Raw genomic sequence first — 72,089 nt, 5'->3', positions numbered from 1 at the left:
CTTCTTCCAAGATAAAATATCCAAGCTTTAACAAACAAAACAAAACTGTGGATCTTTTCAAACCAGTTGTAAGTACACTTAACTATACAATATTTTAGTCAACCTCCCTATCTTTTTTTTTCAAGAATAGCATGAGAAGCTCCCAGATATCCTAATTTAGGAATCCTGACAAAGAATGCAATTAATCTAGCATGACTTCTTTTTGTTGAAGCCACAATGACTCTTTTTGATCACTACTGGCTACTCCCTTGTTTGGATGTTAATTATTTATTCCTTTAATAATAAATTCTAGATTCTCCCTCCCCGTAGAAAATAAAATAAGTTTATTGGCCTTTTGTTTGAAGACTATTCTCTTTCTTTTCTTAATCAGAACATTTGCCTTTCTCCATGGCAATGGTCCATGTCAACAAAAACAAGAATCTTTCAAATATCAATTGAAAATTGCTCAGAAATCACATCTTTGTGTTGTTTCTGTACCTGTGACTATAACCCAGGCCAGACCACTTGAATGAGGGCAACTGAATACCAACTCTCCTTTTTAACCTTCTGTATCCAGTTCTAATTATCCATTTTTTGTTCAGTCTTTTCCAATTCAAAGGTCATTCTCTTTAGCTCATACAGCAGAAAATGAGATAAATCTGTAACTTATCATCATCCAATTTTCTTAAGCAGTAATTTCTTGATCTTTCTAATTTTTCATATATTACTAAATTAAACCTTGCATATTGTTATCATCAGCTTTCTTCAGAAGCAGCAGCTCATTTTGAGCTTTTATAATGCTTACTATTCTATGCAGCAATATACCATCATCATCTTGTATTTGTCCATGAAATGTACATTGTCCTGAAGGGTTTTTAGTTCATTCATATATGCTTCTTTATACAACTATCCCTTTTCCTTTTCTCCAAAATTGTTTCTCTTTGTGTCTTTAGAATTTCATTTTTGAAAGCTTTTGTTCCCTCCTGGGCTGGCTTCATCTATATCATTTTAGGCAATGACATCTTAGCTGTCTTTCCTCTATATACTTTGATATATATTCTCACCCAATTCATGTTAGCATTTTTCCTCTCTTTCCACATCACAGATTATAATTATAATGGCTAAATCTCCATTTTTGTTGGTAAGTGGCATAACTAGAATTTTGCTAGTTGGTAGACAAGTCAAGAAAATTATACATATTCAGCTTTCAACAGAGAAAAGGAGAAAGAGGAGGAGAATGGAAATAGATAATTGGATCATTGATTACAGTTGGAAGGAGACTTAGAGAGAATTTCATCCAACTCTTTCTTTTTCAAGAAACAAAACTAAAACAACTGAAATTTGAGATATTTGCCTGAAAGGTATTTAGTGACAGACAGAATTTTAATCTAACTCCTTCGACTTCAAATTCATCATTCTTCTATTGAACCACATTCTACCCATTTACTGCTATTTTTAAAATTTCATTGCAGCTACCTTTTTTTAATATTTAGCTTTATGGACATAGTAGTCAGCTTAGTCCTCCTTTGCTTTTCAGTGTAAAATGTTTTTATTAGATATATAAGATTTGAGGTCAAAACATTCATACCAGCCTTCATTATTCTCAAATGTCAACTTCCTAACCATCAGTTCACTTTATAAAATTCCCATTTTTTCTACTCTTTGTCTCCGACCAATAACAATGAGTAAAAAAATACACCACCTCTGCCCCACTGTCTTCAATTTCTTATCCAAATCTTTGAAATCTAGTACCTTCTGTAATGATTATTTGTGCTTCTATCAATAAAAGAATTGACTAGCAAAAATCTTATTTGACAAATCATAGAATATTCTTTCTTCTGACATTGATACATATTCTGAAAAGGATAGAGAATGCTCTATTGTTATTACCAAATGAATAACTGCCTCAGTACCCTCTTGCAAGGGTTATCAAACACCATTATTTCTCTCTCTTTTCCTGACCCTTGCTAGATTGTTTCTCATTTGACAGCAGCTATGGATTCACATTCTCCTTGATTAAAGGATTATCAGTTGCTTCTTCAGTGGGTTTCACTCCTTCCTTTCTAGTCAGAACCTCCAGTGTTTAGTCCCTATTGCTCCTTCCTTCTGTGTTTCATTATTCTATCCTACTAGGTTCAGGTACAGCTCTAGATTATCTTTTGACATAAAAAGCTTAAAAATGTATTGTAGTAGGGCTTTTTTAACATTGTGGTCACTTTTATAGCCAAAAAAAGCCACCCCATAAACTGGAACCCTCTCTTGTGTCAAAGAAGTACAGTTACAAAACATATATTATATTGACTAAGATTACTTCATTCTGAACCGTAGTCTACCTCTTTTCAGTGTTAATAATCTAATCAATAAATATTTATTAAACATTTACTATTTGTCAGACACTTAAGCACATTACAAATCATATCTCATTAAAGCAACTTTATAAGGTAGATGATATTAACTTGACTTTATACTTGAGGAAAATTAGGTAGACAAACATTGTGACTTGCCTGATATCAAGTAACTGAAGTGGGGTCTTTCCTGATGCTAGCTAGACTTGACATTTTTCTTGTGTGCCATCTAACTAGCTATCTCTTTTGTGATCAAAGAAAAAAATATAAAAGATCCTTGCCCCCAAAGAACTTACATTCCAATGGTTTAATCAAATGTACACATGCAGGGATATGTAAGAGAGGAGAGAAATATTTTTTCCTCCTGCTTTGAATGATCAGATTTGTTTTTTTCTTTGATCTCACATTAAAAATTTTCTCACTTAAAACAAAAATTTTCCTTTGAAGAATACTTTATTTTTGCTCATAATCTGGAAAGTAGAGAACCATTATTTAAGCCTCTTTAACTGATCTTCTAGGAGAGTGACCAGTATGCTATACCTTAAGCATAGTTAATGGTCACTTGACCATGGCAGAAATACAAACAGTGCCCAGGCTTTGTAGGTCACTGCAAAAATTCTTTAAAAGACTGACTTAAAGAAAATTTTTTCTCCAGTGTCCCCTTAGGCCAGGAGAGCTTTTTCTTTGATAAATGGCTGTGGCTTTATGGTATAAAAATAAAAAAGAGCCCACAGTTACAATACGTTGAAAAATGAATCAGCTGATGAAAGATTGACTGGATTGGGTAATAGGCTATTGGTAAGCCTTGAGTTCCCATACCTTAGTTAACCATAGGTTCTTGGACTCTGACTTCTATTCGTTATATGTCTCTAGGCTAGCACTTAAGCATTGTGTAGATCTCAAATTTTACATCTATCAAATGGGACAATAGGTAAAGATGGGAATAAATAAGATAATGTACCATAAGTCTGAAGACACCCATGCTGTGAATCTACAGTATTATTCCTGATAAAGAAGTCTAATCCAGGCCACTAGTATTTAAGGCTATGTAAAAATGGTTTGGAAATGCTATAAAATTATTCTGAAAGAGTATTGTCTGTGGGATAAATCAACTCCCGTTATGTTAAACTCTCTAATCGGGTGTCTGGCTAAAATTATGCTGAAACAAATTTAATTCTATAAAGATCAATTTACTTTTACATTGGAAGCCCAAATGCCATCCTTTGGCTCAAAGTGAATTAAAATGGTTGTTACAAGCTTCTCCAGAAGGTTTATAACTAGGATACTGAAAATGCCAATAAGGAAGACAAAAAGACTTTCTTAATAAATGAAATTGAGCTCCCTTAAAATTTGCAAATTTTCTTCATGAAGTCTTTCACTATAAACTTGCATCAGCACCCTGTTTATTAAGTTGTCAGACTGGTGGATATATTAGCTAACGGGAACACAGTCAAAAGCCTTCTATTGATGAAAAAAGGCTTATAATATGAGTAGAATTAAATGTAACTGTCATAAGGCCTCGCATTTGTGGATTTACTTTTTGGCCAACACTTACTTAGTGTGACATGGATTAAGCTTTTTAACTTAAACAGGTTGACTGTATTTCCTTCTGAACATTTTTAGGTATTCCTTTGTTATAGCTGAAACCTACTTAGAAGACTTACCTCTCCTATGGAGTAGACACCTTGCCTGACCTTGTAAATAAATAGATGAACGATAAACATTTTATAAATAAATTAATGAATGTGACTCACTAAAAAGTGATAGCTAATAGCTAATAGAACAGTAACTATAGTCTACAAAGTACTTTTATTATTTCATTTGATTCTTACAATAACTCTATGAGGTAGGGACTACTATTTCCCCTATTTTGTGATGAGGAAATGGAGACTCAGCAAGATTAAATTACTTGCTCAGGGTTGCATTTAAAGTCTCCCAGGTTGTCCTTAAACCCAGAAATGACTGGCTCCATGTCTAGCATTTTACCCACTCCACCTTAATAGAACAAAGGCAACAAAACAATTTCATATCATTCTATGGATTTATGGGCTTATCAATTTGAGAATCCTCTTCAATTATGCAGATTGCAAGTGTGATTCTTGTCCATGTCCTTCCATAACTTGATCACAACAATGTGTTAGAGATCTTCCTTACTTTATCCTGACATGGTGAATATATTTCTGAAGTATTCTTTAGAAAAATTATTTATTATTTTTTCCATGGTTCCATGATTCATGTTGTCTTCCTTCTCTTTTCCCTCCCTCCCTCCCAGAGTTGATAAGTAATTCCACTGGATTATACATGTATTATCACTCAAATCCTATTTCTATATTATTCATTTTTTGTAATAGAGCAATCTTTAAAAACCCAAAACCCAAAACATATACCCTTATAAGCAAGTGCTAAATCATATGTTTTCTTCTGCATTTTTACTCCAACAGTTCTTTCTCCAGTTGTGGATAGCATTCCTTTTCATAAATCTCTCAGCATTGTCCTACATCATTGCATTGCTATTAGTGGCAAAGTATATTACATTTGACTGTCCTACAATGTTTCAATTACTGTGTAGTGTTCTGGTTCTGCTTATTTCACTCCATATCAGTTTGTGTAGGTCTTTCCAATTCTTCATGTAGGTCTTTCTGGTTCTTTTGTAAAATATTCTGAATGTCCACTTGTTATCCCATATTTTGGTCATATGAAAAGACCATGCTTTCTTCATGTCATAAAATTCCAGATTAATTTTTTTTGTTCTTCTGTAACCTTCTTTGGATTATTTTTCCTTGGTTATATGTTGCACATTCACTATGTGTTTCTCCAGTGTATTACTCATACTTCATTCTTGTGAGGTAAGTGTATTACACATCTCAATGCCATATGACATCTAACACAAAACTGACATGAAATATTATCTTTGAAATGATTGAATTTACTTTCATGGGAAGATTGGGTTTTGTAATTAAGCTTTGCAATTACCCAGAAGTAAACCCAATGGGCTCATCTCTTTGTATTCAGCTTTGGGCCTACCTCATCATTCATATATACTGTCTGTACTAAATATAGGTACTGATGAATGATCCCTATAATGTTTCCATTCAAGCACATGTTGAAATCTGGATTGCTCCAAACCATTTAACATAGGGTCAAATAAGCCTAAATAACTCAATAGTCTTCACTGTGTTGAAGTATAGCCATAAAAATTGTTGATTTTTATTGTACTGTGAATCATTTTAAAAAGGCTAATTTATACTTGGTATATACATATATATGTATATATATATTTATTAAACCAGAAAATATATGTTTGAGAAATATTTGCACAAAAATTGCCAAAATGAAGGAAGTTCAGGTCCTTAGGAGTGCAAGATTTTGTTACCTGGAAAATTCAGTTATACGGAATATCCCTCCCTGATGATAATGATTTAATAACAAATCATTCTATTAGGAAACCATGCACTTTAATTTGCTGTTCTGGAACATTAAAAAAGAAATGCTTTTTCTTTTTTCCTTTTTAAGATTTAAATCAAGATTTGTGAAGATTATACTGGAAACAAACTCTCCCTGGTTAAAGGAAACCATGTAATTTAAATGGAGTCTAAGTTTAAACCATACTCCTCAATTGCCTGATTTTAATGAAAAAAGAAAGTAAATTCCAATCTTCTTTTCTGGGAATCATTCCAGAGTCCAATAATCCTTTGCAGCAGGATACTAGACAGCTGTTGCTTATAGTGGGCTATCCCACTTTTATTAGCATAAGCAATTGACTTTCTTGGTAGTGTTATCTTTAGTTAAAAAAGAAGTGCAAGCTATTTTAATAGTCCATTGCAATATAGACATCATAAGTTGTAAAGTTTATCTTAGTATATTCCATAGCCTTTGAGTTATAGAGTCACAAATAGCACCTTATTCACAAGCAATCCATTTTACAACTGAACTTTTATTCCTGAAAACCCTGAGCTCTCTGGTTCTTCAAAGTCACATCTCTACTCCCTTATCTCTTATATCTTGTGTTTTCTTCACTTTATCTTATTTTACCTCTTAACTCCAAAATTCCTTCCTTCTACTCCTAGTCCCAGACTTTGATAGCTGTCTTGCTTTCTATTTGAAGTTTGGTTAAGAATGTTATCTCACTCATTCAGAAAATACAAATGCAATTGCTAAACATTTTACCTTGGCAAAAAATCTATGAAGGTAGGATTAACAAAGTAAAATTTATCATATGTTCTTAAAATTAGAAAAGGTCTTAAAACTCAATACATTAATTTCTTTTCTAGTATCTGTGAAGTGCAAATCTAGCTTCCTGATGGATATAAATGACAAAGAATTTATTATCCAATCCAATTCAACAAGTACACATTAAGCACCTATCAAGTACAAGATCCTGTGTTAGATGTGGAAATAAGGAGGGAAAAAAGTCTTAGATCTCCTCTGCTGAAGGATGCAACATGGAAATAGTTCGTCAGGGAACACTTAGTTGTTTAAAAAAAAAAAACCCAAATCACTAATGAGTATTAATTCTAATGTAGATGGTAAGGTGAGGCAATTGGGATTAAATCACTTCAGAGTCACACAGCTAGTAAGGGTCATATTTGAATCCACATCCTCCTGAGTCCAGGGTTGATGCTTTATTCATTGTGCTTACCCTCAACAAATGTTTATTAGGTGCTTACTATGCATATTTAGGACTTTCTATGTGCTAAGCAGTATGTGAAGTCTGATAATACAAATACAAGGGTAAAGAGGATAGACACATGTTGGTGAACATTTTGGAGAGTGTCAGAGGGCACTGCTCCCTTCCCCCTCTCTGTGAACCTGAGGACATTTCTCACATGACCTTCCCCTCTGCCCAGCAGCCTAATGAGAACACTTTCTCCCTCCCCTGTCTGGAGGAATGTGGGGAGGGGATCACATGTGGTATGAGGGTTGCAATTGGGGCACTTGGCATCTAAAAGATTTGCCATCACTGGGATAGATAGTCCTTATTCTTGAGGAGCATACATTCTAATGGAGAAAAACCCACACTTAAAAGGAAATGGGAAATGGGGTGGAGAGAAGAGGTGAAGACTAAGGTAAGGCTTCATTCAAGATGAAGAGCTTCCTAGAGTGGAATGAGACAAATAGATAAGTATAAATAGATAGATAAAGAAGACTTGAACAAATGTAATTTTTCAAAATATTTCCCTTATGTTGAGCTAAAATTTGTCTACCTGAAACATCATTATTTTGGGCTGGCTGATGCCCCTGGAGCAATACAGAATAAATTTCCTCATTCTTCTCCATGGCTGTGATATTTCAAATGAATAGAAACTTTCTCAATGTGTATGTCACTACTTATATCCAAAGATAAGTTGATTTTCTTGAATTACTGTGGCACAAAAATTCTGATGAAAAAAGTCATATCTATATGAACAAAAATAGTCATATTTTCATGACCTTTTGTTCTAATTAATTTAGGCATTTCCCTGTACTGATTCATGTTTTCTTCTCCTATTTGGGTCTTTATGTTTCCATAATTCCCTCATAAGAGGTCTCAGTGCACTGAAAACTTTTCTCTAAATATTCTAAATAGGGGTATTGGGAGACACAAAGAAGATAATAGATGTAAATCACTTTGCAAACCTTATGGCACTATCTAAATGGCAGTTTATTAGTGCTATTATTATTATTAGTTAGCCTAAAGTCACCAGGCCACCAGTCTGGTGCTGACTTCATTCCCTATGTTTTTTACTGCACTCCTATTCAACTCAAGCAATGTTTTTAAAATTATATGAGGGCATGCTGGTAAATGTTCAATAATTGGGCTCTTTAGAAAAATGTATGTGTACATATTTTAAAGTTTAATTTTCATTATTAATAATTTCTTAGGCCTCAACAATCAACAAAACAATAAATCAAGCCCTGATTCATAACAATTGACTTCTGAGGTTCTGCTCAATGAAAATTTAAAAATCTTTTGTAAGCTGATTAGAGCTATCTCTAGTATAACCCTACTTCTAACATTGCATGAATGAATGAGTACCAACAGAAGCCTTAGGCAGTCCTACTTTACCTTAGTCCTTATGATCAGCCTGCCTCTTTTCCCTCTAATATATGCCCTGGATATTTCCTATGCTATTCATTATTGATAATAGGTTACTTCTTCCTACTCTCCTTTTCACCACTGAGTTCTGAGTCACTTGAATTTTGACACCTTAGAGATCATGGTGTCCTGTGATAGTTATATTATTTCTGGGAGTCTTTTGGTGTTGAAAGATGAACTTTAGTCATAGGGAACAATTTGGGGTACTTGAAAATGGTGCAAAATTTCCACAAGACTGTCTGGCACATTCTTCTCCAACTCTTTCATTCTTTTTTTTTTAACTCTTTACTTTCCATCTTATAATCAACACTGAGTATTGGTTTCAAGGCAGAAGAGTGGTAAGGGCTGGGCAATGGGGGTTAAGTGACTTGCCCAGGGTCACACAGCTAGGAAGTATCTGAGGCTAGATCTGAATTCCTATCTCCAGTTCTGTCTCTTAAATGACTGGGCTACCTCACTACCATCTCTCTTTAATTCTAAATCCAGATTATTGTCTAGCTCCAGTGTTTGCCCAGATGTATTACATCTTTGGCAAGAAGCCTTTCTTGGTCTTTCCCCTTTGAGAGACTACCTTCCATCTACAACTGCTGCTGCTGCTGCTGCTACTAGTACTACTACTACTACTGCTCCTGCTCCTGCTACTACTATAACATCATGCACACATATATGCTATATCCATGTACAGCATTTATGTGTGTCTTTATGTGTGTATCTTTTTATGAATGTAGTTAGTTACATCTCATCACCCCATTAGGATCTGAGCTTCTTAAAGGCAGAGATTAATTTTTTTAACATTTTGTGTATCCTGAGAACCTATGATAATTCTTAGGTTATGCCTGAAGCAAAGTAAGCACTTAGGCAATGCCAGTTGACTGATTGATTGTTATATGTACCTATAGATTAAGTCATTGCCCCTACAAGAGCATATCATGATCTGAGTGACATGCTTCTTAATATATAAGCCAAGTGGCTTCTCCTGGGTAGATGACTGGGTAGATGAAAGATGATTTCTTTTGAAGTGCTGAGGATGTCAATGAAAAGGTCCCTTTGGGGAATAAGGCAATGAGACGATGCTCTCCATAAATAGGAGCATCTGTGGAATCTTGTCATGTAAGATTTCTCTCTCATTTGAATCTTGAAGATTCAATCAGTCAATAATGAATTAAGGATGTTCCTTATTACAGTGACTAGCACCATTAATGAACATTTGTCTATATTTTATGACTCAACATTGATGCTCAATAAATTGCTGAACAAAGTTATCTGTGACTTCATTTATCAAAGAATTTTATGTAATCTTAAGATGTGCATGGGATACATTATCTTATAGAAGAGCTTTTAGGGTACTTTTTTCTAAGTTAAGTGCTATTTGTGTAGTCAACAAATAACAAACACAACTGGATCTTATTTTCCTTATATATTTACATCAGTTCTCTGACTAAAGACATGGTCTTCTGTAAATATAGATCCATCTGTAAAAGCCCATCTGTTCCCTTAGCCTATATTTATGATGGATATCCTTAGCACATGCATAAATTTTTGAATAAAAATTTTATAGTGATAAACAAGAAGACATAAACAAGGTAGCTACTGACATGTTCTTGAATACTTTTTGTACAGAGGGCATACAATGCCCAATCTTTTCTATTTAAAAAGAATATTATAAAAATCTTGAAAGTGGAAAGACACAATCTTTAACATTGTATCGCCTCTGGTTTAGATGTCCTTTGTTTTGATTTGTTAAGATACAGTCACTTTTTCTTGTCATTTTGGGTGTTATTTCTACTTCTTTGCAGAGCATATAAGGTATGATAAGCTTTAGTTTAAACATAGTAGTTTACTTGTTACCAATTGTGAGAGTAGTTTGCTTAAGAAACACTGGAAAATCTGTTCAATTTTGTGTATATTTGTTAACTTTTTTTCTAGCTCCTTCTTTTATATTTTTTTGCTAGTTTGTAAGGTGATGTTGTTTATAATCTTCCAGGTTCCTTGTTGCAAAAGAGATTATATTCCAAACCATTAAAGATATTCCATTCCATGTCTCGCCTTTTGGTAAGGAGAGCAACTATTTGTTGCCTAATGTAATTTCTGGTTTTTTGTTAGACCTTTCGTTTGAGGAAATTGTTCTATATGGTTGATTTTTCTCAAAGAAATGGCTATAGAATCAATCCTTATTTCTCATGTTATAGAGTCACATGTTTGCGTATTTTAGGTTGTAACTTTAATGACTGAATTCAGTGTCTTCTCACCATTGACCCATTTTGATTTAATTTTATCCTTTAACAAGTGGATCTTTCTGCATGAAACAGCTAATTTTGCAATTGCATCCACATAATGAATCATTTGCTATCTTTTAAGATATAATATTATGGTGGTGATGCTTTTGCTTATGACATTTTACACTTTTCATCTCTTTTTAAAGAAAACACGCATTATTATCAGCTCTGGAACTATATCTATAGATCTTTGCCTCTTTAATTTCTTAATCCTGAACCATATTTTCTAATGTATTTCTTTTGCTATCCCTTGCTATGACTATTTTTACATTGAAATAACTATTTCAGAATATTTGTTGACTTCCTTTGGGAGATTTTTAAAACTTCTTTATAGAATATCTTTATTTTTTTATTTTCTGAAAAAGATTTTGATACATAAGTTTTACCTTCAAGGCAAACTTATTGCTGGTTTCATTATGAGTGCTGGAAGGCAAGATAATAAGATACCCCATTAATTATTTCTTTTTGGCTTTGGGCTCATTATGAATATTGTAAGGCAAAATATGAGGCATCTTAGATGTTACAGTGGATAGATTGCACGTCCTGGAGTCAGGAAGACTCATCTTCCTGGGTTCAAATCTGACTTCAGAGACTTATTCTGTGAACCTTCTGGACAAGTTGATGAACCTTATTTGTCTCAGTTTCCCCATCTATAAAATGGACTGGAGAGGGAAATGAAGTGTTGGACATGACTGAAAGAAATTTGCAACAAAATAAAAGACAAGGTATTCAGGTATCTTATGAAATATTTTTTCTTCTTGGGCACTCAGTGAAACCAATTTGATTAATTCTCATTGGCATAGCTCTTTAGAAAACCAATAATTCAATTGTTTTAGATCACATAAAATATGATTCTTGTCATCTTATATCCCCCCCCCCAATTTCTGCCATCCTGACACTGTTACTGTGAAAGAATGAGAGTTCCAGAGGATTGTTGACCATTTTGTCTTTTCTGTTTCTTTTATCACCATTGCTTTAAAATTCATTTTCTAATGGCTAATTTGGTGGTGACAAGCCTCTGAACTTGGCTAGCCTAGTTCTTTTTTTATTTATTTATTTATTTTTTTTTAATTTTATAGTATTTTATTTGATCATTTCCATGCATTTTTCATTAAAGACAAAGATCATTTTCTTTTCCTCCCTCCCACCCCCCGTGGCCGACGTGTGATTCCACTGGTATCATATGTGTTCTTGACTTGAACCCATTGCCATGTTGTTAGTATTTGCATCAGAGTGTTCGCTCCGAGTCTTTCCTCTGTCATGTCCCCTCAGCCATTGTAGTCAGGCAGTTGCTTTTCCTTGGTGTTTCTATTCCCTCAGTTTGTCCTCTGCTTTTGGATAGTGTTTTTTTCTCCTTGATCCCTGCAGATTGTGCAGGGACATTACACCACCACTAATGGAGAAGTCCATTACGTTCGATGATACCACAGTGTGTTTGTCTCTGTGTACAATGTTCTCCTGGTTCTGCTCCTCTCGCTCTGCATCACTTCCTGGAGGTTGTTCCAGTTCACATGGAAATCCTCCACTTTATTATTCCTTTGAGCACAATAGTATTCCATCACCAACATATACCACAATTTGTTCAGCCATTCCCCAATTGATGGGCATCCCCTCATTTTCCAATTTTTGGCCACCACAAAGAGCGCAGCTATGAATATTTTTGTACAAGTCTTTTTGTCCCTTATCTCTTTGGGGTACAGACCCAGCAGTGCTATGGCTGGATCAAAGGGTAGACATTCTTTTATCGCCCTTTGTGCATAGTTCCAAATTGCCCTCCAGAATGGCTGGATCAGTTCACAACTCCACCAGCAATGAATTAATGTCCCTACTTTGCCACATCCCCTCCAGCATTCATTACTTTCCATAACTGTCATGTTAGCCAATCTGCTAGGTGTGAGGTGATACCTCAGAGTTGTTTTGATTTGCATCTCTCTGATTATAAGAGATGTGGAGCACTTCTTCATGTGCTTATTAATAGTTTTGATTTCTTTATCTGAAAACTGTGGCTAGCCTAGTTCTTAAGAACTATACCTTACTAGGGGGCAGCTGGGTGGCTCAGTAGATTGAGAGCCAGGCCTATAGACAGGAGGTCCTAGGTTCAAATTTGGCCTCAGACATTTCCCAGCTGTGTGAACCTGGGCAAGCCACTTTACCACTCTTCTGCCTTGAAACCAATACACAATTTTGCTTCCAAGATGGAAGGTAAGAGTTTAAAAAAAAAGAACTACGCCTTACTAGTCTTATTACTTTCTTTTGAATATACCTTATGTTCCTTTTAAAATGTAGTACCTTAATTGGGCTCACTAGCTTCAATATAGCCTAAGAAATAGAGAATGGAATGGCATCAATACTCTTCATGATTGCTCTATTTCCAGTGCCATTAGAATATTTTTAAAAGTAGCCACATCATATTTCTGGTCTATATTTAATTTATGTTAATTTTTTAGTAGGCAAAAGGGCTATTTCATTTTTGGATCTCTGCTTTCTCAACTTATAGCTATATTATGGTTTCAAATATAGTCTTAAACAAGCCATCATCAGCCATCATGTATTTATTGATAAATATGGTACTTGTATACATGTACTCATACCTTCTTATGGCCCACAGTACAATGGGATTTACTTTAAAAAACTTTTATCTTAAAATTAGTTGCAATTTAAAGGGCTCTTTGTGCTAGAGTGGCAGAAAAAGGGCTGTAGGGTAATAAGAATCACACAGTATTTAGGCCATCTAAAAAATTAACCTATTGGTATTTCAAAGTGCTATGTCCCATGAAAATTGATCAAATTGATTTCATTGAGTGCCCAAGGACAAGAAGAAATATCAAATCCTTGTAATGTGCCAGGCACTGTGCTATGTTAGAAATATAGAAAATAAAAAATGAAATTGTTTCCTCACTTAAACAGCTTAGATACTATTGAAGAAAGGGGAAATAACTCAAGCAACTTGCTAACATTCTGTCTTTAGTGAGATTACAGAGATCTCCATAGAATGGCAAATGTCTGGAACACATCAATCTATCTTCCAATCAGAATATCCCAAGCTTTTTTTTTTTTTAATTTTAATATTATTTTATTTGGTCGTTTTCATACATTATTCACTGGAAACAAAGATCGTTTTCTTTTCCTCCCCTCCCCTTCCCCCCCCCCCCCCCCCCCCCGCCTTTCCCTCTCCCATAGCCGATGCATGATTCCACTGGTTATCACATGTGTTCTTGACTCAAACCCATTTCCCTGTTGTTGGAGTTTGCATTATAGTGTTCATTTAGAGTCTCTCCTCAGTCTTATCTCCTCCAACCCTGTAGTCAAGCAGTTGCTTTTCAGCGGTGTTTTTACTCCCACAGTTTATCCTCTGCTTGTGGGTAGTATTTTTTTTTTAGATCCCTGCAGATTGTTCAGGGATTGCATTGATACTAATGGAGAAGTCCATCACCTTCGATTGTACCACAATGTATCAGTCTCTGTGTACAATGTTTTCCTGGTTCTGCTCCTCTCGCTCTGCATTACTTCCTGGAGGTTGTTCCAGTCTCCATGGAACTTCTCCACTTTATTATTCCTTTTAGCACAATAGTATTCCATCACCAACATATACCACAATTTGTTCAGCCATTCCCCAATTGATGGGCATCCCCTCATTTTCCAATTTTTGGCCACCACAAAGAGCGCAGCTATGAATATTTTTGTACAAGTCTTTTTGTCCATTATCTCTTTGGGGTACAAGCCCAGCAGTGCTATGGCTGGATCAAAGGGCAGACAGTCTTTTATCGCCCTTTGGACATAGTTCCAAATTGCCCTCCAGAATGGTTGGATCAATTCACAACTCCACCAGCAATGAATTAATGTCCCCACTTTGCCACATCCCCTCCAGCATTCATTACTTTCCCTTGCTGTCATGTTAGCCAATCTACTAGGTGTGAGGTGATACCTCAGAGTTGTTTTGATTTGCATCTCTCTGATTATAAGAGATGTAGAGCACTTTTTCATGTGCTTATTAATAGTTTTGATTTCTTTGGCTGAGAATTGCCTGTTAATGTCCCTTGCCCATTTGTCAATTGGAGAATGGCTTGATTTTTTGTACAATTGATTTAGTTCTTTATAAATTTTAGTAATTAAACCCTTGTCAGAGGTTTTTATGAAGATTGTTTCCCAATTTGTTGCTACCCTTCTGATTTTGGTTACATTGGTTTTGTTTGTACAAAAACTTTTTAATTTGATGTAATCCAGATTATTTATTTTGCATTTTGTAATTCTTTCTAATTCTTGCTTGGTTTTGAAGTATTTCCCTTCCCAAAGGTCTGACATGTATACTATTCTGTGTTCGCCTAATTTTCTTATAGTTTCCTTCTTTATGTTCAAGTCATTCATCCATTTTGAATTTATCTTGGTGTAGGGTGTGAGGTGTTGATCTAAGCCTAATCTTTCCCACACTGTCCTCCAATTTTCCCAACAGTTTTTATGAAATAGTGGATTTTTGTCCCAAAAGCTGGGATCTTTGGGTTTGTCATATACTGTCTTGCTGAGGTTGCTTGCCCCCAGTCTATTCCACTGATCCTCCTTTCTGTCTCTTAGCCAGTACCAAATTGTTTTGATGACTGCTGCTTTATAATATAGTCTGAGATCTGGGACTGCAAGACCCCCTTCCTTTGTATTTTTTTTCATTAATTCCCTGGATATCCTTGATCTTTTGTTCTTCCAAATGAACTTTGTTATGTTTTTTTCTAAATCAGTAAAAAAAATTTTTTGGAAGTTCCATGGGTACAGAATATCCCAAGCTTTTGAAGGCACAAAGATAATTCATTGGCTCCTAAGACACAACCCTTTTTAATAGTTACTTTAATTCATTATGTTCTTTATTATATTTACTCATTATGTTTTCAAACTAAACCCTGAATTGGCCTCTTGTCTCAACCTGGGTGTAGCCTTACATTGATCAGCCCTCATTGCCTGTTTTCTCTATGCTCAATCAGTGACTTCTTTCCAGACCACGTTTCTGGCACTCCTTACTCAATCATTGTCAGTATCTGCTATGAGAGCTACATTCTTTGGCTGAATTGAGCATTTAGCTGCCACATATGTGTCCTATCCAGGTATATAGCAGTCAATTTCTAATGGCTCTACTTTGAGATCTAGATTAATTGGGAGAGTATCTCTTTGGCTGACCCAGTTGTACTCCAGAGCAGTAGTAGGTCTAAGGAATTAGGGTTCTAACTCTTGATATTTCCATGTTTTGTTATTGATAAATAACTAGGTTAGCCTTTCTGTGGTTTTTCATTGTCTTAATTTAAAATAGTTTCTAACCTTTTTTAACCATCCTGGAATCTGTTAGCAATAAGTGAATGAGAAACGTATTATCTAGGAAATCACACAATGATGGAGTCAGGAGCAGTGTAGCTGGCAAATTTCTATTCATTTTAACTTAGTAGTACTACTCTGTATGCTCATTTGCATGGCTGTTTATATGTTGTGTCCCCTATTTGAATGTGAACTCCACAATGGTATGTACAGTTTTTTGCCTTTCTTCACATGCCTATATTTTGACACAGAGTCTGTAAGAGAGTAAGTGCTTAATAAATTCATAGTGTCTGATGAACTTTTGACTGATTTTAGCCATTAATTGCAGATAGTTGGATCCACGAAGGTCAGGGGTTTTTCACAGCAGCTGAAAATCAAGGAGTCTCACAGTTGGGAAAAATTCTCAGAAGTCAATGAGTACAATTTGTGTCTTAGGAAAAGGTTTCCCTCCACATCATTCCTGAGAAGCTTGTCCTTGAAGATGTCTTTTTAGGGGAAACAAACAAACAAACAAACAAACAAACAAAAACCTAGATGACTCTACCTCCCTTTCCTGTGTCTCCTCCTCACCAATTGTAGCCCAGGAGTCTGTCAGCTGTTTCTTATTTGTCAATTTCTCTATCAAAGGCCATCCTCCTACACAGTTAATCTTCAAGCATGTTTACAAACATTCCTGATTTTGTAAACAAAGTAGGGTGGAGTAATGCAAACTTCCAAAAACATCCCTGATGTTAGAATAAGCATCTTCCTTGTTACAAATCAGGAGATAGATAAATCCAGTCTTCACAGGGTACAAACCCAGCAGTGCTATGGCCGAGTCAAAAGGCTAACAGTTTTTTAGCGCCCTTTGGGCATAGTTCCAAATTGCCCTCCAGAAAGGGTGGATCAATTCACAACTCCACCAGCAATGAATTAATGTCCCAACTTTGCCATATCCCCTCCAGCATTTGTTATTTTCCATAGCTGTCATGTTAGCCAATCTGCTAGGTGTGAGGTGATAGCTCAAAGTTGTTTTGATTTACATTTCTCTCATTATCAGAGATTTAGAACACTTTTTCATGTGCTTATTAATAGTTTTGATTTCTTTGACTGAAAATTGCCTATTCATGTCCCTTGCCCATTTATCAATTGAAGAATGACTTGATTTTTTTTGTACAATTGATTTAGCTCTTTGTAAATTTGATTAATTAGACCTTTGTCAGAAGTTTTTGTTATGAAGATTGTTTCCCAGTTTGTTATTTCCGTTCTGATTTCTGTTATATTGGTTTTGTTTGTACAAAACCTTTTTAATTTGATGTAGCCAAAATTATTTATTTTACATTTTGTGACTTTTTCTAATTCTTGCTTGGTTTTAAAATCTTTCCTTTCCCAAAGGTCTGACATGTATACTATTTTGCATTCACATAATTTACTTATAGTTTCCTTCTTTATGTTAGCTCATTCTACCCATGAGCAGTTAATGTTTTTCCAATCGCTCAGATCTCGTTTTAGATGTGTGGAAAGTGTTTTGTAGTTGTGTTCATATAGTTCCTGTGCTTGTCTCAGCAGATAGATTCTTTATGTTCAAGTCATTCACCCATTCTGAGTTCATCTTGGTGTAGGGTGTGAAGTGTTGATGCAAGCCTAATCTCTCCCACACTGTCTTCCAATTTTCTCAGCAGTTTTTGTCGAATAGTGGATTTTTGTCTCAAAAGCTGGGATCTTTGGGCTTGTCATAGACTGTTTTGCTGAGGTCACTTATCCCAAGTCTATTCCACTGATCATTTCTGTCTCTTAGCCAGTACCAAATTGTTTTGATGACCACTGCTTTATAATGAGATCTGGTACTGCAAGGCCACCTTCATTTGTATTTTTTTCCATCATTTCCCTGGGTATCCTTGATCTTTTGTTCCAAATGAAATTTGTTGTGGTTTTTTTCTAATTCAGTAAAAAAGGTTTTTGGAAGTTCAATGGGTATGGTACTAAATAAATAGATAATTTTGGGTAGGATGGTCATTTTTATTATGTTAGCTCATTCTACCCATGAGCAGTTAATGTTTTTCCAATCACTCAGATCTCGTTTTAGAGGTGTGGAAAGTGTTTTGTAGTTGTGTTCATATAGTTCCTGTGCTTGTCTCAGCAGATAGATTCCTAAGTATTTTATATTATCTAAGGTGATTTTGAATGGAATTTCTCTTTCTGATTCCTGCTGCTGAGATGTTTTGGAGATATATAGAAATATTAATGACTTATGTGGGTTTATTTTGTATCCTGCAACTTTGCTAAAGTTGTTTATTATTTGGACTATCTATTTAGTTGATTCTTTAGGATTCTTTAAGTAGACCATCATATCATTTTCAAAGAGTGATAGCTTGGTCTCTTCATTTCCAATTTTAATACCTTTAATTTCTTTTTCATCTCCAATTTTCTACTGCTAGTGTTTCTATTACAATGTTAACTAATAGAGGTGATAATGGGCATCCTTGTTTGACTCCTGATCTTATTGGGAGTGCATCTAGTTTATCCCCATTGCAGATGATGTTGACTGATGGTTTTAGATAGATAGAAAGAACCTTGTATTCCTATACTTTCTAGTGTTTTCAATAGGAATGAGTGTTGATTTTGTCAAAGGCTTTTTTTCTGCATCCATTGAGATAATCATGTGATTTTTGTTGGTTTGCAGGTCAATATGGTCAATTATGTGATTGGTTTTCCTGATATTAAACCATCCTTGCATTCCTGGTATAAATACCACCTGATCATAGTGAATAACCCTCCTGATCACTTGTTGGAGTCTTTTTGCTAGTATCCTATTTAAGATTTTTGCATATGTGTTCATTAAGGAGATTGGTCTGTAATTTTCTTTCTCATTTTTTGACCTGTCTGGCTTTGGAATCAGTATCATATTTGTGTCATAAAAGGAATTTGGTAGAACTCTCTCTTTGATTGTTATGTCAAATAGTTTGTATAGTATTGGGATTAGCTGTTCTTTGAATGTGTGATAGATTTCACTTGTGAATCCATCAGGCCCTGGAAGTTTTTCTTAGGGAGTTCTTTGATGGCTTGTTTGATTTCTTTTTCTGATATGGGATTATTTAAGAATTCTATTTCCTCTTCTGTTAATGTAGGCAATTTATATTTTTGTAAATATTCATCCATATCACATAGATTGGCATATTTATTGCTATATAATTGGGGAAAATTGTTTTTAATGATTGCCTTAGTTTCCTCTTCATTGGAGGTGATGTCTACCTCTTTGTCTATGATACTATTAATTTGGTTTTCTTCTTTCCCTTTTAAAATTAGATAGACCAGTTTTTTTGTCTATTTTGTTTGTTTTTCCAAAATACCAGCTTCTAGTCTTATTTGTTAATTCAATAGTTCTATCACTTTTGATTTTATTAATTTCTCCCTTTATTTTTAGGATCTCTAATTTGGTTTTCTTCTGGGGGTTTTTAATTTGTTCACTTTCAAGTTTTTTTAATTTGCATGTCCAATTCATTGATCTCTGCCCTTCCAAATTTGTTAATATATGAACTCAAGGTTATAAATTTTCCCCTGAGTACTGCTTTGGCTGCATCCCATAAAGTTTGAAAGGATGTCTCATCATTGTCTCTTTATTCAATGAAATTATTAATTGCTTTTATGATTTGTTCTCTAACTAACTGATTATGGAGAATCATATTATTTAATATCCAATTAATTTTTGATGTGGCTCTCCATGTACCCTTCCTGATTATTATTTTCATTGCCTTATGATCCAAAAAGGTTGCATTTATTATTTCTGCTTTTCTGCATTTGTATGCCATGTTTTTATGAACTAGTATATGGTCAATTTTTGTGAATGTACCATGTGCTGATGAAAAGACGGTGTATTCCTTTTTGTCCCTATTTATTTTTCTCCATATATCTATTCACTCTAATTTTTCTAAGATTTCATTCATCTTTTTTACCTCTTTCTTATTTATTTTTTGATTTGATTTATCTAAATTTGATAGTAGTAGGTTCAGGTTTCCCACTAGTATAGTTTTACTATCGATTTCCCCCTTCAATTCTACTAGTTTCTCCATTAGAAATTTGTGTGCTATACCATTTGGTGCATACATATTGATTAGTGATATTTTCTCATTGTCTATACTCCCTTTTATCAGGATGTATTTACCTTCCCATTCATTTTAATCAGGTCTATTTTTACTTTGGCTTTGTCAGATATCATGATAGCAACTCCTGCCTTCTTTCTATCAGTTGATGGCCAATTGTTTTGCTCTAACCTTTAATTCTGACCTTGTGAATATCTTCCTGCCTCAGGTGTGTTTCTTATAGACAACATATGATAGGATTTTGGATACTAATCCATTCTCCTATTCGTCTATGTTTTATGGGTGCGTTCATCCCATTCATATTCAAAGTTATGATTGTCACTTGTGAATTCCCTAGCATTTTGATTTCTTCTCCTAGTTCTGTCCTTTCTTCTTTTGCTATATCCTTTTAACCCAGTTATTTATTTTTAATCAATTCCCCAGTCCCCTCCCTTGATATGCTTCCCTTTCTGGTCCCTCCCTTTTTGTTCCCTTGTTGTGTGTTTTTTTAGGGTCTATTAAGTTCCCTCCCCCCTCTACTTCCCTCCCTTTTTGTACTCTTTTTTCCCTACCCCCTTAGTTTCCCTTTCTCCCTTACCCAGTAGGATAAGATAGAATTCAAGATCCCAATGGATCTAGATGCTCTTCCCCCCTCAGAGTTGATTTCACTGAGAGTAAGTTTTAAGTATTTCCTATTAGCACTCTCTTCCTCTCCTTCTTATAAGAGTATTCTTCCCCTCCCCTTCCCATGTGTATCTTTGTGTGAAAAAGATTATTCTATTTATTTTATTTCTTCTTGTATTTCTTGGTACCATCATTGATTCCCCCTCCTTTTTCTTTTTTGTATATCATCTTATAGCCCTTAATGCCCCAATATTTTCCTATGAGTGATTATTCTAATTACTATAATAATGAATACAATTTTTGAGAGTTACAAATAACATTTCCCCATATATTAATATATATATATATATATATATATATATATAATTTGATCTAATTGTAGCCCTTAAAGAAGAGAGTTTGAAAAAAAAAACATTTTTATCCTATTCCCTCTCTTTCATATTTACCTTTTCATGTTTCTATTGATCTTTGTGTTTGAATATCAAACTTTCCACTTAGTTCTGGTCTTTTCTTTACAAATACTTGGAAATCTTCTATTTTGGTGAATGCTCATACTTTCCCCTGGAAGTATATAGTCAGTTTGATGGATAGGTGATTCTTGGTTGAAGACACAGTTCTCTTGCCTTTCTGAATATCATTCCAGGCCTTGCAATTCTTTAGTCTGGAAGCTGCCAGGTCTTGTGTGATCCTGATTGGTGCTCCTTGGTATCTGATCTGTCTCTTTTTTGGCTTCTTGTAGAATTTTCTCCTTAGCTTGAAAGCTCTGGAATTTGGCAGTTACATTCCCAGGAGTTGTCTTTTGGGGATTTAGTGTAGAGGGTGTTTTATGAACTCTTTCAATGTCTACTTTGACCCCTTGTTCAAGAACATCAGGGCAGTTTTCTGGGACGATTTCTTGTATTATGATGTCAAGATTTCTGTTTATTTCTGGCTTTTCAGGTAGACCAATGATTCTCAAATTGTCTCTCCTTCCTCTGTTTTCCTGATTTGTCACCTTGTCAGTGAGATATTTTATGTTTTCTTCTTTTATGTCAGTCTTTTGAATTTGCTTCATTAATTCTTGCTGTTTTACAAGATCATTGTCTTCCAGTTGCCCAATTCTTGTCTTTAAAGACTGGTTTTCCTTTTAAGTTTGGTCTATCCTGCTATTTGTGGCTTCCAGCTGTTTCTCCATTTGGGAGTTCTTGTCCTTAGATTGTTGTTTTCTCTTTGAATTATTTCCCACTTTCCTTGCCAGTTGGCTTCTATGTTTTTGATAAGCTCCAATTTGAATTTTTCCAAAGCTTGTGGACAATTTCCATTTTTTTGGGAAAGTTTTTATTTTATTTTAATTTATTTATTTACTCTGTAGTCTGGGTTTTCCCTCCATAAAATTTTTCCAGGGTCAATGCCTTCTTCCTGTTTTTCTTGGGCAGGGGTGAGAGTGCCCACGGTCTGCTCTCTACAGCTCTCTGGTGTAACTGCTCTCAGGGGTAGGTAGTCAGCTCCAAAGGACCTAGAGGTGCCCCCTTGCTCACTCTTGAGGTGCCCCTCACTCACTTGCTGATTCTGCCATACACTGGCTCTGACTCTGGCTCCATAGGTGTGGTGGGGGAGAATAGATCGACTCATGCTCTTATAGTGTGGAAATACCCAAACCCCATGTAAGTTAAATGCTGCGCCCTACTGTAGAGTTCCTCCATTCTTCTGAAAATGGTTTTTATGTTCTTTTGAGGTTATCTATTTCTTTGGGTGATGGGGAGAGGATGCTTCCCATGTCTAGACTACTGCCATGCTTACTCGGAAGTCCCTTAACCTAGATTCTTGAAAGCTATATCTGTTGGGCTAACTTCTGAAAGGCCTTCTCAACTGGATAGATTTCAATCATGGACATATAAATGGATTGTATGATTGTAATCCAGAGATAGCTACAAACTAAATAAATTTGTAGGGTTGATTCACTAAGTGTACTTACTAAATACTTGCTGATTGGTGGCTAGTTGACTGGGTAGTTACTATATATGATCACAACTATTCATTTAACATCTTTATTGTAGTTTCAAGCAATCTGGTGGCATTTTTTGTTGGAGTATTAAAGAAGACAAAAACTCCCTCAAAACCCATTTCCTCCTATTTCTATCAGGTGAACCAGAAATACCTGAGGCAGTTCCTCTTCATGCTCATTAGTATGCTCAATTCTTCTTAATGCAGTGCCATGTCCTGCTGCTAGGGGAGCTGATTGGTGTGTAAAACTTCCTGGATTCTGGTGCCAAGGGATTAGCATACAAAGCTTTCTGAATTCAGGGATTTGAGCATCCACTCACTACTCAAAGGGTTTTTTGTCTATGGATTCTTAGGAGTAAAACTCAAAAGAATTTAAATCTCATGTTTCTCATTAACACTGTTCCAGATACTTACATTGTTTGAACCAGAAAGAAAATGATTCCAATTTCTAACCCTCCTCCCCACAGATGTATAGCTTTTTGGAATGTATAATATTAATTAACTATAAATGTCTATGTGTATCACTTGTATGTTAGTTTTTCTATGAATGGTGAGTATTCCTGTGTAATGTCAGTATGCAAAATGCTTTAGTGCTTCTTAGAGACCATTTTCTCATTCTCATCGTGTTACTCAGATATTTTCTAAGACTTGTAGCTTCTTTGGAATTTACGTTTCAACATTTACGTTTAAACAGTTGCCATTACTATCATTAAAGTGTCAGAATCAATAAACATTAAACTCCTACTACATGCTGGGCCAGTGATGGTGAGCCTTTTAGAGATCTGTGCTGTGCCCTGCCCACCACACCTCCCCACCTGGAGACTGCATGCTATGCTCTGCCCCACCCCTTACCTCAGATAAGGGAGAGACAAAAAGCTTCCATTGGGCTGCTGGACAGAAGTGAACTGAAAAAAATATCCTCAGATGTGGTGTAGAGGGAGAAGGGAGGAACTCACTCAATTCTCTTCATCTTTCTAGTAACAAACTCAGGCAGATGACTGCATGTGTGCCATTGAGAGGGCTCTATATGCCCTCTTTGGCCATATGTTCTTGACCATGGTGTTAGGTTTTATGCTAAGAACTGGAGGCATTAAGAAAAGAGTAAGATAGTCTCTTCTTCAAGAAACTAACAATCTAAATTAGGAGAAGACAACACATAAAAAGATTTTAAAAGGGAAGGAAATGAGATAGGAGCTTACGAGGTGCAAAAGCATGATGAATCTTGCTGCTAAGGTGGGAGATAGTATGAGGGAAGTTAGAATTTAAGAGATGATTTCATCATATAGAATGATGAGTTTCTTGAGATCACTAGTCCAGGAAAATCCATAAAAGAGTTTCAGAATTATTGCATGTATATAATACCATGCCGAGATGACTGCAGATGTGGTTTTAATCCTTTGGATACTTGCAATGGAACATACACAGACAGAGTTACATCCTGATTGAGTATTAGGAGGGACAAGATGAGAGGTAGCATATGATATAGCAAAAGAGCAAAAAAATTCCCACTGAACTTGGAGCTAGAAGATATGGGATTGTAGGTTTGTTTCTGAAACTTATGAGCTATGTGAACTTGGGCTTGGCAAATTCCTTTTCTGTGCCTCAGTATCCTCATCTGGAAAAAATGGAGGGATTCCAGTAGATGAGTTTCAAGGCTCCTTGCTCTTAAAATGTATGAGGCTCAGTCCAAACATATGAATGAAATATTTAATCATTCATATGTTTTGTCTACATGACATAAGCACCTGGATATTTGGAAATGTTTGTATGATTGATACTTTAAAAAATTTTCCATCCAGATGTTTGGCATCCTGTAGATATAGCTAAAGCCAACAATTTCAACATTAACCAACAAACCAAAAAACAAAGGTCTTTGTTTTAATCATTTTTAGCACTGAGAATCTTTTTTAGGGGGAGATGGGATAGGGTTAAAGTAGTAGAAAATAGAAATCAAATTGATGAAAAAGAAAACAGAGTTTAGTCTTATTTCTATTTGGAAAGAATATTACTAAAGGAATACATACATATATGCACATATATATGAACATAATCTAGGAGCAAACTATACATAACTATGGATATATTTATGTTGTATATAAATAAACCATTTTCTCTACTTTATTAAATTCAATTATATGTTTGGATATAGATAAGTACATATTTTAAGAATTATACTTAATTTAATTCAACCAACATGCAGTGGATGGAGCATTGGACCTAAGACCAGAAAGACCTTAGTTCAGATGTGCCCTTAGACACTACCTCTATGATTCTAGGCAAGTCACTTAACTTGTTTGCCTCCATTTCCCAATTTGCAAAATAGCACCTACATCTCAGGGTTGTTGTAAGGATAAAATATTTATAAAGCATTTTGAAAACATTAAAAAAACCATATAAATATTAAGATATTACTATACCATGAATAAGTTTAAAGCCTGACATAAGGGATATAGAACTCAGAGCCAGCAAAACATAAATTCAAGTCATGTCTCTGACCTATATTGGCTACATGACCCTGGGCAAATCACCTTATCTCTCAGGACTCTGATCAACTCTAAGACTAACATTTAGAGAAGTTACTGAAATCACAGGTCCAGTCCCTATCTCTAACCCTATGTATTAGGCACTAGGCATTAGGATTCAAGTGAAAAATTATATAGATCTTGGTCTCAAAGAAGGGAGATAACTCATATGTCCTCAGAGGCCCCATTTATATATCTGAAAACAAAGATACTATAGACAGTATCTTAACACAAAAGATTAGATGGGAATTTCAAAATTGTGGTATGCTTGTGGCCAAGTATTTCAGACATGGGATTTTGGAGAGCTTCACAAATTATAAGTAGCTACTTATTCCATTTATGATAGGGAAATTTGGAAGAGGTTTGGGGAGGTGACTTCTTCACATTTTTAGTCAGAGTGTTTGAGATGCCTACAGGACTTATAGCTTGAAATGTCAAAGAGACAGCTAGGAAACCTTGACTAACTCAGTAGACTGTCTATCTCTAGTAATTGTCTGAACAGAGATGATAATTAAACTAGCCATGAGAGTTAAGGAGATCAAGTTGAGATAGTATAGATGAGAAAGACAAGGGAGACAACGAGTAAAGGCTTTTTCAGTAACACCCATGCATTGAGGGTCTTTAATGGATAAAGAACCAAGGAAGAGGACTAAGAAATGGTTAGTCATATAGGAGATCTATGGGAGAATAATGTCACAAAAATTTTAGAGAAGGCAGAGTATATAGAAGAAGGCAATATTGTCAAACAACACGAAGAGGCCAAGGAAGGTCAGAATTAAAAAAGTTCTTTAGCCTTGGTAATTATGAGATCATTGGTAACTTTAAAGAAGATAGTTTCAATTGAATGATGACTGAAGAGTGTTTAGAAGAGAATAAGAGAATAGACATGGATGGTAGACTGCTTCTCTCAAAGTTTAGTCATAAAAGGGAGAAGTATAGAAGTATATAGAAGATAAACTCATAATTGAGTTTGTTTTTTAATGATGGGGAGGGGAGACATGGGTTGGTTTACAAGCAGCCAGGAGCTTACTAATAAAAAGAGGTTGAAAATAAGAAATAGTGTGGATGATGATAGTGCAGATGATGGTGGAATCAATTTGCTGAAGTCAGGATGGACTGAGAACATGGCTACATAGTGAAGGGTTTGCCAAGGCAATCAGAATCATCTCTTTATCTGAGGTCAGAGTAAAGGAGAAGAAAGTAAAGGGAACTATCTAAGTGATATTAAATGAGGAGGGGAAAAAGTTTTCTGAGATTTTTTTTGATGAATTATGAAGTTATTAGTTGTGATAACAAGAGAAGAAAGTTCTTCCTTAAATCTTCTTGAGAAAAGGAAATGAGAAGGGGAGAATGTCTGGAACAGCCACTATGGAAAGCAGTTTAAGAAATCAATTATGAAACAATAGAATATTTGCTTTGAGGTAATGATAACCTATTTGAAACTAGAAAACAAATGTGTAATGTGCCTAGTCATCACATCCAATGGAGCACTGGCCCTAAGACCAGAAAGGCCTTAGTTCAGACGTGCCCTTAGACACTACCTATATGATTCTAGGCATTGGGAATTTCCTCCAGCTTCATTTAGCAACATGTAAATGGGGGCAAAGGAGAGTTATGGGGGAATAATTCAGAGTCAGAGCTTGGCAAGGCATAACCAGTGATAAGACAAGAGAATAAGGGAATTGGAGGTGGAGGATAATGTAGTGTTAAGTTGGCCCACTATTGAGATAAGGAATAAAAGACAATAGCATGGGAGATGATAGCCTGAAAAAAAACTGATGCATATTGGGGACAGAGATCACAATGAGTACAAAGGACAGGGTTAGAAATTACAATATAATTCTTTAAAAATTTCAAAGTGATTTTATTATAATACTTATGAGAGGTAGTGAAAATATCATAATTTTCATTTTATTGATGAGGAAATTAATACTCAAATAGTTTAAATGATTTTTTTCCAGGATCAAATGTGGTCAAACAAATGCAAAATTTGGATATAACTGTCCTGACTCTAGATTAGGTGCTCAAATGATTTCCACAAAATAAGATAATATAGCAAACTTAAAAATGCTGAATCATATATTGCTTTCATATCCCAATTTTGACACATCTTGACTGTGTGTTCAAGTCTTTTTACCTTCCAAGGTTCTAGATAACTCCAAGATTATAAGTTGTAGAGAAGATGGTGAACTGTATTGTTGGGACTTTCCTTATCTGAAAGTTTCCTCTAGCAATGAAATCACAGGTTACGTCCCTATACCTATGCCTCTTACAAAGAATTTTACATATATTATCTAACTGATCCTCAGACCAGTCCTATGAGGTACATCTTATAGGTATTTTTGCTCCCATTTTACAGATTGGGAAATAAGACTTTGTTAAGTGACTACCACAGCCGCATAGTTTATAAGTGTTTAAGGCAGGATTTGTGCCTAGGTCTTCCTTATTTGAAATATCCCACATGGATGTTGGTGATATTTGGGGAGGAATAACTTTGATGTGAAGGCTTACTGAGCACTTTTCTGGGATGCTCATCTACCTTTGGTGTTCACTTTTCACCCAACTCTTATCTGTGGCTCTAAGAAGCTATAGCATATACAACAGCCATATCTTGGTAAAACTGTCTCAATAGATGGGTTATGCTACATTTAGGTTAACTGAAAGGTCTCTAATTGGGTATTAAAATAGGAAATGTCTACCCCCAGAATGTGAAGATATCCCCTGGAGGAATAAGTGAATGAGAATAATTTTTCCAATGGCCATGAAGTTGTGGAAGCAGACATTGTAGAGTACTTAAAGCTTAATCAGTTTTTAATGATGCTATCCTTGGTCATCTTCAGTCATGCTGATTTTTGTCTTGCCTTCAGTGATTCTGGAAGAGAGTTAGGCTGAAGACTTTATGTATTTCTGTCTCATTTAAATCCAAGACACATTAAAATCATGACATCACATTATGATGTTGCTGGTCCTCTTTGAAATGAATACAAACAACCTTGCTTTAATCAAGTTATGTCCCAATAAGGTCAGATTTCTTATAATGCAGGTTTATCTGAAGTCAATAAGGTAGGTTTTTTCAGGGGGCTAAGTTGCAGATATTTGTTAAATTGAGTTGAATTAAATTCCAAAAAGAAGTAACAATGTGAAAGAATAAGAATAAGGAGGCAGGAAAGCTCAGGGTACATTTAGGGAACAGTAAAGTTTGGGTAATATACAAGTAGCGATATACCTTAATCTTTCTCCCCCCCCCCAAGAGTAGTGTATGTAAAGGGGCTCAATTGGGTATTAGTCTGGGAACATCTTAGAATAATTAGGAAAGCTTGGAGAGGGGGAAAGAAGAGTTGTAGTTTGATAAGCAGATTTTATGTGCATCCTTATTGTAAAGGTTAAAAATTAAAGGGTTGGACTAAATTTATAAGACTGTGGTTGCCAAAATTATTACTCAAGTCAGAATGACTTTTATGGTAGTTTATTTACAAAATAGTGAAAGTAGGGAAAGAAAGAGAGAGAAAATTACTCTAGCCTGGTCCAAACCAGGCAGGGCTTCAGAGGCCCCAGCAAAGGGGGTCCCAGAGGTAAATTAAACAGGGGTTCTAGCCACAAGGTTTCTTCCAAGATGAGGGGCCTCTCCAGAGGCTAGTACCTCCAAAAGCCAGGAAAGGGAGTCAACCTTTTCACTCACCCATGTGGCAGTCTTAAGGGAAGATCCAAGAGCAGTCTGAGGTACCAAGCTGGAGCTCCTCCAAGACCAAGTTCAAAGGGAAAAAAACTGGTCACAGGAAGTTACAATCAGTTTTAAAGACAGTTCTTTGCATCACTTCCTGTGCCTTCCTTCCACTTTTACATGGACCAATTGCAACTTTTGCTTTGCTTTAGATTGCCTAGGGGGCAGTCAATCATTTTTTATTTGTCACTCACTAGCACATGTGGGTCATAGACCTCTCTGCCCCTTAAGGATTCAGTGGGGGCATATATATTCCTGGTGACTAACATCTAAAATAAGGGCAGGGGAGAGTTAATCTGATCTTCATGTTATAATATACAAACTTCTTGTCTCTCTCACCATCTTCCATAGTACTATGTATCCTGGAGCAAATAAATACTTATTGAATAGAAACAAACTGAATTGTGAAAAAGTAGGTTCATCAGAATATTGGCTGAAATGATTAACTTTGATCATCTCAATAACAAAAGCCATAAAAACCATATGATTATATCAATAAATGCAGAAAAAAACTTTTGCCATAATATGACACAAAGTCCTATTGGAAATAATTGAAAGCATAGGAATAAATGGAACTTTTCTTAAAATGATAAGGAGAAATATCTAAAAATCAAAAGCAAGCATTATTTGTAGTAAGGATATACTTGAGACATTCCCCAAAAGGTCAGAGGTGAAGCAAGGATGTCTATTATCACTAATATTATTCAATATTTTATTACAAATGCTAGTTATAAAATGCAAACAAAAAGAAATTGGAAGAATAAAAATAGGTAATGAGGAAACAAAACCTTGACCCTTTGTAGCTATGATTGTATACCTAGAAAACATTAGAGAATGAACTAAAATTAGTTGAAGCAATAAATAATTTTAGCAAAGTTGTACAATATCAAACAAACCCATAGAACTTAACAGAATTTTTATATTCTACCAACAAAACCCTGCAGGAAGAGATAGGAAGAGAAATTCTACTTAAAATAACTACACGTAATATAAAATACTTAGGAATCTACCTGCCAAGACAAACCCAGGACTATATGAATGCAATTACAAAACACTCTTCTCACACAAAAAAATTGAATAAATATTTCCTGATTAAGTGAAGGTCAAGTCAATGTAATAAAAATGACAATTCTTCCTAGGTTACTTTCTTAATGAGTGTCATACCAAACTATTGAATTAATATTTTGTGGAGCTAGAAAAAAACAATAACAAAATTCACCAGGAAGAATAAAAAGTCATGAATATCAAGGGAATCCATGAAAAAAAATATAGAGGAGGGCCAGTCCAGATTTCAAACTATATAATTACAAAGTGATAAACATGAAAACAATTTGGTAATGGCTAAGAAATTGAGTGGTTGATTGATGGAATAGAAAAGGTACAAAATACACAATAATTAATGACCATAGTAATCTAGTGTTTGATAAACCCAAAGATCTTAGCTTTGGGGGTAAAAACTCATTATGTGACAAAAATTGCTTGGAAAACTGGAAAGCAATTTGGTAGAAACTGGACAAAGATCTAGCATTCACACCATTTATCAAGATAAGTTCAAAATGGAGAAATGATTAAGACATAAAGGGTGATATCAAAAGCAAATAAGGGTAAATGGGAAAATGTACCTATCAGATTTTTCGATAAATAAGAATTTATGACCAAAAAAGTAGATAGAGAAGATTATAGGAAGTGAAATGAATGATCTTGATTATGTGAAATTTAAAAGTTTTTATGTGAACAAAACTAATGCAGCCTACATTAGAAAAACTAGAAAAGTAGGAAAAATTTAATGAAAGTTTCATTTATAAAGTACTTATTCCTCAAATATGTAGGAAACAGAATCAAATTTATAAATAAGAGAATTCAAATTTATTATTCAAATTCAAAATCAAATTCCCCAATTGATGAATGGCCAAATGATATGAATAAATAGTTTTCAGAAGAAGAAAACAAATCTATCAACAGTCACATGAAAATGTTCTAAATCATTACTGATGAGAGAAAATCAAATTAAAACTACTTTGAGATACTACCTCATACCTGTCAGATTGGCTAACATGACAGAAAAGCAAAATGGCAAATGCTGGAGGGGTTGTTGGAAAACTGGGACACTAATGCACTGTTTGTAGAGATTTGAATGCATCTATTCTAGAGAACAACTTGGAACTATGTCCAAATATCCATAAAACTTTGGATATTCACTGACTCAGTAATTCCATTACTAGGTCTCTATCCCCAAGGAATCAAAGAAAATGGAAAAGGGTCTATTAGTACACAGATAACTATAACAGCATTTTATTTTGTGTTGGGAATTAGAAATTGATGGGGTGTACATAAATTGGGAATGGATGATCAGATTCTGGTCAATGATTGTGATGGAATACTATTATGATATAAGAATGATGGTCTCAGAAAAAAATGGGGAGATAGAGAATGTAAAATGAAGTAAATAGAACCTGGATAACATTGTTCATAGTAACAGCAATGTTATAGGGAAGATCAACTGTGAGTGACTTAGCTACTTTGATTAAGACACTTACAAAAGGATTTATTATGAAAAATGCTATCCACATCCAGAGAGTTTATGAATTCTTCTTTTACTTTCTTTCTTTTTATTTTTCTTGTTGTTTTTTGGTGTGAATGTTTTCTTTTGTAATTTGGCTAATATGAAAATATAATTTGCATGACTTAGCATGCATAACTGATATATTGCTTGCCTTCAATGGGAGGGGCTGCTGGGAGGGAGAAAATTTGAAACTAAAATTGTAAAAAAAGAATGTTAACATTTTAAAATGTAATTGGAATATATCTAATGAAATGAATGAAAATATACTTAAAAGCAAGAAAGCAATGGTCTCCAGAGGCATTAGTAGTGTTAGATTGTCTCTCAATTCAATTTTATTCAATAAGTATGTATCATGTCATGATATGCCAAGCATTGAGGCAGGTACAGGGATATAGTTAAACATTAAACAGTCCCTATGCTCTAGGAGCTTCCATCCTAATGGAATTTGGCATGATTTTGATGAATCCATTTGGGTTCTGTACATTTTTAGACACTGTCTATTTTCCTTTATTTTTCATATTTGTGGAAATATATAAAAAGAGTACAAAAATCCTCACCCCCAAAGAGAGACAGAATTTTAGTTAATATTAAAGTTAATTATAAATTCTGGCATAAATGCTACTAGGGAAAGCCAGTATAAAATTGGACAGTGGAATGAAGAAAAATGACTAATAAAATGCATCACACCTGCCTTTAATTGCTGTTTTAGCTTGAAATATAGTGCATATTAATAACATTGCCTGGCAATTAGAAAAAAAATGCTTTTCCGTTAAATTGACCCAACTTCATTGACTCCTGTCTCTTAAGAGCATCAAATGAAATGCTGACTCTCATCAGAGATGAAAAAGATAAGAATGGAAAGAAAACACATAATTTAAAACAAAAGCAGGGAAATACTGAGGAAAGCAGAAGGGAAGATAGCCAAACATGGCAAGTATTTCATTTGATCATAATACAGTTGAATTGTTTCAGAGCAAGCTGATAAGAATAAAATAAATTTGATTCAGAGCCATCAGTCCTCAAACACTGTAATTTTCAAAATAATGCAAACTAAATCATTTGTTACTGATGTAAGAATACTCAGGTGTTTAAGAAAAAATGCTGTTTTAAAATTGTGTTTCTTTTACATGCTGCCTATGAATTATTCAATAAGTGCGTGTGGGAGAAATTGTTTACAACACATTTCCTGCCAACTTCTGTTTTTCTCTAAATGTTAAAAAACTTCAGGCAGCTCTACAATATAATCAGTTATAGAGGCAGATAGCATGGTTCTGACCCTTTATTTTAGCTTGCAGGCATAGGCAATCACTTACAGGTAAGATGTGTGGAGAGACAACAAATATTAAAATTAGTCCCATCTTTTGCAGCTTTCAGAAAATAGAATACTCATAGAATCTTAGAACTGGAAAGAATCTTGGGGAGATCATTTAGTCCAATGCCTTACTTTCCAGAAGAAGAAAGTGCATGCCAGAGTCTTGCTCAAGGTCATAAAGCTAGTTGGTGCCAGAGTCAGGAATGGAAGACAGGCATTCTAATTCCCAGACCAGTGTTTTTTGCCTTTTTTTTCATTCAACTCCCCTTTTGAATTTTTGGGTCAAACATCACATTTTATTTACCAGATTAAATATAGATGATCACATATCAACTAGGTAAATCAGATTGTGAGTTCTTGAAAGTAGGGACTGCTTTTATTTTATTTTATTTTTGGTATTTCTCTGTCTCCTCAGGGTTTAGTACAGTGAGTGGCACACAGTTGGCACTTAAAAAATGCTTATTAACATACTGACTGAGATTTCAGCAGCAGATATGTTGATCCCAAAAAACAGAACAGGGAATAATGGGCAGAAGTTGCAGTCTTAGGTTTAATGAAAAGAAAAATTTTCTTAAAATTAGTGCTGTATATATCTGGAAAGAAGTGCCTTGGAAGCTCATGCTTTTTCCTCTCATTGGATGTCTTAAGTAAAGGCTAGATGATAACTTTTTAGGTCCATTGTAATAGATACTTCTTTTGGATATGAGTTTTTGGCCATGGTCACATCTCCTGACTTGGATTCTATGTTTCTCTTGATGTGAGTTTAATTACTTTCATTTCATTAAAGATACACTTGGTATTGTAATAATGCCCAATTATTTTTCTTTTTAGTTTGCTTTCAATGCTTTGGCTACAGTAGTTCTTCTAGCTATCATTTTTGTAGTATTCTAATGTTTGAAAAACACTTTAAATATGTTGTTATTTAATTCTTATAACTGTGGGAGGTAGGTAATATTAGATTTGTCATTTTACAGATGAGGTAACCTAGGCACAGAGAGGCTAAAGGGAGTATTTCAATCATACACAAGATAATTTCTTTATCAGGATATGAACACAGGTCTTCCTTTTTTCTTTAAAAAATTTTTTTTCCATGGTTCCATGATTCATGTTTTCTCCCTCCCCTCATTGTTCTCCTCTCCCAGAGTTGAGAAGTAATTCCACTGGGTTTTACATATATTATTACTTGAACCCATTTCCATATTATTCATATTTGTAAAAGGGTAATCTTTTAAAACCAAAACCACAAATCTCATACTGATATAAACAAGTGATAAATCACATATTTTCTCCTGGATTTCTACTCCCACAATTCTTTAGATGTAGATAACATTCTTTCTCATAAGTCCTCAGAATTGTGTTGAATCATTGAATTACTATTAATAGCAAAGTCAATTACCTATGATTGTCCATAATGTTACAGTTCCTGTATATAATGTTATCCTGGTTCTTTTATTTCACTCTTTTTTTTAAACCCTTATCTTCCTTCTTGGAGTCAATACTGTGTATTGGCTCCAAGGCAGAAGAGTGGTAAGGCCTAGGCAATGGGGGTCAAGTGACTTGTCCAGGGTCACACAGCTGGGAAGTGTCTGAGGCCAGATTTGAACCTAGGACCTCCTGTCTCTAGGCTTGGCTCTCAATCCACTGAGTTACCCAGATGCCCCCTTTTATTTCACTCTTTATGAGTTCACAGTTTCCAGCTCTTATAGAAATCATCCTGTTCATCATTCCTTATAGCACAATAGTATTCCATCACTATCCTATACCACAATTTGTTCAGCCATTCCCCAATTGAAGGAAATGCCCTTATTTTCAAATTTTTTGTTATCACAAAAAGCATAGTTATAAATATTTCTGTACAAACAAGTCCTTTCCCAGGTTTTTTTAAGTCTTTGGTATATAAACCTAGTAGTTGTTTTGTTGGATCAAAGGGCATGCATTCTTTTAAAGTCCTTTGAACAGGATTTCAAATTGCCTTCCAGAATGATCAGATCAATTTACAACTCCACAAGCAATGCATTAGTGTCCCAACTTTGCCACATCCCATCCAACATTTATTGTCATATTGGTTACTTTGCTAGGTATAAGGTGGTACCTCAGAGTTGTTCTGATTCATTTCTCTAATCAGGAGGGATTTAGAATATTTTTATATGATTATTGATAGTTTTGATTTCTCCATCTGTAAACTCCCTATTCATATTTCTTGACTATTTCTCAATTGAGGAATGATTTGATTTCTTATGAGGTTGACTTCATTCTTTGTATATTTGAGAAATTAGACCTTTTTCAAAGAATTTTGTTATAAAAATTCCCTTCTGATTTTGGTTACATTGGTTTTGTTTGTACAAAACCTTTTAAAATTGTTCATTTTATGTATTGTAATTTTCTCTGTTTCTTGCTTGGTCTTAAATTCTTTCCTTTCCCAAAAATCTGACAGTTATATTATTCCATGTTCACCTAAGTTACTTATAATATCACTCTTTATGTTTAAGTCACATACCCATTTTGAACTTATCTTGGTATAGGGTATGAGATATTGATTTAAACTCAATTTTTGCCATATTATTTTACAATTTTTCCCAGAAATTTTTGTTGAATAGTAGGTTATTATATCAAAATCTGGAATCTATGGGTTTATCAAACACAGGATTGCTGAGGTCATTTACCTCTTGTCTATTCCATAGATCCACCCTTCTATCTCTTAGTCAATATCAGATTGTTTTGATGATAACTACTTTATAGAACAGTTTAAGATCTAGTACTTTGAGGCCACCATCCTTCACACTTCATTTCATCTGTTCCCTTGATATTTTTGATCTTTTGTTCTTCCATATGAATTTTATTATTTTTTCCAATTCTATAGTTTTTTGGTAGTTTGATAGGTATGGAACTGAATAAGTAAATTCATTTAGATAGGATTTAAATTTTTATTATATTAGCTCATCCTACCTATGAGCAATTAATATTTTCCAATTGTTTAGATCTAGTTTTATTTGTGAAAAAAGTGTTTTGTAGTTGTGTTCATATAATTCCTATGTTTGTCTTGACAGAGTCCCAAATATTTTATTTTGTCTATAGTGATTTTAAATGGAGTTTCTCTTTCTAAACTCCTGCTGATGAATACATATAGGACTGCTAATGATTTGTGTGGATTTATCTTGTATTCTGCAACTTTGCTAAAGTTTTAATTATTTTAACTAGCTTGTTGGATGATTTTCTAGGATTCTCTAAGTATGCCATTATATCATCTGCAAAGAATGATAGTTCAGTTTCCTCATTGCCTACTTTAATTCCTTCAATTTCTTTCTTCTATAATTGCTATAGCTAGCATTTCTAGTACAATATTAAATAATAGTGGTGTTAATGGGCATCCTTGCTTCACTCCTGATCTTATTGGGAAGTCTTCTAACTCATTCCCATTGCAGATGATACCTGTACCTGATTTTAAATAAATACTGCTTATTATTTTGAGGAAAGACCCTTTTATTCCTATCCTTTCAAGTGTTTTCAATAGGAATGGGTGTTGTATTTTGTCAGTCTTTCTGCATCTATTGAGATAATCATGTGATTTCTGTTAGTTTGATTATTGATACGGTCAATTATGTAGATGGTTTTCCTAGTATTGAAACATTCTTGCATTCTTGTTATAAACCTCACCTGGTCATGGTGAATAATCCTTGTGATATATTGTAGTTCTTTTGCTAGTAGTTTATTAAAGGTTTTAGCATCTATGTTCTTTAAAGAGATTGATCTATAATTTTCTTTCTGTTTTTGGTCTTCCTGATTTAGGTATTAGTACCATATTTGTGTCATAAAAAGAATTTGATAAGACTTGTTCTTTGCTTATTTTGTCAAACAGTTTGTATAGTATTGTGATTAGTTATTCTTTAAAGGTTTGATATAATTCACTTGTGAATCCATCTGGCCTTGGAGATTTTTTCCTAGGGAGTTCATTAATAGTTTATTCAATTTCTTTTTTTTTGAGGCAGGATTATTTAAATATTCTATTTCCTCTTTTGTTAATCTGGAAAATTTATATTTGTGTAAATATGTATCCTTTCACCTTGATTGATATATTTATTGTCATATAATTGGGGAAAATAGCTCCTAATAATCTCCTTACTTTTTTTCTTCATTAGAGATGAAATCATACCTTTTATTTTTGATACTGGTAGTTTGATTCTAAATCAAGTTAACCAATACTTTGTCTATTTTATTTGTTTTTTTTTTCCCCAAAGAAAAAGCTCCTGGTCTTATTTATTAGTTCAATAGTTCTTTTAATTTAATTTTATTAATTTAGCCCATGCTTTTCATTATTTTCAATTTAGTCTTCATCTGGAGATTTTCAATTTGTTCTTTTTCTAGTTTTTTTTAGTTGCAGGCCTAATTCATTGATCTCCTTTTTCTCTATTTTGTTGTTATAGACACTCACAGATATAAATTTTTCAGCAATTACTGCATTGGCTGTATCCCAGAAATTTTGATATGTTGCCGCCTTATCATTTTCTTCAATGAAATCATTGATTGTTTCTATGATTTATTCCTTGTCCCACCATTTTTGAAGAATTAGATTATTTAGTTTCTAATTAATTTTTAATTTGCTTCTCCATTAATCTTATTAATTATAATTTTATTGCATTATAGTCTGAAATTTTTGCATTTATTGTCTCTGTTTTTCTGCATTTGTTTGTAATTTTTTTCTTCCCATAGTACATGGTCAATTTTTGTATATGTACTATGTACTACTGAAAAGAAGGTATATTTCTTTTGTAGGAAGGGAAGTTGTGAAGAAGTTGCAAAGATTAATTGACAGCCATCAAGCCTAGGTTCTGTAAAAGCTGGTTGGGTGAATGGGTTGGACAGCTTTCAATTGTCTGTCTGAAGCTGGATTTCAACACTGAAGCTGTGAATCTGTGACTCTCCCTGGAAAATCCGTCTTTCAAGCTGCCTGCCTTAAATTATCATCAAGAAGAGGTTAAGAGGAAATCTCCATTCATTCTGGTGGACAGAGTGATTTTGGAAGAGAATTTCTCCCTTTCCTGGATCTTAAGGACTTTACAACTAGGTTAATGCAGTCTGACCCACCAAGGACTCTGGAGAGAGTGAGAATCTGGGATTCCTGTTTAGTTAACCTTTAGTTTAGTTTAGATAGGCTAAGCTTACTATATAAACTATATTGGGTTATGTATCTGGGGTTTTAATAGTCAGATGCTCCATTAAACCCTTTCTTTCCCCATCATTCCCTTCATTTTTTAATAAACATATTTATAGAAACATGTTTTCCCTTTCCCACACCCTTCCCCTTCCATAAATTCCCTGTAGCACTTTTTATCCCTATTCAATTTTTTCCAGATATCTATTAACTTTACTTTTTTTTTTCTAAAATGTCATTCATTTTCCTTCTTTCTTGTTTATCTTTTGGTTTGTTTTATTTAATTCTGATAGGGAAAGGTTTAGATCCCCCACTAGTATAGTTTTATTATCTATTTCCTCCTTGGGCATCTCTAGTATCTCCTTTAGAAATCTGAATGCTTTGCCATTTAGTGCATCTCTGCTGAATACTGATACTTCTTCATTGTCTATACTGCCTTTTATCAAGATGTAATTACCTTCCTTATCTCTTTTATTCAAATCTATTTTTGCTTTAGCTTTGTCTGATTGATACTACTGCCTTTTTTCTCAATTGAAGACCAATAGATTATCATCCAGCCTCTTACCATTAATCTGTGTGTCTACCTACCTCAAATGTGTTTCTTGTAAACAACATATGGTAGGATTCTGTTTTTTAATCCACTCTGCTATCCACTTTTGTTTTATGAGTGAGTTCATCCTATTCACATTCAGAGTTATGATTACCATCTGTGTATTCCCCTACATCTGACTTCCTCTTTTAATCCTGACCTTTCTTCTTTCAGTATTTACCTCCACACCAGTGTTTTGCTTATAATCACTCCCCTTCCCCCTCCTTTATTCTACTCTCCTTCCTACCTCCTCCATTTTTATTCCCCTCCTGCTTCTCTATAGGGTCTTTTAGTCAACTCCCCTGTGTTTTCCCTCACTTATATTAATCCTTTCCCCCCACACTCCTTCCTTATGCCACTTATACTTTTTTATACGGTAAGATAAGATTCTATACTCCAATTAATCTGACTGTTCTTCCCTCTCTGAGCCAATTCCAATGAGAGTAAGGTTTAAGTATTATTTATCACCCCCCTCATCCTCCTCTTTTTGTAATAGTATTCTCCCCTCCCCCACCACACACCTCTTTATGTAATACAGTTTACTCCATTTTCCTTCTCCCTTCCCATTTCTCTATGTACAATCCTCTTTTTTTAACCCTAGTTTATTTTTCTACATATCATCCTAAATAGTTTAGTCCCACACCCTCTGTCTGTCTACTTCTAACTACTTTGATAATATTAATGATTTTTAAGAGTTATAGATATCATCTTTCCATAAAGGCATATAAACAATTTGACCTTTTGGAAGCCCTTAATTTTTTCTTTTTCTTATTTACCTTTTTATTTGGTTTTCTTGAATTTTGTATTTGGACATCAGATTTTCTGCTTAAATATGTTCTTTTCTTCAGGAATGCTTGGAAGTCTTCTATTTCAATTAAATTGCCATACTTTCTCTGAAAGAATATAGTCAGTTTTCATAGATAGGTGATTTTGTCAGTTCCCTTGCCTTCTGAAATGTTATATTTCCTGCCTTTTGGTCCTTAAATGTGGAAGCTACCAGATCCTGTGTAATATTGACTGTGTCTCCCTGATCTGTGAATTATTTCTTTCTGGCCGATTGTAGTATTTTCTCCTTGGCCTGGGAACTCTTGATCTTGTCTATAACATTCTTGTGATTTGTCATTTGAAGATTTATTGCAGGGGTTATCTAGGGATTCTTTCAATTTCTATCTTACCCTCTTGTTCAAGAATATCAGGGCAATTTTCTTTGATAATTTCTTGTAATATGATGTCTAGGCTTTTTCTGGGTGGTCATAACTTTCCAATATTTCTTAAATTGTCTCTCCCACATCTATTTTCTAGGTCAGTTATTTTTTCTATGAGATATTTTATATTTTCTTCTATTCTTTTATTCTTTTGATTTTCTTTTATAATTTCTTGATGTCTTGGCAAGACAATAGATTCTAATTACTTAATTCTAATTTTTAACAACTGATTTTCTTCCAGAAACTTGTGATTCTCCTTTTCCATTTGGTCCATTATTTTTTCAAGTCACTCTTGTTAAATTTATTTGTGATTGGACATGAATATTAAATTTGTGGTCTCCAGGGATTTAATTTTGAAATCCCAAAATGAATTACTAAAGTAAATGGAATTTAGGCAGTTTATTTTCAATAGGGGGAAGATATTAAGGAATGAGAGAGAGAGAGAGAGAGAGAGAGAGAGAGAGAGAGAGAGAGATTGAGAGAGAGAGAAAGAGAGAGAGAGAGATTGAGAGAGATTGAGAGAGAGAGAGAGAGAGAGAGAGAGAGTGAGATTGAGAGAGAGAGAGAGAGAGAGAGAGAGAGAGAGAGAGAGAGAGAGAGAGAGAGAGAGAACTCCAACTTCCTCTGAGCCAGGTAGAAATTCTAAGGCCTTAATCAGGGAAAGGAGTCTCAAGAAGATGGACCTTTCTCAGAGGTTCACACCTCCAGAAAGGCAGGGAAACTAAGTTAGCCTTTAACTCACCATGGTGACCATCTAAAAGGAAAGCAGTCTGAGGTCTCCTAAAAGAGCTCCTCCAGGGGTTCAATTCCTCATCCAAGTCTGAGTGTCTGTCTTCCAGTCTCTCCTTTGAGTGACTCTTCTTTACTCCAAGAGACTGATCTTCCAGTCCAACTCTGACTCAGAGTTCTTTGATCTATCTCTTCTGGCCTCTGTGGTCCTCTATTTAAATCTCTTTTCCTCTTGTGTCACCTCCCCGAAATTTCACATCTACCAATCACAACAGATGCTCTCTCCAGCACTACACACTCTTTAGTTCACACCCTTTTTGGTTGGATTATACCTTTTTGGGTTATATCACACCTTTAGTAGTTAGTTTGCACCTTTAGTGGTTAATTACTTTTTTGTAGACTAAAATAGGTAGATCTACTTCAGACACTGAGTTAACACTTTTGGGTATTAAAATGTAAAAATAGGCTGTGGATTACAATTCAATCTTCCCAATAAAGGAAGAGCTAAGTACTTTCATTGTTACAATCAGGGGATTACAATTTAATCTTCACTTTCAAGTAAGAGCTAAGTATCTTCATTGTTAAAATCAGGGGAGAGCTAAATCCAATCTTCACACTCCTTGCTTCATTTGAATTTTTTGTGTCTTTCTCTAGTAGGTCAATTCTGGTTATTAAGACACATCTTTCTTCCTTATCTTCTTGTGTCTCTTTCTAGTTGCTTAATTTTGCTTTTTAAGCAATTTTTTTCTTTTTCTTATTTTTTTAACCTCTCTTATTTGGTTTTTTTAATTCCTTTTTGAGTCCTTCCATAGTGTTAGCTCAATTTCCAGGTTTTTTTTGAGCTTTTGCTTGGACTTCCTTGGATCCCATCATCTTATGGCAGCTCTGTTGCTTGTTCTTCATCCCTTTAGAAACTTTTGAAAGCTACCTTCTTTCTCTGTCTACTAAAATTTTCAGCCTTTTGTTTTCTTTGTGTGTGTGTGTGTGTGTGTGTGTGTGTGTGTGTGTGTGTGTGTGTTTTGCCTGTGAACTGTAAGCTTGCTAAATCTATCTTTTCTGCTGGTTTACTGGACTAGTCAGGTTACATTATTCTGCCCTAGGGTAAGTATTTGAAAATTTCTTTCCTCTAAGATGTTCTAAGATATTCTTTGGTTGGTATAGCCCTCCAGCAGGGATCCAGGCATTGCATATGCCATTGTTCTCTGAGTTTTGTCTTGGGGGTGTCCTCACTGCTGCTGCAGAGGCTTGAGAGATCACAACTTACTATGACCTCCATACTTCACTCCCAGGGTCTGGTGAATCTGAGGTGCTGTTTTGTTGGTGTATTCCTGATCTGGGATCCTAGCATTGCCTACACTCTGGTTCTCAGTCTGGTGTGGTAGGTGGAGGTTGACTTGTTTTCAGTTTTACTTTCAGATCCCCCTTTTATTGTGGAAATCCACTCTCTCCCCCTACATTTCACATTGTGTTCATTGGGAGAGACCCCTGACTCATCTTGTTTTAATTCCTGTCCTTTTGAGATGCTTTTAAAAGATTGGTTTGGGAGAATATTCAGAGTAGTTTCAGCCTTTTGTTGCTACTCTACCACCATCTTGGCTCTGCACACCCCTCCTCCAACATCAACCCCCTACCCCCCCCCCCCTCAGCTGAAGCTTAAATACTTTGGTGCTGGGAGAAATTTAAAGCAAAAAGAGGAGGCAGCAGAGGATGAGACAGATGGATAATGTTGTGGAACCAAACTGACTTTGAGAGATAGTGAAGGACAGAAGAACCTGGTGTACTATGGTGTTCTAGGTCACTAAAAGTTGGACATGAGTGAATGACTGAACAACTTCTTTACTCTAAGTCCAATAGACTACCCACTGCTCTGCTTTACATAGAAAATAATAATTTTTATGAGGTGTGTGTGTGTGTGTGTGTGTGTGTGTGTGTGAGTATTTGAGATAGCCAAAGACAGTCAATTCTCAGATATTCAACCAAGTTGTGGGGAGAAGACAAGTATGATTTGTGGAGTGTTGGAATGGACTCAGAAGAATTTCTTTTAGATTTTGAATTTGTATTTACATGTGAATATGGGTGTGTTTGCCATTCTGGGAATTCACTTCAAAGAAAATGATGAAACTGCTCTGCTAAGACTTATTCAGGAGAAGCTGGGAATCTGTCCAGTTTTCTCATCACACCTCTTACTTGATTTCTGTCAGAAACCAAACTTTTCCTGGAAAGCAATCCAAAGTTAAGTCAACTCAATTTCCTCAAAGATTCTGGCTATAGATGAATGGGTGGCTGCCTACTTTGTATGATTTAAGCAATGTTGAAAGGATCCTCCCTAAATTCAAATATTTCTCCTCATTGGTCTGCTGTTTTTCTAATTTTGGGATTCAGTGTTAAGTGGGGATATTTTGTGTAGAAGGTAATTGTTTCCTGGGAACAAATCATCTCTTTATCTTTTATGAACACATTAGCAAAGATGAATTTATTAATTAGTGACAAATATAAAGGACTATCATGACATGTGAGTCCAATGTGATAGGCAAGTTCATTGAGAAAAAAATATATATCTTTGGGATCTAGGGAATTGGTGACAAAAGGACACCTAACACTGGAGGAGATTTAAATGAAAATAAACTTTGTCTCATTTTTCAGCTTTGCTTTGGGTTTAGGCTAAAAATCCTTAAATCATTTAATTCTAAAGCAAGTAATTAAGTAGAATAAGCATTAGTTGCCAATAAAAGGAGTTAGAAATGTCAGCAAAATGCTAATATGTGTATAACCTAGATCAAATTGCTTCCTATCCCTGAGTGGTGGAAGGAAAAAAGAGGAAGGAGACAATTTGGATTGTATAATTTCAGAAAATTCATTCAATCAAAAAGAAATTGCATATAATTGGAAAAACAAAATATCTTTGGAAAAAATGTGCAAAACAATTCATTTAGTAGAATCAGTGGCAATCATTAATGAACTTAAGATAAAAAAATTTCAAGAATAAGACAAAAGATTCTAATAACTCCCCCCATCAAAGTAGGGGAGGATTAAGTATATTAATTTTTTTCTTCCTTTAATTAGAAACAGAATAACATCTCTTTGGAAAATATGAGAATATTAATACAAAAAGCCAAACAATTTAGGAAGATACACATATTTGGGCATGAAATACATTTGGCACAACATATTTTGAGGCAAAATATTCTGTAAGTGAAGGCAACATAGTATGTGGAGAGAAGACCCAACTAAGGCCAGAAAACCTGGTTTGAATTCTCAGCTCTTCTCCAACCCAATTACCTGATCTTAGGTGAATTACTTAATGTATTATGATTTGTTTCTTTTTCTGTAAAATGAGAAGATTTGATGAGATGGCTGGTAAGTTTTAGTGTTCTATGATTCTTGAAGTTCAAGAATTAGCACACCAGCCAAGATGAGTTTATTTGTAATTATTATTTGGTGATTCTTTCTGACTTATGAGAATAAGATTCATGCACTATGAGTAGAAAATTGCATTTTCTTCTCCGTAAAGGATGTCTGCTTTCTTTCCTGATGTGAGAAACTTCAGTAAAAATATTCAGTACTCCTTTTGTTCTCATGTATAGGGGAATAGAAATGGGGCTAATTGTTCACTGACACTTGAGAATGGTCATTTTGAGGAGTATATGTTTGGAGTTGGGATATACTGCTAAGTGTGAGGGAGATTCAGTGGGTAGGATAGGGGGAGCAATGCCTAGTTACCAGCCAAAGACTCCTGTGGTAGGCAGCCACAATTATACCTTGATAAATGTCATCAAGATTGGGAATACTGTAAGGTCCCTGTATCCCCAGTTTTGCTTTCCATGGATTCAGTTATCTCAGCCAAGCATCAGAGATCCACCTGCCCCAGTGGCAGTGTGCTCCCCCATAAAGGCTTTTCTGCTTTTACTTTCTAACTTTGACTTTTAAAAGGTTGTTGTTGTTGTTGTTGTTTTGGGAGAGGATGGGGAAGGTGCAGAGAGCCAGACTAAGGGGCAGGAGTCAGGAGAAAGAGCACATACATATGGGATAAGCAGGTGTTTGCTTAAATCCACGGTTTCAGCCATCTGTGATAGATCTTGGAATCTCTTGTGGATGCTGAGGTCCTACTTTAATAGAGCTGGACAAAATCTTCTTAAGATTATAGACATAGAACTAGAAAATAACTTTGAAGCCAATTAATAGAACCCCTTCATTTTATAGATGAAGAAACTGAGGCCCAGGGAAAGTTCAATGCCAAAAGTTGCAGAGTAATAGATGATGGAACTGGGATTTGAACTCAGTCCTCTGACTCCAAATGGAGCACACTTCCTGCTGTAACAAAATGCCTCCTTGAGCAATATGCCTTTTTAGTCCCTGTCAAATTGGTTGGTACGCATGCTATATTTGACCATTCCAAAGTGGTGGTTGCTGAAATTTCATACTTAAAAACAAACCAAAAAACTCTCCTTCTATCCACTTTGATACTTCAATCCTCTTTGATTTTGTCAATGGGAGTACTGTTCTTGCCACAGATACAGACTGTAATGTTCCTTAAACTTAGTCAGTGATCTTTGAGAGTTGCTCTGGATGAAAAAATCCATTGCCCTGTGGCCAATCTGCTGATTGATGAGCCTCCCTGAAGTAGGCTTGGTTGGTCATCAGATGATAGATGTACAATCCATCACTAGGCCAACTTTAGGCCTTTTCGTGCTTGATAGAATCTTCAAGAGCTTGTGTTCCTTTGTCATTTCCACCATGAACCCTGAGTCACACTAATATCATGATGAGATTTCAAAGGAAAACTACTGTTGAGAACAAAACATTATCAAATTACATAACCAAAGAAAAGGAATAAAACTAGAAAAAAAAACCCTAATTCATTTTTTTCCTATGAGGTTGTAAAATTAGAACAAAAAGCATGAGGTATTACTTCAGTACCCTTTGCTTGGTTAGACATTTTGTAATAAATATTATCAATACATAATTGAGACATTCCAAAGGAAGATGGATAACTTCCTTTTAAATTAGGGAAAAAGTAGCATTTTAGAGGGGTTGTTGAATTTTTTCCCCTTGCACAGAAGAACTGAAATTCTTCAGAAATGAAAAGATGTTAGACTTGAGAATTCAGAGTTTAAGAAGCATGGAACATATTTGGCGATCTAGCATGATCTCATTTTAAGCAACCTAAGGAATAGATACAGGAATATTATTTGCTAGAATTGGAGTATGACCTACTCCAATTGAATTGAATTGGAGTATATTGCCTCCTACCCTAAGAATATATGATTCTAGGATAAGCTGAATTCTAAGGGGAAGATAGGTTGAAATGTGAATTTTTATGAAGAAAAACTCAGGAAGACATACTAGGTAATGATAGTTCTTGACATATGATATAATTTTACTGAGTTCAATTACTTTTTAAGTCTGAATTGCCTCTCAAGATGCAGATTTCCACAATGTTACAACCCACTACATTGAGTAATACTGTCCTTCAATTTTCCTGAACTAAATTTTTCTGACTTCAGGGAATGACCTCTAATTTCAGTGCATTTGAATTTTGTAAGAAAATTAATAAAGTACAATTAGGAAAACTTAAGGTTTTATAGCATTGGATAATATTTTTATGCCTTTTTCTTTCATGACAGAAGATTTCTACAATCTTAGTTTATCACTGATTTTGTATCTAAATTAAAATGACTCAAAAAATTTTTTGAGATTGCACCTCCCTATTTCACTCAGATTTTAAGTACAGCCTAGCTTCTCATGAACTCATTCCTGAATGGCAAGGAGGCTTTGATCTGCTGTTTCTGACTATTCTCTATCCACTACAGGTAGCCTAATTCCTTCTTTCCTTACTTCCTCCTTCCCACTCTTGTAAGTGGGGGCTTATCATATTTGTGCCATATTCAATATAACCTTACTATTTTACAGAACTCCCAAACTCTAGTAATCCACCAACCTTGACTTCTCTCATTAGTAGGAACTACAGGTATATTACGACATTTGTCAATAAACTGTTTAAAGAAGGTAGTCATTACAAGTCATTTTCTCAAGCTAAAGCTATGCCAGATATTATGTATTTCTCTCTGTCTCTGTCTCTGTCTCTGTCTTTCTCTGTTTCTCTGTCTCTCTGTCTCTGTCTCTTTCTCTGTCTGCTGTGATAGAGGGAATGAATGGAATTTATAGGTAATTTCCCTTCTCAAACTAAAAAAATACAAGAATATTTCTGGCATCCATTTTTTATGCCAATATAAAGGGTAGCAGTAATAAAATTGAAATTTCAAGTGATCTAAACTTTTTAACATAAGGAGATAAATAAATAAAATTTCCTCAGCATTAGTGACCTTTGGTAAGAAGGGGTTAAAGACCAAAATACAGAAATTCAAGGAGATATCTTTTTTATTTTTATTTTTAGATCTGTATCTAGCTTTAGATGACATTGCTCCACTGAACTTACTCTTTCTCTTCAAAGTTAAGGACCTCGCAATTGTCAACTCTGATAATCTTTTCTCAGCCCTCATCCTTATCTACCTTTCTGGAGTATATGGAATTGTCCATTATATTCTCCTTCAGAACTCTCTTTTCTCTAGAAATTTGTGACATCTTACACAATGGTTTTCCTACTACCCATGTCCTTTGTAGGCTTATCATTTATATGATGTTTTTTACTCTGGGTATAGCCTAAAGCTTTGCCATGGGCCTGGTTATCTTCTTTTTCTCTTAACAATCTTACATTGTTTCCTCTAATAGAATGTAAAATCTTGGAGAAGAGGAATTGTTTAATTTTTTTGTATGCCAAAAACCTAGAATGATGCCTTGTTGAATTAATGATTTTTCAAAAATGTATATATAATTTATCTGGATAGTAACAAAACTGAATCCTTTGTTTGAACTTTTAAGCTTTTAACCTAGTCTGTTTTTTAAAACATTTTATTGATGTTCTCTAGTACTACTCACTAACTTACCACACTGAACCCCAAAACCCCCAGTAAAAGTTCTTCCACATAACAAGTATATTTGAATGAAATAATTCAATACCTTGACCATGTGTGAAAATATTTTATTCTTCACCTTTTTTAGACCATCACCTTTTTAGTACATTTAGTCAAGTGGTAGATGGAATGTTTCATCATCAGTCTTCTGAAGACATGACTGGTCATTGCATTAAACCAAGTTCTTAAGTCTTTCAAAGTTTCTTTCCTTTGTATTATTGTAATTATCATGTAAAGTGTTCTATTGTTCTTTGCTACTATAGAAAAAGCTATTATAAATATTTTTGTATATATTGGTCTTTGTCCTCTTTGATCTTTTTGAAGTATAGGCTTAAGTAGTGGTATTTCTAGGTCAAATTATCTAGGTATATATATATATATATATGTAACAGCTATTATATATATGCATACATACATATATATATATATTAATGATTTTTGGACAGTGATGATGAATATAAAAACTCACATTTATATAGTGTTTACTTTGCTAAAGAATTTACTACCCTGATCTCTTCATTCTCATGAAAATTTTGGGAGAAAAGTGTTATAATTATTCCCATTTTATAGGTAAGGAAACTGAGACAAATAAGTTTAAATGACTTATCCAGAGTTGATGAGTTAGTAGGTAATAGATTAAAACTTAGATTTTTTCTGACTCAAAGCCCAGGGCTTTAAGCATTGTTCCATATTTGAGTTTAGTTCTAAGTGGCTATAACAAGTCATACCTCAACTAATAGTGTATTAATATACCTATTTTCCTTGCAGTTCCTTCAATCGTCATCATTTTCTCTTTTTTTTGCCAGTTTTGACAACCTTATCCATGTCAATTAGAACATCATAATCACTTTATTTAAATTTTTAGTTATTAGTGATTTGAAACATTTTTTCACATTGCTTTTGATAACTTTAATTTTTCCTTTGAAAACTATCTGATTATATTCTTTGACCACTTATCAGTTGAGGAATGTCCTTTTGTAAAGAATTGATTAATTCATTATATATTTTGGATATGAGAGGTTTATCACAGAAACTTTAACAAAGATATTCCCTCAAGTAGTTCTTTCCTTTCAGTTTTAACTGCATCAGTTTCATATGCTTGAAAACTTTTTAATTTTATGTAATCAAAACTGCCCATTTTATTTTCAAGGGTCATCTTCAAGAAGTGTCTATCAGTTTAGGGAAGGATGAACAAATTATGAGATATGAAAGTAATGAAACACTATTAAGCCATATAAAAAGTTGAAAGGAATGGATTCAATAAAATCTGGGGAGGCTTGTATGAACTGATGCAGAGTAAATTGAATAGAATTGACAGAATAATTTATATAATAGCAAGAATCATGTAAAACCAAATAAGTTTCAAAGACTTAAGAACTATAACTAATAGACTGACCAAGTATGATTCCAGAATGCCAACAATGAAATATGATACCTAACTTAAAAAAAAGAGGTAATAGGTGAGGATGCTTCTTCTAATTTTATTTTTTATTGTGAACTTAATAATCATCAACAAACATAAACATTTCAACAGCAAAGAATAAGAAAATAGATTGCATAACAAACTGAACTATTAGAAGTTTTGAAAGATGTATATGTGCTTAAAGGTTTTTGAAAAAATAATGCATATTAAATTTAACAAGATAGTGACAAAATTGCTTTTTTGCATCTTATTTTATATGTTTTTGGTTTTCTTTTGTGGACTAAAATGTTTTATTAACGTTCTTTTAAAAATGTATGAAGAGGAGACACTCAGTAGCTGAGTGACCTGTATGCCCTAGCCCAGCCTTGGATTGATATATCTAGCTGAGATGCCATGCCTTGGAAGAAGCAAATTTGGCTAAGTTATCCAACCAGTGAAGATGCTATTTTATGTGAAGGGCCAGCACAACTAAGCAGTAAAGTGACTTATATATAACTGATATGCTCTGAGGTGAACATAAAGAGGCCATTGTGGAGAAAAAATGGTATCAAGTCCTTGAACTTTGAGGGTTTCAGTTACCTTACTCATGGATATTTCCTATATATATATCACATTGCTATTGTACTTTAAGTTAGTCGGTCTAGGTCTGGAAGAGGTACACCAAGCTCCCCAGTTATTATAATTTTTTTGTCTCTTTTGCCTCATAATTTAATAATTTTCTTTTAATTATTTATATGTTGTGTCACTTGGTACTTATAAACAATCATCAATAATGATTTGTCATCTATTGTGTTTTTAAAATAACAGTTTTTCTGCTTATTTCTTTTAATCGTGTTTGTGTTTTTTTTCCCACTAATTCCTTATCTGAGACCATGATTCATACCTCTAATTTTTTGGATTCAATTAAAGAAGAGTATATTCCCCCCCAAGCCATTTATTTAAATCTGTGTAAATCTTTTTCTTCAAGAATATATTTGATAAATAAGAAATTGATTTTTATTTTCTTCTATTTTATAAGGGACTTCATATCATTTACCTTTATATTTGTGATAATTAATTCTAGAGATCTAAGTGAATGATTTGCTTCTTCTCCATTGTCCCTCTTCCCTATTCCCTTGTCCTGTTCTTTATCACAAAATTTTACTTTTTAAAAATCTCTCTTTTTGCCCTATTCTCTAATGCTGAATGCATTTTGAAATGACTTTTTGTGGTGGTCAAGAACTGGAGACTGAAAAGATACTTCAGAAAGATGGAAAAGAATTAAGACCTTTGCTTTATTGTACCTTAAAGTCTTACATGGCTATTACCTTCCACATGATTAATTCTAATTTTGAGGAAGTTATTTTCTTTTGTAAGTTTTTGTAACTTTTTGCCATTTGAGTAATCCTGATTTTAAAGGAGTTATTTTCTTTAGTATTTTTTTTTATGAATTTTAGCTTTGACCAATTTAGATTTCTTGTGTGACATTTTCTTCAGTGTTTTGTACATCTTTTAACAAGCTATTGGGTCTTTTTTTTTATTTTGATGTATTGCTCTCATTTTTTACCCCGGGTTTGCTTGAACTGATCTTATTTGATTTTTAAAATACTTTTTTGCTCATTTTTATTTCTTCCTTTAGCTTTTCTAGGAATTTCTGTTGGGTTTGTGTCAAATCTGTAACTTTTTTTCCTTTGAGCCTTTGCTTATAAATATTTTCAAGTCATTTTTTTTCTTTCTGAAATTTTGTCTTTTTAGCTTCCCAGTCACCACAATAGTTTTTGTGGTCAGATTCATTTTTAAAAATTTATTCATTTTCCTATTCTATTTCTTGACTTTGAATTTTGTGTTAGAGTTGGTTGGACTCTGCCCACCTATTGGGGTGAGGATAATGTCTGGCTGCTGATCTTCTGACTTTTTGTCTTTTATGTGTCTTGGAACGGAAACCTAGAAAAGTGTAATGAATGATAATTCTGCCCAGTGCTGGTACATGGGTCTTCTAGAATCTCTTTCTGACTAGTACAGAGAATTATTTATTAAATAGGAATTATTTATTAATTAAGAGTTCATTAGGAAATAGAGTACCATAAATTATTGATAGATGCATAAGAGTTTATAAACTAGGTTTCTTTAACAATTCTGAATAGAATACCACAACTGGCTGAGACAGAATTCTTAGGCTGATCTGAGAAGCCATTTTCTTAGTCAGATCCAACAGCCTGTCCAGACAGGACCTAATTATTGGTATTACCATCCTATACCAACAATCAATAAGGGTTAAGAAACCCTTATAACACTAGACATTCTATCCCCCTATCATTCCCTGGATACTGAGTAATCCTAATGCTGCTGCCACTGCTGCTATTTCCTGAAAGGTCCAAAATTAGTGCGTTTCCTACTGTTTTGTGCTTCTGGCCAGCCCCTAAACCAATATCCAAAGATATCTCTTTCTATCTTTATAAGTTTTCCTGGGCTTGAAAAATCATTCACTGTTAATTTTGTTGGTTATTCCATGCAGAATTCAGTTTGAAGTTTTTTTATAAGTTATTTAGAGGGACATATGATAGGAGAGTTTGGTAAAAATGCTAATCTCACTTCACTGTCTTGGTTCCACCTCCATATCACATTTTTTCAGAACTTTAAATTTTATAAAATATTTCCTCATAATACTCCTTTAAGGTGCCTGGTAATAGAAGACATTTTATCAAATTTCTAGATATCATGGAAGTGGTTTTTATTGGATAATCTATCAAGGGGAAAATCTGTATTTGAAAAAATACCCGGTGGGCTTGAGAATAGATTGATTTTAACAAGATAAAATTCAATAGGGATGAATGTTTAATCATGAACTTAATTCAAATTTTTGCCTGTATAAGTATAGGCTTATCAAGGTTTAAATGATAATATTTCATGTGAAAATAATTTTATTTCCCTATGTACTCAGCAAGAATGAGTAATATCATGTACTTTATATAATCTTAACTAATAATCTTAATGTTACAATATTATAGGGTTCAACCAGTATGACAGTGAAGGAAAATAATGAATTCTGGAGGGGTTGTGGCAAAATCAGGACACTAATGCATTTCTGGTGAAGTTGTGAATTTGTCCAGTCATTCTGGAAAGCAATTAGGAATTATGTGCAAAGGGCATTAAAAGAATGCATGCCCTTTGATCTAGCAATACCACTACTGGGTTTGTACCCCAAAGATATAATAAGGAAAACACTTGTACAAAAACATTCATAGTCATGCTTTCTGTGGGGTCAAAAATTTGAAAATGAATGGTTGTCCCTTGATTGGCCAATGGATGAGAAAATTTTGGTATATGATGGTGATGGAATACTATTGTGCTGTAAGCATTGATGATCTAGAGGATTTCTGTATGAACTGGGAGAACCTCAATGAAGTGATGCAGAGTGAAATGAGCAGAACCAAGAGGATATTGTTCATAGGAAGTAAAACATTATGGAACAATCCAAAGTAATAGACTTTTCTACAAGTAGCAGTGCAGCAAGCCAGTTATCTCCTGAAGGACTTATGGGAAAGAATGCTAACCACATTGAGAGAAAGAACTATGAGAATAGAAATGCAAAAGAAAAGCATATGACCTCACTTATCACATGAATATATGGGGGTGTGATTTGGGGTTTAGGCTTTAAAAGATTGCTCTATAGCAAAAATGAATAATATGGAAATAGGTATTGTGATAACATTTGTACAACCCAGTAGAATTGCTTGTCTGCTCTGGGAGAGGGGATGAAAGAGGGGAGGGAAAGAAAATGAATCATGTAAACATAGGAAAATATTTATATATAAAATAAAACATATTAAAGGATACAAATTAAGGAACATTCATAAGACATTCTCTGGAATACTGTGTATGACATTCTAGCTATCACAAATTAGGAAGTAAATAAACTGCAACACCCATGTTAAAGAGCACACCCATGAGGGGTAATGTGAGATGGGACTTAAAATTATATCACATGAAGAAGGAATTGGGAATATTGATCCTGGGGAAGCAAGGAATTTTAGTAGATACTGTTGCTCCATTTAAATCTTTGAAAATATATAATGTATAAGATATTTAGATTAGGTATATCCAATATTTGTTGTAATCATGTGTAAAGGGTGAAAATTATGCTTGAGACTGAAAAAAAAATCTAAATTTAAATGGTCGCCAAGGGAAATCCCAAATAATAAAATACCCAAGTTAGCTGCCAAATTTTTATGATGATTTAATTACAACAGGAGGAAGAAAATGTTAGAGGGAGAGAGGGAGAGTGAGAGAAGAAAAGAAGGAGAGAAGGAAAGAGGGAGAGAAGGAAAGGAGTTTAACTCAGAACCACACTGGCTCAGGCTGAGCCAAAGCGGGAGTTAAGGCCTTGGAGAGTGAAGGCAGGGAAACGGGTCAGTCCTTATCACTCACGTGACCAATCTGAAGGAAAACAGTATGCGAGGCTCCTCCAACCTCAAGCTCCAGGATCGAACTGAACTCTATCCCTCTCCACAGGAAGTCCCGAGAACTCCAGAGACTGTTCTCTACCTCACTTCCTGCATCTCGCATGTGGCAATGGTGGTTTAAGCTTGACTTAGGACCACCCAGAGGTCTGTCCTTTTTTTGCACATGTCTGTTGAAGGCCATTTTCTCAAATAATTAAGTTTGATGTTGCCATTCCTAATCTTGTTACACTGAGTAGGGTGGAGATTGTAGTTTCCAAGACCTGATTCTGTTATTTCAAGTATCTCTATTGTTATTGATCAGGAAATAGCTAAAAATGATCTTCTAAAGAATGGTCTGAATAGGGTGGAGTAGTTTTGAAATTCACACATGAACCCCTTTGAAAATAACATTTTTAGATACAGAATTCCAAAAGAAACCAGTTATATTGAAGTAAACACTCAGTTTCTTCCCATTCACATTTCCAGGCCTTCTGAAATCTTGAGACCATAGATTCAAGGTTAGAACTCTCTAATTCAGACATAAACTCTGTATTTCTGTAGGGAAGAACCATGAGCAAGTGAAAAGAAGTTACAGTGAAACAAATTTTGAGTTACTATGAAAAGGGAAATTTTGATAATTAGAGCTGTTCAACAATAGGCTATTTTTTGGGAGTAGTCTGATTCCTGTCACTAGAAATCATCTAGAAAAAGTTGCATGTCATGGATGTGTCAAATATCTACTTTCATTGAGCAGGAGATTAGATGAGATGACCTATAATATGTTGGCTGACCCTGAATGTCTAGGATTAGAGGCTTCTTACCCTCCATTTTTAGTCACACAGGTTCACTCACCCTGGGCCACCTCCCCAACTCACATTCAGAGGTAATACCTACTGTGAACTTAAAGGAATTCTGGGTGGTCTATACTTAAAATATAGCTCATAAGCCTTTGCTGGAATGCTCACCTTTTATAATCAGTTAATAAACACAATTACCTTGAAGCATACTTTCACTAAGAAGGCCAGAACAGTATCTACATTTTCCTCTTCTCCCCATAAACCAGACACATGCTCCCACAAATACGCACAGCATCGCTGGGAGGAACTGACACATATATAGCATACTCTGGTAATTAGGCACACATGTAGAGAGGATATTTGGCCAAGTTAGTTCTACCCTCTGGTGTTGTACAGTCCAAATTTTTCTTCCTCTAGAGTACTCATGCTATTTCATCTGAGTGTTTTTTCTCTGTTGGGAGAGTTGTACAGCTAAACTCACTGAGAGACCCAGTGCTCTCAGCAGCTCAGTTCCTGTTGCCAGGGCTAATTCTCTCTTGAATTAATCACTGGCTGTTATCCATGTTGCCAGGTGTCATCCTTGGTGGAACAGCCTCCAATGTTCAAACTTTTTTTTTCTAACGCTGCCCCTTTTTGGTTAGCCTCTATCTTATTGGTAGAGAAAGAGGTTAAAATCTTCCTCCTTCCTTGGCTTTCTCAGAGGTTGTAGGCTTGCTTTTCTTTTTAAGACTCACTAGGGGGTGAAGCCTTTCTTCAGAACGCAAGTAGCAAGCTGTACCTTTAATTCCATTTGGGAGAACTCCTTCATATTTTGTAAGGAAAGAATATAGACATATCTTTGAATTTTATTTACCGTATTAACATCGCATCTCTGTTATCTGCTACCCCTTTGATTAACTTCATCAGCTTGGCTAGGTGATGGGGGTGGGGACCAACTCCTCCCCTTCTTCCTTCCAATACATTATAAACTAGGGCATAGCTCCAGCTTGGAAAAAAGAATGCCCTTTTACTACATCCACCTGCAGACTTTAGTTCAGCTCTTAATAAATTGCTATAGGTTTGGGGAAACAAATCTGTAGAAATGGAAATCCCTATGCCTACCACAATTATAATCAATCGCCCTTTCCTTCTCTGGTGATGCTAGAGAATAGGAATTTTCATCCAAGCTGATTAAAGAGGACATGTGATGACTCAGATGGCCTTCTTTGTTTCCTCTTTGTCTGAAGATTACAGGAAGAAAAAAAGACTTCAAATTCCTGAAACTTCAAGCTGTTATGACCATCTCTTTCTCAAGCATCTTTCTTGTCTGTGCTTTAACAATGATGCTCCCTGATATAAGGCAGATGCTCAGGGGTGCAACAGACAAAGTGAATAGAACATTCAACTTTCTCCGTCACCTTGGCACGAAGCCAGGAGTCTAGATTCAAAGTTTGGTTCTTACTCCAACTATTCAGCTTTCAATGCCACCTACTCCTTCCTGGAAAATACAAGTCTTCATAAGGAAAAAAATTCCTAATCACACTCTGAGAGTTACAGTGCTTGCTTATATCCTAAATCAGATCTGGGCCTTTGAGGTTTCTGCAATCTAATGGTTAAGCAATTGCCCTGATTTTCAGTGACTTTCCAATGTCTTCCTACAGGCAAACAGAGAGGTAATCACAAGCAGATGTGGGAGCCTACGGGCACAAGGATGCGCCAGTTCATTTATTATACAGCTACTGTGCAAGGTGATAGAGGTAGAATTGTACAAGGGAAAACAAGGACGTCTCCTATCTTCAGCAATGTGAAAAAATTAGATATAATTACAATTAGGGTAGTTGAGGAATAGGAAGTTGGAAGTATATTCTTTTATTGAATTTGAAGATAATTTCTAATCCAAGGTGAGAAAGGAAGTAGAAAACTCCGAAAATAGGATCTTGTAAGGAATGTTGGGGTTTGTGTGTGTGTGTGTGTGTGTGTGTGTGTGTGTGTGTGTGTGTGTGTTCTAGAGCAGCCCCCTGGCTGAGGAGATTACTTGAAGATTCTTTCATGTACAAACATTATACTTTAACACATTGTTGTTTGCTTAGGTTTTCACAGTTCTTTATTTTATTCTAAAAGGGGATGAAATTAAAAGTGAGAAACCATTGCAGCTTCATTCTGTTTTTGAGATAGAGGGAGTGTGGTCTGTCTGACAGAGTGATAGTCTTGTAGCCTAATGATCTGGGTTAAAGTTATGGCATTGCCACTTATTCATTGGGTAATCGTGGCAAAAATCTATCCTTTCTTCTTCCAGTTCCCTCTTCTATAGAATGGGGCTAGTGGTACATGTACTACTTATTTCTTTGGATCATTGTGAGATAATTTATATCAAACAATGGCAATTCTACAGTTGAAAGGCACCTTAAGAAGGTCTGGGGGGGCAGCTGGGTGGCTAAATGGATATAGCCAGGCCTAGAGAAAGGAGGTCCTGGGTTCAAACTTGACCTCAGACACTTCCTAGCTATGTGACCTTGGGTAAGTCACTTAACCCCCATTGCCTAGCCCTTACCACTTTTCTGCCTTGAAATCCAAACACAGTATTGATTCTAAGACAAAAGGTAAGACTTTGAAAAAAGAGGGTTCCAATGGACTTCTGAAGATGAATCCCTGACTACCTGAAGAAACCTATTCCATTTTTCTCCACTTCTAATTGTTTTTGAAAAATTTCCTCATATCAAGCCCAAATATACTTATCTATCACCTGCCAGGGGACAAGTAGAATTCATGTAATTCCTCTTCTATAAGACAATGCATCATATATTTGAAAACAGCTTCTATGTTTCCTTTCCTTTTTCTTCAGTTCTTTCTAATAGTCCTCATGTGGCATGGTCTTGAGGCCCTTCAAATTCCTGCTTGTTTTCCTCTGGATATTCTACAGTTTATTAATGCTGTTCCTAAGGTATAGAATCTAAACAGAACAGAATCAGAAATTTCCTAGGTGATTTGACCAGAGCAAAGTACAGTAAGTTTTTAACTTCCCTTCTGGAATTGCTCTCTTAATGCAGCCTAAGATTCCATTAGTTGGGTTGTTTTCCATAGAAGACTGTTGACCCCTATTGAGTTTATAGTCTACTAAAATATTAGGAATTTCTTTAAGACAAACTGCTGTCTTCCATGCCTCCTTCATTATGTACTCATGTAGTTGATTTTTTAAGCCCGTGTCAGCTGATAATCGGTTGTTTTCTTTTTTTCTTTTTTAAAAAGGCAATGAAGGTTAAGTGACTTGCCCAGGGTCACATAGCTGGGAAGTGTCTGAGGCCAGATTTGAACCTAGGACCTCCCACCTCTAGGCCTGGCTCCCAATCCACTGAGCTACCCAGCTGCCCCCTTGTTAAGTTTTCTATATGTACTTTTATTCCAGGGATTGGTAAAACCCTTAAAGATGAGCAAACGGAACATCCTTAGGGCACTACTCTAGATATCTCTTTCCAAGCTGATATAATAACATTAATGATGATTCTTTGTGTCTTAAGATGTAATTAATTAAGAATCCACCAAAAGTTACTATTCTGAATCTACCTCTTGTTAGTGTTACTGTACCACTCAGGTTTCTAGGTAGCTATAATGGATAAAGTGCTGCTTCTAGTATTTGGAAAAATCTGAGTTCAATTCTCACCTGAGATGTTGCCTAGCCATGTGACCCTGGATAAATCAGTTCACTGCTAGCTACTTCAGGTTCCTCATCTGTAAAATGGAGATAATAATAGTACCCATCTCCCAAGGTTTTTGTGAGGATCAAATGAGATAGTATTTGTAAAATGTGTTGCCAACTTTAAGGCACTATTATGCTACCCAATATTGCTTTAATTATTGTCAATCTCAGACATTGCTACACCCAACACGCCTATGTACTGCAACAAGATTGAAATGTATTGGGAAATATATAACAAAATAAAAGGAATACAATAGAACATTGATAATGTTAATATGTGGTTTTCTATGTCAGTAGGGGTCCTCAGGGATCTTTATATATCCATTTCTATTTTAATTTGATACCACTGGTGTAGCCCACATTTTTTTTTATTTCCACCAGAATAGCTTGAGAAACATTGTGAAATCTTTTGCTAAAATCTAGGTTAAGCATAAATAGAGAATTAATCTGATTTATCATTTTGTTAACTCAGTGGAAGAAAGAAATGAGATTAGTCCAATCTGGACCATTCTTGAAGAAGTTATGCTGATTCTAATGCTGACTGTTGACTTTTCTGGATATTCATTAAGCATCCTCTTAATACAGTTTATAATTTTGCTAGAAATAAAGCAAACCAGTTCAGTTTGCAGACCCTTCCTGTTTTTGAAAATCGGAACATCTGGACTTCTGTAGTCCCATGGAACCTTACCTGTTTTCTATCCTCTTTTAGAAATAATGGAGCAGTCATATTCATGGACTTATTTAATAATCCTAAGACATAGTTTCTCTATTAATATCTTCCTAATGCCTGAAGCAGTGGTCTTATTCCTTGTTTGATCCTCCTCTTTACAACACATAAACAAAAAAAAAGAAACAAGCAAATCTTTTGGTTATACTTTGATTTCAATTGTTAACTCATTCTGAGATTTAACATTAAGTCATATATCTGTGGTTCTATGCTACCTACCTTTGCTTCCATTTTCTGTTTATACATTTAAAACACATAAACTTGTTTAAGATTACCTAGTGTGGTCATTTTCTTCTTTTTAAAATAATCATTGCTTTTCATTTTCAACAGGATCATTTCTCTTTGTATTTTAATAATTTAACTCTTTAGACTTTCCCATTGCTCTGAGGCTGACTTCTTTAGAATATATTCAATAAAATCCAGTTCTTTCTCTGAACCCATTAAAATCTGCTCTACCAAAATCTGTGATACATATCATTCTTTGGCTTTCTTCTCCTTATTTATAATAAATGCTAAGGGAACCTATCACTTCCTTCCAAAGTTGTCACAATTTCAGCCCCAGCATCCAATTCTTAACTATTAGTATGGTGCTTGATATTTTTTTGTGATGTGTTAATGAATTGCACTATATGGATGTATTATTGCTTTTATTACTGAAAACTTATGTAAAAAGTATTTTTAGATTCTGAAACTACATATTCCAAAAATGCAACATTATACATGCTGAAATAGATTAAGGAGAATCAAATAAAGTAAAAAAATAACCATTTTTATCACTTTCCCCCAAATAATTTACTATTTGACTTTTTATATCAAAATCATTTTTAAATTTTATTCTTCTTTTAACTCAATTGAGTCTTACTTTTAACAAAACTTGAATGAAACTTCATTACTAAAACCATTGTATCTAATTATACACGTAATATTCTATACCATTTCTTCTTTACATTCCTGCTAATAGGAGGGACATAATTTTCTTTGAGACCAAGATTTGCCATTGTAAAGAATCTGAGTTATCTTATTGTTGTTTTTATTCCTATTCTGGTAGTGGATGTGTATATTATTGTCTTGGTTCTATTCCCTTTCCTCTCCATCACTTGATTCAAGACTTGTCACACTCCTCTGCAGTCCTCATGTTTATTTATTTTGGCATAATATATTACTCGTTTGAGTTACAATTCTCATTTTATTTTAATATTGGACTGAAGTTCAAACAATGATTTTTCAGGATATCCAGGTAAATTAACTTTTTTTTTTCTTTTTCAAAGGACTTTGGGTATATGAGTGCAGCTACATTTTGTTATGATTGCTGGATTTTCTCAGTTGCCAAAGCATATAAGGGGATTCCAGCAGGGCTGAGATAAGTGGCAACTATTCTTCCATTTAGAATGTCAGAAGAGAAAATAAACTTTGGCTGCAGAAAAAGGGCTTGAGGTTATTACAACTAAGAGAAATTAATGATTTCAGGCCTATGTCTACATATGGTCTGTATGTAGCAAAGTATTTGGGGCTTATTTTGGATGACATGTAGAATATTTATATTTATATCTATTCCTTGTCCACATGGCATACAATGAAATATTGCTATATGATCAATTGCTTTGATTTGAATTCTAACCCTTTCTTCCCTGCTCTTTAAAATTAGTTTAAGTGCCTTGTTCAGTTTTAGATAATATAGAAGAATCTGGTTGTCTAGTCATATATAATACATTAGGGTTGTTGGTATTTGGGCTGGGAGGAATTTCAGTGGAGTCTGAGACCAGAAATCAAGAAGCCCAAGTTCTTATCCAATCCCTTACTCTGCCACTGTGAACCTCAGTTTCCTAGGTCTATAAATGAATGGTGGATAATATCTAATTTTGTCTCCTTTACATTTGCTTGTATATCTGTATTGAGGTAAAATTGTGGAAAACACTGAAAACATTGAGGTAATGGGATGTTACTGGTTTTTTGTAGTAGTTGAGGTTTTTAAACAACTTTCCATTCACTTTATCATTATGTAAATATATAAGAATATAGGAAGGATCTGTAATTTTGTCTTGGGGGAATTTCCCACATGGGAAACCATGACTTGATAAGGGGAGATACTCCAGGATTTGGTAAGAAATCAGGTCTGGGGTGAGGAAGGTCAGGGAAGCTACTTTACTGTCTGATCAACTCTATCCTTATCATAAGGAGCTGCTTGAGATACATAGAGATTAAGAGACTTGATGAGGTTAAGAGTGTGATTTGATCCCAGGTTCTCCAAGTTTAGTACTCTATCTGATATGCCATGTAGCCATTTGTACATATATATATATATATATATATATATGTATATATATATATATATATAAGGCATTTATCTTGTTTTCTGTTATCTTCTCTGGGTTTCCTACTGCTTAGACTCTTGATAGGTCATAATGAATCTGACCTATTCAAAATTATATTTCCACACAATTGTATTTATAATTTAGTAGCCCTCCCATTAAAGCTAAATAATCCCCAATTTCTTTAGTCATGATTTATAGTCACCATTTCCCAGTCCTATTATTATTTTCATGGCAAGTTTCTGAAATTTCTCTAAGTCCTTAGTCCACTTAAATTGAGACATAGTATTTAAATGTTGAGAATAATGAAAGGAATATCTTGATATTCCAAATCACAACATTCCTGAAAGGTATAATTTTTTAAATAATTAATCAGTATTTATTAATTATCTCATATATGAAGGCATTATCCTACAACTTTCCTTGCACTCCTTGCCAAACTTTGGTTTCAGTATTTGAATATTTTATATATGAGATATTTTCTTTGAAGGAATAACAGGAGATTATTTTCTCAGCAACAAAAATCTCACATACTTAAATATTCTTATCATAAAGCATCTCTTTAATGGGTCACTGGGTGTTTTGGGTGGATCCTTTACAGAAGAAAAGATATGGACAAAAATGTCATAGAAAAAGATGATATGGAGAGTCCATAATCTGTAAATCTGTACTTATGGAGGAAAGTCAGAGAATGCTGAGCTCAGGGGTCCTTCAAAATATCAGAATTATTTATTATTAAAAATCTGTCTAGTGATGTTCATTATATAAATATAGTGGCTTTTCATGACATAAATGAAAATTTTTATTTATTTGCATGAAATTAAATGTAGAAATCATGAGGCAGAGTCAAGATGGTGGCATAGAGGCAGCAAAAGTTCAGACCTCTGAAAACCCTTCCTCATTAATTAAAAAACAAATGCTCCTAGGGGACTGAAAACCAAATCTAACAACAAGACAGGGCTAAGAAACCCTCCTGCTGGACTCAACTTAAAAGGTACACCCCCAAAAGCCTGAATTAGAGAACACTCAGGTATAAGGGGAAGGAAGAAGGAATGTCCCAGGACCCCTCCCTCACCTACAGTACTGAGCCTGTAGCAGTGGCTGGAATCTCTGGGCAGGCAAAGATGATTGTCTGGAGGGAGTACCTTGTGGGCAAAGCTGTGCCAGACTCAGGGTTCTAAACATGGGCAACTGGGAGGCAGTTCAAGGAGAAGCACAGAGGAGGCAGCCTAGTCACAGCAGTGGAGCCCACTTCCACCCCCTTTCTGAGGTTTTGGTCTCAGGGCACATTTAGCTCTGCGAGTTCAACTCTGCTGGGCTTAATCTCATCAATACTTCAGAGGGAAGGGAAGCTCAAGTTCCACAACCTTCCCCCACAGACTGCTCTGAGAGCCTTGCTAAGCTCCAAGGGTGAAGGCAGACAGAAAAGCCCAAACCCACAGATCCAGCCCACAATGAGAGGAGCAAGAGTGCATGCAACTACAGGGGGAAAAGAAGGGGCAAATATGAGCAAACAAAAGAAAAAAAAAAGGAAATTACAATTGACTGCTTCTATCCAGGCAATGAACAAAGAACAAATGTAACAGAGGAAGATCAAGGAACACCAAGCAAAAACACTGAAACTCCAGTGAATTGGACACAGGCTTCAGAAAAACTCAAAATGCAATTCAAAACACAATTAAGAGAGGCTTAGGACAACTGGGAAAAGGACTTAAAAAGCAAGATAAGTCATCTGGAAACAGAGGCACTTGAACTAAAATAAAAAAAATAGTGTCTTTAAAGACAATTAAATTAATTAAAAATTAATTAAAAAATAAAAAATTAATTAAAAAATAAAAAATTAATCAACTTGAAAATGAGGCAAAGGAGATGAAAGGTGACCTCCAAAGAAGATCAGACCAGAAGGAGGATGATCAAAAAGCAAGGGATGAAATTCAGTCTTTAAAAACTAGAATACAACAAGTAGAAGCAAGTGACTTCACAAGGCAGCAGGAAACTATAAAACAAAATCAAAAGAATGATAAAAATGAGGAAAATAAGAAATATCTGATTCACAAAACAGAAAGTTTAGAAAATTGTTCCAGGAGAGACAACTTAAGAATTATTAGTGTACTGTAAGACCATGACAAAAGAATAAGCCTGGGCATCATTCTACAGGAAATTATCCAAGAAAACTGCCTCAACATTCTAGAGGGAAAAGTGGATATTGAAAGAATTCACAGATCGACCCCCACAGACCCAGGAATGTTATAGCCAAATTCAAGAACCAGCAGACCAAGGAAAAATATTATAAGCTTCTAAGAAGAAGTCATTCTGATACCATGGAACCACAGTTACGATGACCCAGGACCTGCCTATATAGACACTGAAGGACTGAATGGCATGGGATATGATATTCTGAAAAGCAAGGGAACTAGGTCTACAACCAGGAATCAACTACCCAGCAAAACTGACTATATTGTTACAGGGTAAAATATGGTCATGCAACGAAATAGAAGAATTCCAAGCATTTGTAAAGAAAAGACCAGATCCGAACAGCAAATTTGATGCCCAAACAGAACTCAAGAGAATCATCAAAAGGTAATTTAAAAAATTTATTTGGTCAATTTCAAACATTATTCCTTGGGTACAAAAATCATATTCTATTCCTCCTTCCCCTCCCCCCACCCTTCCCGTAGCCAACGTGCAATTCCACTGGGTATTACATGTGTCCTTGATCAGAACCTATTTCTATGCTGTTGATTTTTGCACTAGGATGCTCATTTAGGGTCTATATCCCCAATCGTACCCCCCTTGACCTTCGATGAAGGGCATCCCCTCATTTTGCAATTTTTTTGCCACCACAAAGAGCACAGCTATGAATATTTTTGTACATGTCTTTTTCCTTATTATCTTATTGGGATACAAACCCAGCAGTTCTATGGCTAGATCAAAGGGCAAACAATCTTTTAGTGCCTTTTGGGCATAGTTCCAAATTGCTCTCCAGAATGGTTGGATCAATTCACAACTCCACCAGCAATGTATTAATTTCCCGACTTTGCCACATCCCCTCCAGCATTCATAACCTTCCTTTGCTGTCATGTTAGCCAATCTGCTAGGGGTGAGGTAATACCTCAGAGATGTTTTGCATTTGATTTGCATTTCTCTGATTATAAGAAATTTAGAACACTTTTTCATGTGCTTATTAATAGTTTTGATTTCTTTGACTGAAAATTGCCTATTCATGGCCCTTGCCCATTTATCAATTGGAGAATGGCTTGATTTTGTTTCTTTATAATTGATTTTTTTAAAATTTGATTTAGCTTTAAAATTGATTTAGCTCTTTATAAACCTGACTAATTGGACTTTTGTCAGAGGTTTTTGTTATGAAGAATGTTTCCTAATTTGCTACTTCCCTTCTAATTTTGATTGCATTGGTATTGTTTATACAAAAACTTTTTTAATTTGATGTAATCAAAATTATTTATTTTACATTTTGTGACTATTTCTAAGTCTTGCTTGGTTTTAAAATCTTTCCCTTCCCAAAGGCCTGACAGGCATACTATTCTGTGTTCACATAATTTACTTACAGTTTCCTTCTTTATGTTCAAGCCATTCACATATTCTGAGTTTATCTTGATGTAGGGTGTGAGGTGTTGATCCAAACCTAATCCCTCCCATACTGTTTTCCAATTTTCCCAGCAGTGTTTATCAAATAGTGAATTTTTGTCCAAAAAGCTGGGATCTTTGGTCTTGTCATAGACTGTCTTGCTGAGGTCTCTTACCTTTGAAGTTTTCAAGTCTATTCCACTGATCCTCCTTTCTAACTCTGAGCCAGCACCACATTGTTTTGATGACCACTGCTTTATAGTATAGTTTGAGATCTGGTACTGCAAGGGCACCCTCCTTTTCATTTTTTTTTCATTGATTCCCTGAAAATCCTTCTTTTTTGGTTCTTCCAAATGAATTTTGTAATAGTTTTTTCTAATTGAGTAAAAAAGTTTTTTTGGTAGTTCAATAGGTATGGCACTAAATAAGTGAATTAATTTGGGTAGGATTGTCATTTTTATTATGCTAGCTCATCCTACCAATGAGCAATTGATGTTTTTCCAATTGTTTAGATCTAGTTTTAATTGTGTGGAGAGTGTTTTGTAGTTGTGTTCATATAATTCCTGTGTTTGTCTCAGCAGATAGATTCCTAAGTATTTTATATTGCGTAGGGTGATTTTAAATGGAATTTTTCTTTCTAATTCTTGATGCTGAGATGTGTTGCAGATATATATAGAAATGCTGATGACTTATGTGGGTTTATTTTATATCCTGCAACTTTGTTAAAGTTGTTGATTATTTTCACTAGCTTTTTGGTTGATTCCCTAGGATTCTTTAAGTAGACCATCATATCATCTGCAAAGAGTGATACCTTGGTTTCCTCATTGCCAATTTTAATACCTTCAATTTTTTTTCTTCTTTAATTTCTACTGCTAGTGTTTCTAGTAAAATGTTCAATAATAGTAGTTATAACGGGCATCCTTGTTTTACTCCTGATCTTATTGGGAATGCATCTAGTTCATCCCCATTGCAGATGATGTTGACTGATGGTTTTAGATAAATATTGTTCATTATTTTTAGGAAATATGTTTCTATTCCTATACTGTCTAGTGTTTTCAATAGGAATGAGTGTTGTATTTTATCAAAGGCTTTCTCTGCATCTATTGAGATAATCATATGATTTTTATTGGTTTGCTTGTTGATATGGTCAATTAAGTGGATGGTTTTCCTAGTATTGAACCATCCTTGCATTCCTGGTATAAATCCCACCTGTTCATAGTGAATAACCCTCATGACTCCTGCCTTATTTTTGTCAGTTGAGGCCCAATAGGTTTTGCTCCAACCTTTGATTCGAACCTTGTGAGTATCTACTGGCTTCAGGTGTGTATATTTTAGACAACATATGGTAGGATTTGGGATTCTAATCCACTCTCATATTTGTTTTTATTTTTGTTTTATGGGTGAATTCATCCCACTCAAGTTGAAATTTTTGATATCCTCTCCAAGTTCTGTCCTTTCTTCTTATGCTATATCCTTTTAAACCAGTGATTTACTGCTAATCAATCCCCCCTAATCCCCTCCCATCACATGCTTCCTTTTCTGATCCCTCCCTTTTTGTTCCCTTCTTGTTTTTTAGGGTCTGTTAAGTTCCCTCCCACTCTCTTTCCTTCCTTTTTTTGGTACTCCCTCCTCCTTTAACCCCCTTAGTTTTCACTTCTCACTTTACCAGTAGAATAAGATAGAATTCAAGATCCCAATGGATCTAGATGCTCTTCCCTCTCAGAATTGATTTCACTGAGAGTAAGGTTTAAGTATTACCTATTAGCACTCTCTTCCTCTCCTTCTTATAAGAGTATTCTTCACCTCCCTTTCCCACAAAAATCTTTGTGTGATAAAGATGATCCTATTTATTTTATTTCTTCAAGTATCTCTTGGTGCCTTCCTCGATTCCCCCCTTCCCTTTTTCTTTTTCTTTTTTGTATATCATCTTATAGCAATTATTACCCCAATGTCTTCCTGTGAATGATTCTTCTAATTACTATAACAATGAATATAATTTTTGAGAGTTACAAATAACAGTTTCCCCATATATTAATACATATAATTTGATCTAATTGTTGCCCTTATAGAAGAAAGATTGAATAAAAAAAACACATTTCCCCCCTTTCCCCTCTCTCTCTTATTTACCTTTTCATGTTTCTCCTGATCTTTGTGTTTAGATATCAAACTTTCCATTTAGTTCTGGTCTTTTCTTTAAAAATACTTGGAAACCTTCTATTTTGTTGAATGCCCATACTTTCCCTGGAAGTATATAGTCATTTTTGATGGATAGGTGATCCTTGGTTGAAGACTGAATTGTCTTCCCTTTCTGAATATAATGTTCCAAGCCTTGCGGTCCTTTAGTGTGGAAGCTGCCAGGTCTTGTGTGGTCCTGATTGGTGCTCCTTGGTATCTGAATTGTCTCTTTTTGACTTCTTGTAGTGTTGAAATGACAGAGGAAGTCCTATCTGGTGGAGAGACTTCTGATCGCTTCAACATCTCCATTGGCATGAAACAAGGCTGTGTCCTCACTCCGGTACTATTCAACCTATTTTTCACCCAAGTATTATGACATGCTGTGATGGATCTAGACCTGGGAATCTACATCAAATACCGACTGGATGGCTCACTATTTGACCTTCGCCGCCTGACTGCAAAAACAAAGACAACAGAGAGACTCATCCTGGAAGCTCTCTTTGCAGATGACTGTGCTCTCATGGCCCACCAAGAAAATCATCTCCAAACCATGGTGGACAGGTTCTCCACCACTACAAAACTGTTTGGCCTGACTATCAGCCTCAGCAAAACAGAGGGGCTGTTCCAACCTGCACCAGGGAGGCCAACTAACCAGCCATGCATTACAATTGATGGCACGCAGCTTTCTAACGTGAACACTTTCAAGTACCTGGGCAGCACCATCGCCAACAACGGGTCCCTAGACCACGAGATTAATGCCAGCATCCAAAAGGCCAGCCAGGCACTCGGGTGGCTGCACTGCAAAGTCCTCCTGTAAGCACTGCGACGAAGCTCAAAGTGTACAACGCAGTGGTCCTCAACTCGCTCCTGTATGGTTGCGAGACATGGACACTGTACCAGAAGCACATGAAACAGCTGAAGCAATTCCACCAACGCTCCCTCCAGTCAATCATGAGGATCTGATGGCAGGACCGAATCACCAACCAGGAAGTCCTCGACAGAGCCAACTCCACCAGCATCGAAATCCTGGTCCTCAAAACCCAGCTACAATGGTCTGGACACGTCATCCGCATGGACCCACAGTGAATACCAAGACAGGTATTCTACGGTGAACTGTCAGCTGGACTCAGGAAACAAGGTCAACCAAAGAAAAGATTAAAGGATCAGCTAAAGTCCAACTTGAAGTGGGCTGGCATCACACCAAAGCAACTAGAACTCACTGCCTCTGACAGAAGCAGTTGGTGAACCCACATTAAGCATGCCGCCACCACTTTTGAAGATGAACGACATCGATGTCTTGCCGCTTTGCGTGAATGCCGAAACCAGGCCACAACCACACCTCCTGTAACAACTGGAGTCCCATGCCCCATGTGCCACAAACTTTGTGCCTCAGCCTTTACACTCCAAAGCCACATGAGGGTACACCATAGATGAAACTGCACAAAGACAATAGTCATTCTTGATCACTGAGAGACTACCATTATATAGAATTTTCTCTTTAGCTTGAAAGCTCTTGAATTTGTCAATTACATTCCTGGGAGTCGTCTTTTGAGAATTTAGTGTAGAGAGTGTTCTATGAACTCTTTTAATTTCCAATTTGACCCCCTGTTCAATACAATCAGGGAAGTTTTCTTGGATGATTTCTTATAGTATGATGTCAAGATTTCTGTTTATTTCTGGCTTTTCAGATAGACCAATGATTCTCATATTGTCTCGTTGTGATCTGTTTTCCTGATCTGTCATCTCGTCAGATGTTTTCTTCTCTTTTGTCAGTCTTTTGACTTTGCTTTATTAATTTTTACTGTTTTAAAAGATCATTGTCTTCCAGTTGCCTAATTCTGGTCTTTAAGAACTGATTTTCTGCTATAATATTTTGATTTTACTTTTCAGGTTGTTCTATCCTGCTTTTCATGGCTTCTACCTATTTCTCCACTTGTCCTTTAAACTGTTACTCTCTCTTTGAATTATTTCCCACTTTTCTTGCCAGAAGGCTTCCATATTTTTGTAAGCTACAATTTAAATTCTTCATTATCTTGTGGACAATTTTCATTTTCTTTTAGAAGGTTTGGGGTTTATTTGAATTTCCTTACGTATTTCTTGTTTAGCCTGGGTCTTTCCTCCATAAAAAATTTCCAGGGTCAAGCCCTTCTTCCTGCTTTTCTTGTAGGGAAGTTGTTGCTCCTGAGTACAATTTGCCATTACTGTGGAGGTTTTTCCTTCCCTTTTTAATAATAAATCTGAGTGAGATGGGCAGGCTATCTGTGTATGGAGCTAAGGAGCAAGGATTTTGCCTGAGGCGAGCTCTTGAATTGCCGCAGCTTCTGTTATTTGCTTCCCTTCTCTGTGTTATTTTCTCCCAAGTGCCCATGGTCTTCCCTCTTCAGCCTGCTGGGGTTTTAGTTGTGGCTGCTCTCAGGGGTAGGTCTTTGGTGGTCTAAGTCAGCTCTCAAGGACTTAGAGGTTCCCCTTATTCACTCTAGAGGTGTCCTTTGCTTACTGATTCTGGCATGTGCTGGCTCTGACTTTGGCTCTGCAGGTGGGTTGGGGGAGGGTAGATCAGCTTGAGGTTTGGGTGGGAGCTTTTTCATCCCCTTATAGTGTGGAACTGCCCAAATCCCACATACCTTCAATGCCATGCCCTACTGTATAGTCCCTCCATTCTAATGAATTTTTTTTTGTCTTTTGAGGTAGTCTTTATTGGTGGGTGCTGAGTAGGGGATGAGTCTTGTGCCTAGACTCCTGCCATGTTTATCCAGAAGCCCCAAAAGGTAATTAAGAAAGGGGGAAAAAACAAAAAATAAAACAAAACAAAAAAACAAACAAATTTTTCTTAAGAGACCCAATAAGTTAAAATGATATTTATCCCTACAATAAAAGAGAATATTGGAAACTCTTAAAATTGTTATTATCACCTGGGTAGCTAGAAGAATTATATTTAGAGGGGACAATGACAACCAGTATACAATGAAATGCCAAAACATAAATATGTATATAGAGATATGTATGCATATATACAACCAGATTTTTGAGAAGAGATTAATATTAAGAGAAATGGGAAAAGAAACATCATGGGGTAAATTTATAAGTTATAAAGAAATATATGGCAGGAGGGTAAGAAACATCAGGGTAAAGAGGATGTGGATAGGAAATACTCAATTCTTGCATGCATTGAAATTGACTCAAAGAGGGAAGAATAATTAAATACATTGGGACAGAGAACTGATTTGAGGGAAGTAGAAGGGTAACAAATGGATTAATGGGGAGGGAAGCAATACAAGGGACACAGAGGATGGGTGGTTAAATTAAAATTAAAATTAAATTAAAATTTAAATAAATTAAAATTAAAAATACTGTAAAGAAAATGAGAGGGAAAACAAGAAGAGAGGGAGGTCAAAAGGGAAGTACAATAATGGTGGGAATTAGGGGGACTGTATGAAATCAAAACACTGGTGTAGAAGGAAATAGTGAAAGAAGAAAGGGCATGTCTAGGAGTAGAAATCAGAATTCTGGGAAATATACAGCTGGCAATCATAACTCTGAATGTGAATGGAATGAATTTACCCATAAAACTCAAGCAAAAAGCATAGTGGATCAGAAAACCCCAAACCCTACCATATGCTCTCTACAAGAAACACACATGAGGAAGGTAGACACAATAGGGTAAAAGTAAGAGGATGGAGCCCAATCTTTTGGGCATTAACTCATAAAAAGAAGGCAGGAGTCACAATCGTGATATCTGACAAAGCCAAAGTGAAACTAGATCTAGTCAAGAGACAGGGAAAGTAATTATTTCCTGATAAAAGGCAGTATAGTCAATGAGGAAATATCAGTACTCAACATGTATGCACCAAATGGCATAGCATCCAAATTTCTAAAGGAGAAACTAGTGGAGCTCAAGGATGCAACAGATAGAAAACTGTACTAGTGGTAGACCTGAGCCTTCCTCTATCCAAACTAGATAAATCACATCACAAAAATAAATAAGAAAGAGGTAAGAGAAGTGAATGAAATATTAGAAAAATTAGTTAGTAGATATGTGGAGAAAAATAAATAGGGACAAAAAGCAATGCACCTTCTTTTCAGTAGCACATGGTACATTACAAAGATTGACCATGTATTAGGGCATAAAAACATTGCAAACAAGTGCAAAATAGCAGAAATAATAAATGCAAACTTCTCAGACCACAATGCAATAAAAATAATGATTATAAAGGGTAGATGGAATGGAAAATTAAAAAATAATTGGAAATTAAACAATATGAGTCTCCAAAATTGGTTAAATAACAAGTCATAGAGACAATTAATAATTTTCATTGAAGAAAATGACAATGATGAGACATTCTTTCAAAATCATTGGGATGCAGCCAAAGAGATACTCGGGGGTAATTTATATCCTTGAGTTCATATATTAATAAATTTGGGAAGGCAGAGGTCAATGAATTGGGCATGCAAATTAAAAAAACTAGAAAGTGAACAACTTAATAATCCTCAGATGAAGATTAAAATAGAGATCCTAAAAATCAAAGGAGAAATTAATAAAATTGAAAGTCATAGAACTATTGATTTAATAATAAATTAGACTAGAAGCTGGTATGTTGAAAAAACAAATAAAGTAGACAAAGTACTGGTCAATCTAATTAACAAAAAGGAAAGAAGAAAACCAAATTGACAGTATCCAAGATGAAAAGGGAGACACCTCACCTCTAATGAAGAGGAAATTAAGGCAATAATTTAAAATTGTTATGCCCAATTATATGGCAGTAAATATGGCTATCTAGGTGATATGGATGAATATTTACAAAAATATACATTGCCTAGACTAACAGAAGAAGAAATAAATTACCTAAACAACTCCATATCAGAAAAAGAAATTGAACAAGCCATCAAAGAACTCCCTAAGTAAAAATCTCCAGGACCAGATAGATTCACAAATGAATTCTATCAAACAATCAAAGGACAACTAATCCCAATATTATACAAACTATTTGACAGAAAAACAAAGAATTCTACCAAATTTCTATAAGACACAAATATGGTACTGATTCCAAAGCTAGGCAGGTCAAAAACAGAGAATGAAAACTGCAGACCAATCTCCTTAATGAACATAGATGCAAAATTTTTAAATAGACTTAAATAGCAAAAAGACTCCAGGAAATCATCACAAGGGCTTTTCCTTATGACCAGGTAGGATTTATACTTGGAATGCAACGTTAGTTCAATATTAGGAAAAACCATCCACATAATTGATCATATTAACAAGGAAACTGACAAAAATCACATGATTATCTCAATAGATGGAGAGAAAGCCTTTGGCAAAATACAGCACTCATTCCTATTAAAAACACTAGAAAGCATAGTAATAGATAATAAACAGTATATATTTATATTCATCAGCAAACATCATATGCAATGGGGATGAAATAGAAACCTTTCCAATAAGATCAGTAGTGAAATAAGGATGCCCATTATCACCACTATTATTTAACTTTGTACTAGAAACACTAGCAGTAGAAATTAGAGAAGAAAAAGAAATTGAAGGTATTAAAATTGGCAATGAAGAAACCAAGGTATCACTCTTTGTG

Source organism: Monodelphis domestica, chromosome 1 (genome assembly GCF_027887165.1).
Source record: "Monodelphis domestica isolate mMonDom1 chromosome 1, mMonDom1.pri, whole genome shotgun sequence".
In the NCBI taxonomy this organism is placed as follows: Eukaryota; Metazoa; Chordata; class Mammalia; order Didelphimorphia; family Didelphidae; genus Monodelphis; species Monodelphis domestica.
The sequence above is the reverse complement of the archived record's forward strand: the minus strand, read 5'-3'. Positions refer to the sequence as shown.